The sequence below is a fragment of the Strigops habroptila genome, chromosome Z (assembly GCF_004027225.2).
Source record: "Strigops habroptila isolate Jane chromosome Z, bStrHab1.2.pri, whole genome shotgun sequence".
NCBI classification, from domain to species: domain Eukaryota; kingdom Metazoa; phylum Chordata; class Aves; order Psittaciformes; family Psittacidae; genus Strigops; species Strigops habroptila.
Window position 1 is genome coordinate 38130983 of NC_044302.2, and position 72089 is coordinate 38203071.

General features: G+C 39.5%; 1 long non-coding RNA gene across 1 annotated transcript; it reads left to right on the forward strand.

The window, feature by feature from the left end:
• The first annotated feature begins 30245 nt into the window (after nt 1-30245).
• Nucleotides 30246-47960, forward strand: LOC115600931. Its single transcript, XR_003989196.1, has 3 exons — nt 30246-30256; nt 37148-37152; nt 47875-47960. It is a non-coding gene; the product is annotated as an uncharacterized LOC115600931 (long non-coding RNA).
• Nucleotides 47961-72089: the final 24129 nt, after the last annotated feature.

A 72089-nucleotide genomic window follows, 5' to 3' on the forward strand; every position in this document is an offset into this window, starting at 1 on the left:
AAAGGATATAGATGGGCTTTTGGTATCGCTGCCTTGGAGACAGAGGAAATTAAGCAGCTGTCCACCTTACCCGGTCTCTCAGAGGATCCTTCGGTTGTGGGGTTGCTGAAGGTCAAAAAACAACAAGCACCAATTGCGACCACAACAGTGCACCGGCGGCAATATCGCACCAACCGAGACTCCTTGATTCCCATCCATAAGCTGATCCGTAGACTGGAGAGCCAAGGAGTGATCAGCAGGACCTCCTCACCCTTTAATAGCCCCATATGGCCAGTGCAAAAGTCTAATGGAGAGTGGAGACTAACAGTAGACTATCGTGGCCTGAACGAAGTCACACCACCATTGAGCGCTGCCGTACCGGACATGCTAGAACTTCTATATGAACTGGAGTCAAAGGCAGCCAAGTGGTATTCCACAATTAATATTGCCAATGCATTTTTCTCAATCCCTTTGGCAGCAGAATGCAGGCCACTGTTTGCTTTCACTTGGAGGGGCGTCCAGTACACTTGGAACCGACTGCCCCAGGGGTGGAAACACAGCCCTACCATCTGCCATGGATTGATCCAGACTGCACTGGAACAGGGGCAAGCTCCAGAACACCTGCAATACATTGAGGACATCATCGTGTGGGGTGATATAGCAGAAGAAGTTTTTGAGAAAGGGAGGAAGATAATCCAAATCCTGCTGAAGGCCGGTTTTGCCATAAAACAGAATAAGGTCAAGGGACCTGCACAGGAGATTCAATTTTTGGGAATAAAATGGCAAGATGGACGTCGCCAGATCCCCACAGACATGATCAACAAGATAACAGCAATGTCTCCACCAACTAACAAGAAAGAAACACAAGCTTTCTTAGGTGTTGTGGGGTTCTGGAGAATGCACATCCCAAATTACAGTCTGATTGTAAGCCCTCTCTACCACGTGACCTGGAAGAAGAATGATTTTTAATGGGGCCCTGAGCAACAACAAGCCTTTGAACAAATTAAACGAGAAATAGTTCATGCAGTAGCCCTTGGACCAGTCCGGGCCGGGCCAGATGTGAAAAATGTGCTATATACCGCAGCCGGGGAGAATGGTCCTACCTGGAGCCTCTGGCAGAAAGCTCCGGGGGAGACTCGAGGTCGACCCCTTGGCTTTTGGAGTCGGGGATATAAAGGATCCGAGGCCAGCTATACTCCCACTGAAAAAGAGATACTGGCAGTCTATGAAGGGGTTCGAGCTGCCTCAGAAGTGATTGGAACTGAAGCACAGCTCCTCCTGGCACCCCGGTTGCCTGTGCTGGGCTGGATGTTGAAAGGTAGGGTCTCCTCTACACATCATGCAACTGATGCTACATGGAGTAAGTGGGCCGCACTAATTACACAACGAGCTCGAATAGGAAATCCCGGTCATCCAGGAATTCTAGAAGTCATCATGGACTGGCCAGAGGGCAAAGATTTTGGGATGTCACCAGAAGAGGAGGTGACGCGTGCTGAAGAGGCCCCACCATATAATGAACTGTCAGAGAGTGAAAAACAATATGCCTTGTTTACTGATGGGTCCTGCAGTATTGTGGGAAAGCATCGGAGATGGAAGGCAGCTGTGTGGAGTCCCCTGTGACAAGTTGCAGAAACTGCTGGAGGAGAGGGTGAATCGAGTCAGTTTGCAGAGGTGAAAGCCATCCAGCTGGCCTTGGACATTGCTGAACGAGAAAAATGGCCAGTACTTTATACTGACTCATGGATGGTGGCAAATGCCCTGTGGGGGTGGTTGCAGCAATGGCAGCAGAGCAACTGGCAACACAGAAGTAAACCCATCTGGGCTGCTGCATTGTGGCAAGATATCGCTGCTCGGGTGCAGAACTTGGTGGTGAAGGTACGCCACGTAGATGCTCATGTACCCAAGAGTCGGGCCACTGAGGAACACCAGAATAACCAGCAAGTGGATAAAGCTGCTAAGATTAAAGTGGCTCAGATGGACTTGGATTGGCAACATGAGGGTGAACTACTTTTAGCCCGGTGGGCCCATGACACCTCAGGCCATCAAGGCAGAGATGCAACATATAGATGGGCTCGTGATCAAGGGGTGGACTTGACGATGGACACTATTGCCCAGGTTATTCACGAATGTGAAACATGTGCTGCAATTAAGCAAGCCAAGCGGTTAAAGCCTCTCTGGTATGGAGGACGATGGCTGAAGTACAAGTATGGGGAGGCCTGGCAGATTGACTATATCACACTCCCACCAACCCGCCAAGGCAATTGCTATGTGCTTACCATGGTGGAAGCAACCACCGGATGGCTGGAAACATACGCTGTGTCCCACGCCACTGCCCGGAACGCTATCCTGGGCCTTGAGAAACAAGTCTTCTGGCGACACAGCACCCCAGAGAGAATTGAGTCAGACAATGGGACTCATTTCCGGAACAACCTCATAGACACTTGGGCCAAAGAGCATGGCATTGAGTGGGTATATCACATCCCCTACCATGCACCAGCCTCTGGGAAAATCGAATTGTACAATGGGCTGTTAAAAACTACACTGAGAGCAATGGGTGGTGGGACTTTCAAACACTGGGATACACATTTACCAAAAGCCACCTGCTTGGTCAACAGTAGGGGATCTGCCAACAGGGCTGGCCCAGCCCAATCAGAACTTTTACGTACTGTAGAGGGGATTAAAGTTCCTGTGGTGCACATAAAGAATTTGTTGGGGAAGACAGTCTGGGTTATTCCTGCTTCAGGCAAATGCAAACCCACTCGTGGGGTTGCTTTTGCTCAGGGACCTGGATATACTTGGTGGGTAATGCGGGAAGATGGGGAAGCCCGATGTGTACCTCAAGGGGATTTGATTTTGGGGGAAAACAGTCAATGAACTCAATTGTACGCTGTTGCCTGCTCTATAACACTTTTATAGCCCACCAGCTAGATATCTTCAGGTCACCAGCAATTGACCCTGACTTTCCTCCGATCATCACCTCAACAAAGAATGAATTTTGAGGAAACCAGATGAGCTCAGCAGTGACCAGACGAGTTTGGCGGTATCATCAGCAGGCAACAACCCAACACTACACACCGTCCCTCCTGCCCTGAAAGACTATTACAAGAGACGGAGCCTGACATCATGGACTGGATGAGTTCAGCAATTTTACAGGGATTGGTCCATGGACTAGGGAATGATATCTTTCTCTGTGTGTGGGTGTGGGTGTATATATATGTGTATATATGGGACAAGGATGATGGTGTGTTGAGAGATGTGGGATCTGAGCATGACGTGAGTGGTATGGAATAAGGGGTGGATACTGTCCTGGGTTCAGCTATAGCAGTCATTTTTCTCCTGCTTAGTAGCTGGTGCAGTGCTGTGTTTTTTCACTTTCAGCCTGGGAACAATGCTGATAACACTGATGTTTTTAGTTGTTGCTAAGTAATGTTTATTCCAACCAAGGACTTTCTCAGTCTCATGCTTTGGCAGGGAGGAGGGGAAGGCGGGAGGAAGCAGAGACAGGACACCTGACCCAAACTAGCCAAAGGGGTATTCCATACCACAGCACGTCATGCCCAGTATATAAACCGGGGGGAGTTACCCGGAAGGCCCAGATCACTGCTCGAGTCGGGCTCGGTATCGTTCGGCGGGTGGTGAGCAATTGTATCCTCTCCCCTTGTTATTTCACTAATCATTATTATCACTGGTGGTAGCAGTAGTGGTTTTGTATTATACCTTAGTTGCGGGACTGCTCTTATCTCAACCCGTGGGAGTTACATTCTTCCGATTCTCCTCCCCATCCCTCCGGGAGCAGGGGGAGGAAGGGGGGGAGTGAGCGAGCAGCTGTGTGGTTCTGAGTTACCAGCTCGGCTCAAACCATGACAATACCAAGTTCAGCTGTTCTTGCCTGCAAGTTGTTAGCCATAGGCCAGTCATCTAGTAAGTAATTGCATAATTTTGAGGAGGACAAATATGGGAGTTCCAAAATGGGTCGGGATAGGCCTGAGAGAACAGTTGTACATTATGGACAAGCACACCTGCTTGAAACAACCCTAGAAGATTACAGCTGTTTGCTACTCCTGCCAGAGTTGTCACCATCACAGTCATCACATGTGCACACCTCTCACCTTAAATGAAAAGTCAGGTGGCAAACTGCAAACATCCAGTGGCTATGAATTTAAACTAACACTGCAGAATGTACATGTACCTATTGAGGTGTTGCACATTTTCTGAACTTCCAGGTCTGCTGGAAGAGCAGTAGTGTGAAAAAGGAGAGTTGTAATATATCTTCATAGATAATGCCAGTAGATTCCTAAGATGCTTCATTTACATTGTCAGATACCGGATGTCAGATGTCAGATACAGATACAGGACAAAAACATAGATAAGAACAAATTTTTATTGAATGCGTTTCTTAAGGCGTAGAAGCACTTTATTGAGATGAAATTTTGTAAATATTATTTTAAGCAATAGTGGCAAATGGAAATGAGTTACTTTGCTGTCATTCTGTGAAAGACTGTGTTCCTGTGGCTGAATCACAAGTCTAGGTCTTATTGATATAACTGCTGCCATATATGGCTATAATTAATCATGCGTATGAAATTGGGGCTGGTTTTCAAATTCCAGCAGTTAATATTCCTGTCTTCATTATGCCAATTTGTCCTACCAAAGCAGTTAATACATCTCTGCAAATGGAGAAAAAAATCAAAAGAGAAGCAACTTTAGCCTACAAACTGACATCTGTCAAATGCAATTTCTAGTAATAAGGAAACTCATCCTTTGGGAATATTTTTAGTCATATTATTTTTAGGTCAGAACTTCTCAGCTCTTTTTCCTTCCTTCTTTAGCAGTTCACAGATGGCATTTTGTTAATATCGGTTTCATTTTGAAATATAACATTTATAACGCATCAGTGAAACAATGTGTTAAATGGATACTTTCTAAGATTAGACTTCTGTCTTGTTTTTCCCTTCAGTGACTTGCTAGTATTTTCTAGGCAAAAAGAGTTTCTTACATCTTTTCAAGACTTTTAGTAAACCCTCATCTCTGCTGGAATGGCCTGTTGCTATTTCAAGTGGAAACAAAACATACACAACTTCCTATGGGTTTACCTGTCATCATTATAACTAGACAGAGGCTTTGACAAAATATGTTAATATGGACACTTTCAGACTTTTAGTTTGAATCTCGATGTAAGTAAAAGTGACAGTCTTTAGGGCCGCATTACGTGCAGCTTGGTTATAGATCAGACGTTTTACCACTAGGTTTATTCACCTAAAGGGAAAAAGAACATTTTACATTTATTTTATTTTAAATTTTCATGCTCAGTTTTGCAGTCACAGTGGTGTGCTATGAAACATTGTGACAGATGGATGGATCTCATGGAATAATCTTTGATCACTCTCTTTGTTCTTGCTGTACCTCTCAAAAGTAAATAATAGAAAGCCCTTCTCTGTCATGTTTCTTCTCAGTCTACAAAGATGGAAAGTTGAATAAGTGCAAAATATGAGTGTTCTGGAAGGCTTAAAATAACTTTTCATTGATGTTTGATTTTATTCAGTCTGTATTTTATTTGCTGAAGCATAAATATTACACTGAATTTAGCATTTAAATAAAGCTATATAAAAGGTGTCCAAAATATAGAGAAAATCATATACCTCAAGGTCGCCAAACCTCAAGTAAACTATCACAAGTTAGGACATTTTTCTGCGTGTATCACTGAATTCACCTAAACTTCTTGCATCTAAGTAAAGCTTAGCAATTAAAAATACACAGAATATTAATGTGGTGCGTAATGTTACTTAGGGTAAACCTCGGGAAATGAAAGAAAGGAACTACACAACATCCATCATCCATTTCTAACACATTTCAAGACATGGATATATTCCAAATTTTCTTCCTTTAGTCCATTTTTAATCTGCTAAGCAAGTAAAAACAAGTAACTTAATATTAAAGCTCTTTCATTTTAATAGGAATACATTTGATAGCTTTCAAAATTCACTTACAGGTTTTAAATTGTTTAAAAGTATTCCAACAGGATTAAGATAACAGTGAGGAAAAATGCAGGTCCTATATTCAGTCATGGTTAAGACCTCATATTTAACAAAACAGCCACTAGTGCAGTGGTGCAGACACTCAACTACTGGAACTGTGTCTGAAAACTATCATGCTCATATTTAATCACAGGCAGGCAGTTGAGTAGGAAGATTGGAGGCTGGGCTGAGAGTAGGAAAAAATAATTTCCGTTATGTTTAGCCATTTACTATAAGGGTGGAACAGGTTGCCCAAAGAAGTGGTAAATGCTCCATCCCTGCCAGTGTTCAAGGCCAGGTCGGACAGAGTCTTGGGTGACATGGTCTAGTGCCATCCCTACCCATGGCAGGAGGGTTGGAACTAGATGATCATAAGGTTCTTTCCAACCCTAACCATTCTGTGATTCTATGATTCTGTGAAACTATGTACTGTGTACTCAGATTCTATCTGGGTAAATTATCTTTCAAAGCTGAAACTTTTGGCTAAGTTCCCCTTATGCAGGAAAATCATAAGCTTTAATAGACAACACAGAGAGGTCAAGAGCCCTTAAAGCCCCATGGCCAAAGCCCTCTTGAATTACACAGAGGAAACAGTAACTTTCTTTGGATGCATGACGCGTGAGTGGAAGGACCGAATTTGCTTCTGTAACAGTTTGATTAAAAACAAGACAATGCAAAAGAAAATACTCACCTCCTGGGTTATTGGATACTCCTTTGATTTGCAATTTTGAGAAGTTGAATACATATCTTGGAATTCACTGCGGAGGATCAGGCTGTTGCTGTGCAAAGAACCCTCATAATAATTTAGCCGTGATGGTAGTAAGTCATATTGACAAATGCCATTTTTAAATTCTAAATTGCATCATTGAAATTGTGATAAAGAAATATTAGAACCAGGAGAAATCATTACTATGATGTAAAAAGTTCTTTGACTATTAATTCCTTTTTCTGGATAGCCAGCACTTGGGAGCCAATTCTTATTATCCTTTGTCACTGTGAGAGAAAAACAAGCTATCCTTACAGAGCTGTTTAAAGATTTAATAGAAAAGAAAAAAGTTGCCCTGCTGAGTTGCTTAATGATATTATAGGGTTGATTAAAAAAAAAAAAAAAAAAAAAGACAAAAAGTCTTTATATTTTTAGTATAAGAAACAAGAATTATTATTACTATGATCATTAGTAAAATCAATCACTTCTGGGTTGTTTAAAGAATCATTATAGAAAAGTAATAATTTTATCTTTCTTCCTCTTCCCTGCACCCCTTCTGATCATATTTAGTCCCTTTCATGTCTGAACAAGCAATACCCTCCCAAATTAATTTGATAAGTTGCCTTCTTTCACAAATGATTTTTAAAGGATTTGCAACATACATACTGTAGGAATGTACCCATGCTATTGGCTTTAAGCTTAGCAAGAATATGAAGTATCCAAATAAAGCGCACAGAAGACACACTCATGCTACTCTGCTCCTAGAGGAAATCTCTGAAGAGCACAGCAAGCCCATTGCAGACACTATATGGCACTTCACACCACCAGTCTTTTTCTCCCTGACAACACACTGTAATTAAAGGAAAGAGACATCAACATGAAATCAGACATGAGATGCTGTCCAGTTGAAAAGGTTACTGCAGCAAATGAGCAATTAGTGCACCCTGCTGCAACGACCGCTTCAGGTTCAGAAGGGACTCAGACAAAATACCATAGTTGAATAAACCAGCTTTGTAATCTGTTTATCATAAGTCCTGCAGTTAGTGCCATAAAGTGAATTGGCAGGGTATATGCTTCAAGGACAGTGTGAGGCCTATTCTACTCAAAGCTTATTCTATGTTTTTGCCTACAGTAGGCAAGAAGAGTGGTTTTGTCAACATATACCAAACCAAACTCTCAAACAAAATATGCTGGCAAAAGCATAATATGGTGGCAAAATTTTATGTACTACAAGTACTTTACAGAAATGTCGTAAAAATCAGTTCCCTAATATGCACTCTCCATCGAATTGGACTTCCAGTTTAATTTTAAACAAGCAAAAGCCACAAGTGCAAATGTCTTCATTGCAAAATGTGATTTATATCTCTTTTAGTAAAGCTAAATTCATGTTTGTTATCGGTTTTATAAATTAAAATAACTTTACTGATTCAGGCACAGCTATTCCTATTTAGTACCAACCAAGAACTTTTTTTTTTTTTTGACATTTTAAACTATAGACAGGTTCTAGCTATTCTAGAAGATGACATAGCAGAATATTTAGAATATTTTCACTATGAGGCACTGGCACAGGTTGCCCAGAGAAGTTGTGGCTGCCCAATCCCTAGCAGCGTTCAAGGTTGGACAGGGCTTTGAGCAACCTGGTCTAGTGGAAGATGCCCCTGCCCAGGGTAGGGGTGTTGGAATGAAATGGTCTTTCAGGTTCCTTTCAACCCAAACCATTCTATGATTCTATTTTAGTATAGAGCAAAGTATCCTGAACCTCCTGCGTACAAGCCAGCACAGCTGGCAATTCTTTCTTCTTGTTAGCTTGTTGAAAAAAAGATTGATAAAGGTATTAATGGAAGAGCTTTTGCTCAGTTTTAGTGCTTTCCAAAGACTTTTTTTAGAAACAAATGTATTGATATTTATTCATGTTAATTGAAGAGTTGTGAAGCTATTATTTAATGAGGAACGCTACTCTGCCTGCAGCAGAGCCTTCAGAGAACCATGAGCTCACATCTTCCCTGTGCTGTTCACCTTGATGGGGAGTTTAAACTTCTACGCATAGCTACAAATGTACAAGAAAGTGTAGCTGCAGAGGCTGACACCTGTATGAATCATGTCCCATTCTAAAACAGAAATACCTGTGTATACTGCAGAGGGAGGGATAGGAATCAGTATGAGTGACAGCTCCATCAAAGTAATACATTTATCAACTTAATCAGACACTTACTACCTGGTCTACCATTCATTTCAAGACAAGGTTGCTAGGAATTGTACCAAAGGTTGGTCTTGTTTTGTTTGAACATTTTGATTTTAAAGATCGGTTTGACAGCATTGTATCAGTAGCACTCTACCATCAGAAACTAAGTTTAAAAGCTCATAATTACTATTTAATGTTTAATATTTACATAGTGCTTTACAAATCTCAAAACATAAAGAAAATTACACAAAGCAATAATAGTCAAGAGGAGACAGAAAATAACTAACTCAATGGAAGAATGACAGAAAGTCAGAAGAAATGTAAAGAAAAAGATGGACCGACAACTTAGGTGATTGGAAATATGCATAGTGGAATTTGTAGTCATTTGTAGCAAGCCATTAATGTATAACGAATGCGTATTTTCCTCAGTGCAAAAGATGTTCTAAAACCCAAATATCTTTCCCTGTGATAATCAAAGACATTCGGATTTTGGAAAGCTAGCAGACAGAACCCCTCCTTCCACACACCCAGAGGGAGAGCTGGCAGTAAAACAGATTGCCACCTTCACAAACAAAAGACTTAATTGTTCAAATCCCAGAGCTAATTTTCTCCTTCTCCTTTTCCTCTTTTTTCTCCTTCTCTTTCTCCTTCTTCCTCCTTCTCCTCTTCCTCTTCTCCCACTCCCTCTTCCCCAAAGCCTTGGCAAACATTGAAGAATGGAAGGGAAAGTCTTTCAAGTAAGGAGAGGCAAGTGGTTTAAAGGAGCAAGGCAACATGACAGTTCTAAGTGTGTGTGTTCACAGATGGCTTAAGCAGGTCTAAGAGACAACTGCAGCCAAAACAAAAAACCCTGCCCTCCCATCTTCTCTCATCAGCCACTTGTTGCTATTTTCTTCTTGTCCAGCTCCTACAACATGTGGCTGCAAAGTGAGTCAGGTTAATTTACTAATGCAAAAGGAAAAAAAAATCTTTCAATCAAGACAGTAGACCAATGGGGACTGTGTGAAAAAAGGACAGCTAAAAGATTTGTGTTATAATCCAGTGTGAACACTCAGGAGACTGCAGAACAGCTCTAATTGGAAAGGCTTCTTTACGAGCATCGTACATACAGCATACACTGGTGACAATCTCATAAACAGAATTTACTGTGCTTTTAGAAAGTTTTTGGGTTTGTTTTTGTTCCCCAGGAAACAATAGGATGCAATCTTATTTATCAACATATTTATCAATGTAGTTATGCAAAGTTATGCTGAGGAAAACACCCAGGAGAATTTTTCTTAAAAAGAAAACGACTTGAATAAAAAATTAATTCTTGCTTGTAGCTTGTAATAAGCACAGTTTCCAGTAAAAGTGATAGAAGAGGCACAATTACAACACAGCTCAATTTCTCGCAAAACGCAAGTATTTATTATCTGCCTTTCATACCTTGAAAAGAGTCTTTGACAAAAATAGATTACATCTTTGCCCATCAGTTACTATTCCCCAATATTTGTGGTACTGCTCACATAGCTAGACAAGGTAACTCTGACAGAAGATGTAACTAAACTAATCTTCAGTGGTATTAGTGAAAGAAGGTGCTATCAGGCAATTCCCATACACGCTGTTAAAAGAAATTGAATCAAAGCAAATTCCTAAAGACCTGTTAGAAAAAGGTTTTGCATTTGTCTGTTGGTATCTCCAAGTACAAGACAAACGCAGCCCTGAGCTAACAAAGGACAAAAGATAGCATAGAAGTCATTCATTGAAAGGTTGTGGGTTAGTTTCGGTAAACTACTGTGTAACGTGGATTTCAGAGAATGGTGATTCTAATTTAGGAAAATTAGCAGAACAGCAGATACAAATATTATCCAGGGCTTGGAGATAATAATTAAGAACTTGGTTATTAAAGATATTTTAGATACAACTGCCTAACAAGAAATGGAGAAAACTCAAAAGCAATACAAACTAGAATAACATAACATAGCTAGAACAGAAGTCATTACAGTAACTGGCTGTAACCTAGATAGGAGATGTATATTTCAGATCGTTTTAATATGAATAATATTTTTCAGAGTGCAGAACAGTAAATAATACTTTCCAGAAGAAAGGCCTTGTAATTTTTAAATCTCTGTTTTGATTGTGTATCCACTAAGGGCATTTTAATTTTGTCTGACAGTGATACACCCTTCTTAACACAATGTACTACATAAATAGGATCATATTTTTAGTCATTATTTCATATTTGATATTACTGTCTTTCATTTATTCTATTTGCTGAACTAAGAAAGGTGAGAACAAGAGGCTTGAAGAATATAAATATTTTCACGTTTTTATCTCTAAATTATGCTAAGACATCTGTAATCCAATGTCCATTCTTCACATTACATGTGATCCAAATACCAAAGGAATCTGTGAACCTTCTTTTTTGTCCCAATAACTCAATTACTCTTTTTATAAGGACAAAACAAAAAAACCCTCAAAACAACACAAACCAAACCCAAAACCCAAAAGCCCTTGCACATTCTCTGGTACACACAAGGACTCTGAAATTCAAAGGATCAAAACCGAAAAAGCTACCATCAATTCACAGGAAAGCCAGAGAAGAAGTTGTTTGTGACAGATTCTGCAGGGTTTTTTTTTTTTTCAAAGAACAGCAGTCTGTAGTAAGATCAAGATTTTTCATGCTTCCTTGTTCTTTCTTCTCTTGTCCCTACATGCTTATTGTTATGGGCCTAAACTTGCTCTCTTTAAGATGTTATATCAAACATGCACATGGATTGTTAAATATGCATCATAGGGAGCTTTTATAACTTACAGAGTAATTATGAGGCTTCAACAATATCATACAGAAAGAAGAAAATTGAGAGGTTCACAGAAACTATCACATTGTGATATTTTAGGTGAGAAAAGTTTATTTCTATCCAGAATTCAGAGAACATTCAAATGAACATATTAAGCAACAGAAGAGATCAAATATAAGCAAGTGGAGCATGATACCCATCTACAAAGAAATTTAGAGTTCAGACTAAGTAACAAAGAAGGTACACCCTGAAGCACCTACTATCATCCAAGAGAACGCTCCCACTCAGTTCTCTTCTAACCTGAGGCCTCATACACATATTTTTGCACACAGAAGCAATTTGCATGACAGACGAAGTCTGAAATATAAGTATTCTAACGTATCCTAGAAACTTCCTCCCTTTTCGCTTACTTACTCTCACCAAGCCAGAAAATTATTTAAAGGCAGGGGACTAGACCCTGTACACTGTCTTTCAGAAGTTTTTATTTAGGGATGTGGGCACAAGTGACTTTAAGAACCTTTTTCCCTATCAAATCTCAAAATCAAATTTATATTTACAAAACATCCATTGTTCATAAAATGACAATGTTCATGTCTGGAAACTAAACTTGCATTGTGTTACACAAATCAAGGCTATTTATCTCATAATGTTGGCATAGAGCAAACGCTTTATTGGAAATGAGAGTGATTTCTAATTCTGTTTTGTCTGCATCAGCCTATCTCTCCTGCTCCTAGTTCTCTACTTGCCATGTCAACATTGTCTGTTCGAATGATGCCTCACCCTCAGCTCATCAATTCCTCTGCAGTTCCTTTTCTTCCTCTGTGGATTCTGTTTTCTCAAAATGTCTTTTATATTTCCAGTCTCTGGGTATCCACCCCCAACCTGGTCATCCCAGTGCCAGAAACCTTTTCATCACTGTCAAAAAGTGCTGGTGAACATAGGCAAAGAATCTTTTCAAATATTTGGGTTAATTAATAGAGAAATCTTACTGAAACAATTATTTTTATTGAAAATCCTGAGGAGCGAAAAATATAGCAATTATTTTCTGTTTGTTTGTTTTGCTTCCATAAAAGCTCTTGATACTGGAACTTTAAAAATAGTAGATTTCAGTCCTGGCTGCTGGTTGATCAGCAGCAGAGGCAGAGTACTGATGCAGATTCATCCTGGAGCGGCAATTCCAGCTGTTCTGCAGAGAAGACCATGCTTAGCGAATGTATATATCCACAGTAAAGTTACTGACTGTCAAGCTTACGGTGCTAGTGAAATTCCCAAAAGAGAGGCAAGGTCTTAACCAGCCATTCCAGCTGTGACCTGCATTCTGGCCTAAAACTCCTGCAAAATATAATCAGTTGCTATACATACTCTTTCCACCTAGGTTATCACATTGGAAACAGCCTTTTCCTTTGGCTTCAAATGAATATTTGCCCAGAAATTTACTAAATAAAGTATCCTCTGGCACTCCATGGAATCAAAAATTGGATCCTTCAGTGCCTGTGTGAACACTGAAAAACTCATCAAAAGCAATCAGAGTTAGGTTCAGATCATCTTCTCCTCCTCCTCCTCTCACTTTTTCTCACTTAAAAAAATAGTTTAAAATAGTGCTTTTTTAATTCCAGGGGCCTAATCCTTTCTCACATTAACTAGTTTCATGGTGGTGATCTTGCAGTGACTGCTTTCAGATCCTTATCAGTGTGAATGAACTCTGATTTCACTTTTCACCTTATCAATCCAGCCACAACATTCTTCTCTCATGCTGGACTTTCCACGGGGGAACATGCCATCCATACATTGGACAATGTGCAGTCTGCGAGGATTGGAATAGAGACAGGACTAGAATGGACCTGCAGGAATAGAACCAAGACAGAAGGGACAATGGAGCAGTTTCTATTAACGTGTTTTTCTTCCTAAAATTTCATCTTTACTCTTTGATAATGAAATGGCCTGGAAGGGCTTTTTAAATATAAGAAAAGGAGTCTTCATTAGAACACGCTTCGAAAAAAAAATCCATAAAAGAACATTAAAAAGAGCTTGTTAGCCATTACACACCCACCCAGCATAGAAGACATTCAATTGACTTCAATCAAGCCAATTTGCATACAGTGCACACAAAAAGGGCATGCAATTTGCACATTTTATTGTAAAGTAAAGCACTTCTCATGTCAGCATTCAAAGTCTTTAAAAGGAAAGTTCTGTATGCAGTGAGTATTTCACAGAGAAGACTGCAGGATAGATAGTATTCATAAAATACATTTTATCTAAATTGGTACTGTCTTTAGCAATAAAAATGTCTGGAATAGATGTTGACAAGTAGAAATTATATTAAAAACCCTGCATGGATTCAATATATTCATGGCCATGCTACTGTAATTTCAATATCCTATTATATTTTTTCCACCTAAATAAAGTATATTTGGCCCAAATTGTAATTTGAAATAGCAAGCTTTACCTTTTATTGCACCCCTTTTGACTTTAATGAAACTTAACTTTAGGAAAGACAGGAATCAATCTCTGTGTGTAGCTAAAGAGCCACCAAAGAGCAAAATTACCCAATACAGCTAGTGTTGAACATTTCCACCCCAAAAAAAGCAACTATGCATTTGTAGGGGTTTAGTAGAGACCTTAATTCTCAGATCCTCCCTTCTTTCTCCCCTGTGATATTTTACTTAGTTTCACTTCTTCCAAGTCCCATTTCAAACGTCCTGACATTATTGGTTCTTTTCTTACCAATCCCATGTTCCAGTCCTACTTTTTAATTTTTCCCTCTCTGTCTCTGTAACTTATTTGAAGCTAAAATAATTTGATTTCCACTCAGACTGTTTTCTCCTTTATATGGCCTGTGGTAAGCTTCTGTCAGCATAAAGAGGAGGGCCAATCAAGCAGTATGGAGAGCAACAGACGAAGGGACACACTGCTCAGCCTTGGGTACTAAAGCTTCATTTTTGCGGCTCAAGTCTAAAAATAGCCTAGATGGCTGAAACTCCAATTTTCCACAGCTTTGTAATTTGTGTAAATTTAGGAATATTCTTACAATGACAAGAGGCACACCTGTGAAGCAAGGACTGGTCCTCAGCCTTGTTACAACCTATTGCTCCAAATGACACCTTTCTAAAGAAAAATCCGTGAAGACAGGCTTAATGTCTCCCAAACTCCACTCCCAGAAATATAAGAACCATATGACTTCAAGAATTTGGAAAACTGAGCCTGAACAGAAAAAAGTTGGAAAGTTATAAAGAAATTGCAAGAAAGCTTTAGAGCAGAGTCACATTGCAATGCAGGACTACATGATCTCAGTATTAACATCCCCTCCTCCAAATGAAGCCCACACAGCTTAATAATGTTTACATATTTTCAGTACATACACAAACCAACTTCAGGTTAAGAAGGTCTCTTGAATCCAAGGAAAATCACAGAACAGAAGCAGAGGATAACTGTGGTGCAAAGGGAGCTCAGAAGGTGTCTGGTCTAACATGCTGCTCACAGCAGTGTCAGCTATGGGGTCAGTCAGTTGAGGCTCCTCAGGGAGGGAGGGAAGCAGCAAGCTTTTACCACTGCTTAGCTATCATTCTGGGGAAAGGTTTCCCTATGGCCAGACCCAGCCTCTTATGTCCATCACCCTCCAAATGTGCTCTGCTGAAAAGAGCCCAGCTCTAGCTCACCACCAGCTCCTCAAAGGCATTGGGGGCTGCTTTTAGGTGGCCTCAGCCTTGCCTCTCTCAAGGCTGAACTAGCTCTGGTCCTTCAGCCTCTCCTCACAGGGCAAGTGCTCTAGACACAACCACTTCACTGGCCCTCTGCTAAGTTCACTCTGATTTCACAGGATCATATAATAGAATGTTTGGGTTGGAAGGGACCTTAAACGTCATCTAGTTTCAACACACCTGCCATGGGCAGGGACACCTCTGAGTAGATCAGGTTGCGAAAAGGCCCATCCAACCTGGCCTTGGACACTGCCAGGGATGGGGCAGCCACAGCTTTTCTGGGCAACCTGTGCCAGTGCCTCACCACTGTCATAGTGAAGAATTCCTTCCTAATATCTAATATAAATCTCACCTCTGTCAGCTTAAAGCCATTCCCCCTTGTCCTATCACTACATGCCTTTGTAAAAAATCCTTCTCCAGCCCTTCTCTTAAGCCCCGTTTAGGCACTGGAAGGCTGTTATAAGGTGCCCCCAGAGCCTTCTCTTACCTAGGCTGAAGGCAGGTTTATTGATATCTGTCTTGTACTGGGTGGCTCAAAACCAAATGCAGTATATATATCTAGTCTAAAAAGTGCTGAGTGGAGGAGGAATGCCGTTCAGTGATTGACTGGCCATGCTCCTGTTTAAACAGTTCTGGGTGTGATTGACCTTCATAGCTGGTAGAACACACTGCTGGCTCATGCTCAGATTGCTGCTATTAGAACCCTCAGGATCTTTCCCTCAGAACTGCCCCCTGACCAGGCAGTTCCCTGCCTGTATCAAGCAAAGGATTATTCCTTCTCATGTCAGATATTCACATCTGTCCTTGTTCAATTTCATAAGGTTCCTGTTGTCCTATTCCTCCATCTTGTTTAGGTCTTTCTGAAAAATCTTCAGAAGCATTCTCAAAAGCTTAGCCCTATAACTATCACCAGTTTCAAAAAAGATCTTGTGCTTACACATCATCCTGAAAAGTCAGAGGCAAATCTCATTGGAAAGACAATTTTAAAAGGATAGTGCAAAGTACAGATGCATATGGTGACAGTGGATGCAATGATCAAAGTGGGAATAGGGGGCAACACGATGCATTGCCATTAGGATTGTTATCATTTCCATTATTATTACACACTGTTTTTCAGGTAAAATGTGTTCAGCAAATGGCTGCAATCTGAGTGCCTGAATAGGATGGGACCTCTTGCCTGGCAGACCAAAGAGGTTAGGGAGTAAGGAGACAGTATATCTTGCCCTCAGTGATTTATAATGGGATTGAGGTGAAAGGGCTCAGGTGTGATGATCAGCACTAATTGGATGCTGTGTGGGCCAGGCAGCTTCTCGTTGCTGCAGGGAGCTGAGACCTGCTCTTTTTTTACAAGTGACTTCTTGGAGGCAACACTTCATCCAGACTTCAGTTACATTTGGACAATACCACTACCCTGCTCCTTCCCCTGCTTTAAATGCTAGGCATGAAGTTGTTCACAGTGGTGTTAGCAGGCATTGTCACGAAAAATGAAGGTCCAGGAATTCTGACAACAACCCAGACCAAATGGTTTGCCTCAGGAATTGTGCAGCAGAGTGGATGAGAGTTGTTTTGAAAATTGGATAAGTGACAGTAATTAAGGCTGCTGACAGGATGCTGCTTAGGACTGTTTCCTTCCAAAACATTTCAAAATTTAGTCTAGGCTATGCCTCGAAACCCTAAATACTGCAGCATGTCAGCCTGTTTATAAACCTCCCCAGGCTATTTCCAACAGCTCATTCAGCTGTGCTGACCAATAAAAGCAATGAACAATTTTAAGATGTCTCAACTATTCGGCATGTTTTATAGAAAAGAACCATCAAGCTGAGCTTTTAGGAGCCAGCCAGCATTATTTATTTTGCAATGAATTGGATAATTAAAGAAAAGAAGCTTTGTGTGGTAGTGGAGCAGGTAAGTGAGAGGCCAGGAGCAATCATATGTATTTCTGATTCTGCCATTGCCTCTCTCTAGCATTACAAGCGCAGTGTTTAGCTACTCTCTGCCAGTTTCTGCACCCCAAAAAGGTATAACAGCATGTACTAGAGTAGTATTGAAAAATAAGACCCTGGTTGAGTTCCCAGTGTAGTTAACAGCCATGCTTTTGTTCATTTTTACTAGATAGAGCCAAGTTTTAAGACCTTGAACCTGACTGCGAACCATGCTGTGGCAGCGTAGTTATAGTGTCTCTTCAACCAGAAAGTGGGTAATTTTCTCTCCTGAGCGTGGCACCCTGTGGGACTGCAAAATAGGTTAGTACAAGTGTTTGTACATGATCTCTTTGTGTAGATACAGACATAAATATCACACAAAAAAGAGAGGATAATGAATCAGACACAGATGTCTTTCTGTCTGGTGGTCGACAGAAATCTCATCTGTGCCCATGCATAGTACTGAGAAGCCTCGGGATGCATTCCCAGAGCCAGAGAGTAGACAGAAGCTGCCACCATAGCCTTTAGAGTTGCCAAACATCAGTCTGATCCTAAAAAAAAAAAAATTCATCACCAGTATTTCATGTAATTTTTCTGAGAGGAAATAATTTCTCAGTAGAAATCCACAGTTAGTAGCACATCTACATAAGCCCAAGGGGCAAATAATCTACATTTCACAGAAGCACCTACATTTCACAGAAGCACCCCCTGCTTTAAAAATCAGTAACAGAAGGTAATTTTATTTAATAGAAGTTGTAGCTTGTACAGTGGTCTACGAACTGAAAACATCTGGGAAAAAAACTATATTTAACAGAAATTCATCAGTCTTCCTTGTACCAGCAGTTAAACAATATTTGATATCAGAGGAAAAAAACCCAACAGCCTAGAATCCTATTATTAGGGCCCAATTTTCCCTTTTTTCCCCTCTTACTGCCCAGTGGATTGGCATAACCACCTCCAAGAGTTCTGACAGTACTTACACTTCCCCACTTTGCTGCATGATGATCCTCAGCCAGGTTGTCAAACACAATTATTTCTCTGGGTAACAATGTGAAAGGCAGCTGCAGTGAGCCTGGAGGTCAGGCAAAGGGGGCTATGGATGCAAGAGCACCTGCCTTTTGCACGCAAAGATGGAGCAAATTACCGCATTTGTCGCCAAGGAACTAAGCAGCAGTACCCTGTGTAATGGCCTCACAAGCACCATTTTCATCATGTGTATGGGTATATCTTTTCAAATCTAAAGCAGGGAACAGATGTTTCATCAAAAGACACATTTAAAATAAAGATAATTATAAAGTAAGAAGCTTAATTACCTAGGATTATTCAGGTCCACTTAATTACTCAACAATCTGAGACCCTCCCACGTATTTGTCATAGAAGCACCCTTCTTTTACTGGGTTACTAAATTCTCTTGTGGCTTCAGGACAAATGTTGTTATTTTAGTAATTCAACTAATCTTAATTTCTGATTTTCAGTTACAAGGAGGAAATGTAATCAATCATTTCAAGCAATATATTGTTTTACTTCTATAGGTATTGTATTTTCTTCCATAAATTATTAATAGCCTGAACTACAAAAATGAAAGTAAAACTGAATGCTATTATCACAGCGTACTCAGTAGGACATCAACTGCACTTATACTTGGTTTAGATTAAAGGGCAGAATTTCTTTTGGTCTGGCTGCCCACAGATCTTTATGCATCTCCAGTTTTCAGAAGTTTGTTATGATCTTTTCATGTAGGTATATAAAAATAACCTTTTACCTCCCCTGCAATTGGTCACCTTCTTTCCCAAGAAGCAAAAATTCTAATACTCTAATAAAATAGATTTACTCTAGGAAAGTAGATTGTTTTCTTTGTCTTTGATTAAACAACATAGTATTCACTACATGGCTACGGCTCAGCTATTCTGAGAGACTGCATTCTCATGGGAGTTACTGATCATACTAATATATTTCACAGAAAAATAATTATTTCTGTGAGCTTCTGTTGGCAGACTTTCAGTGTGTGACTCTGTTGAGTTCTGGGAGCTTATCAGCTGCAGCGCTTGGACTCAGTACTGCTCCAAAATACAAAATTACGAAGGCAGCACTGCCATGTGAATCGCACTGAAGGGGGAATCCCTGCAATTACAGGGTCTCTATAATGCAGCTGGGCAGTTAAAGAATACCCAACATCAACCCAGGTGTTTTTTGCTCTCTACAGGTTCCAGGAAATTGTTCAAATGATTTTATGTAGAAAGCTTTCCAAGTAAATTGCATCCATACCTCCAGCCCTATATGTATTATTTTCCCATACTCAACATAGTTCTTGATCATGTACTGTAGGCTACCAACAAAGACAAGCACAAAATTTTTATTTAAAGGGTGTAAATGTGATATTGAAAGCCTGAGCAATAAAATGATCTCCTACTTTTCATCAAAAAGAGCATCACAATATTCGCATTTGTGAAGACATTGCAGACCTTTCTTACATAGAGAAACTAGGAATGGTTTAATTATGCATTATTGGAAAAAAATCTGCAGAATTAGCTTTAGAAGGAGTTAAAGCTTGTCATTTAGCAAAAAAAAATCCTTAGTTCAGTCTAAGCTGTTAAATGTAACTTAAAGCTTGGCAAAGACGATTACCCTATAATGGCTCCATTCACATTCACAAAGTTGAGGTCATTTTAAACTGCTGCTATGTTTTGGAAGGTTGCCCAGAGAACTTTGGTGTGAAAAATCTGCTGAATGCCTTTGCACTACGTTAGCTAACAGTATTTAAGGTCAGTAATGCAGGTGCGGGCTTTCTCAGATTCAAGTTGCATTTTAAAAACTTAAAATTCCTTGCAGTCTTCTTCCTAAAACTCTGTTAAAAAGTTCTTTTGCTCAAACCTTTAAAAAGAAGAAACAATGGGGGCAGAATGAGGAGAGGATAGAAGGATAGCATTTTTTTGCTATCAGAATGCGAGAGATGTGCTAATAAACAATAAACCAAGAATTTAGCTTTTGTGTTAGTTTCAGTGCAGCAACTTAACGTCTACAGACATCTACCAACACTAAGCATAACTTGCCAAGCAAATCATAGGAACTTACGCTACTTTCCACACTAATGGTGTCAAGGTGCACTGAATGTTTTCCCCTTGCTGCCTGAGAATGACATTAGAGGCCTTCAGGGAAGCATGTGCCCAATTTCCTAGCTCTGCAGCAGTTATCGTATGCTAGGCTGACACTATGACTGATCACACTCAGGCACTGCTTCTGTCGCTGTAAATGGGCTTTCAGTTATAATGGAAATGTTTAGTTCAAAGCAGCATATACATTACACATGTTATTAATGGCTGAAACAGATGCTTCCATCTACTGAAAGGGTTTGTTTTTATATAAAGCAAATCCTCCTGTAAATCTGGATCTTTTATTTGGTTGCATATCAGTTTGAAGGATAATAATATGAAAAGCCCTTTCTACCTTGCCTTATATTACAGAAGCATTTAAATTTTTAATCTGTTTCATATAAGCAAATTTATATACATCTACACACATTTTATTATCCATTTTGTATGGCTCCATTTGTTTCTGTTGTAAATTGCACAGTTTCTTAATCACTGCTAAGCATAAAATACCCCATCAGTAAATTATTCCTACAATAAAATACATGATATGGTTTACAAATGATGGTTATTAATTTCAGGACAGAATGTTGCATTTATATTGTGGTTTATGTTCAATTAACACATGGCTGCATTAATGCAAAGTGTCAGCATAGGATTGAACCAGAGACTAAATGAAGATGAAGTACCCTAAAAGGGAATTATTGCCTATGCTAAATAGAGTAAAAGCCAATTTATTTGTGATTTTGCTTGTACAGTACCACCTGAGATATTCATAAGCAATTCCAAAAGCATAGGTCATCTTTCCAAAAGGAAATTTCTACAAAAACCACGTACTTTTTTACGTGGTTTTTGTAGAAAGAATTGTGTCTCTATGCACGACAGATCAATGATTCTAAAGCTGGAGCAGCTACAGTTCATGAAAACCAGATTATTACCAAGGGGAAGACACCTTTAAGAATAAGTCACACATTTCTTTTGTTAATTATAAACAATCCTGTGTCTTAAGGCACAGGCGGCTCATAAGAGAAAAGAGTGGTCATGGTGGAAACAGAGATTGTGACCTTTTAGATGCAAAACATAACCATAGTTTTATTTCTCAGATACAATTTTGCTAGATTTGCAAAACTCTGTAAGTAATGAAAAGGAGCCAAAGATAATGGTTTGAAATTAAAATGCTGAATTAACATCTTTTGAGAAAAGCAAGACCTTGAAGAACAAAACTGTTTATATGTTTTGAATTTGATTGCTGTAGTGGTTAAAACTAGCCCCGACAGCAATGCAAATGGACTAAAATGATGTTCTTTGAACACATGGTGAGTCTCACATCTGATTTCTGCTCTCTTAACCTGTATGAATTGCAGTGCTTTTTTTGCCCTTTAATAAATATCCGACTGCTTGTAAAATATTTTCATCAGAAAGTAGGTTAACATCATTAAACAGATCCTGGATTGCAGCATTATTGAAATCTGTTTAATATAAGAGAATGCATTTTGAATTAAATGTTCCCTTTTGTGTAAGACATGGAGCTGCATAAGTTTAGGAATAACCCCATAGAGGTTGCTTGGCAAACCTCCCAAAATCCTTATGAGCCACTAAATATCATTGTGTAGATTTTACATTAGAACTTGTGTATTTGTAGAGGAACTCGAAGAGTCCAGGCATAAGATCACTTTGTAAAACTGGCATCGCAATCCTGAATAAACTGTGTAAACTCCCTTTGAGATTTAAATATCATTCACATGGATTACATCTGCTTAATCATATCACCCTAAAGCACTTGATCTCGCCTCATGTCAAGGGAGCTCTGGAGAAGAACATAGAATCATAGAATCATAGAATAGTAAGGATTGGAAAGGACCTTAAGATCATCTAGTTCCAACTCCCCTGCCATGGGCAGGGACACCTTGCACTAAACCACGTGGTCCAAGGCTCTGTCCAACCTGGCCTTGAACACCGCCAGGGATGGAGCATCCACAACCTCCCTGGGCAACCCATTCCAGTGCTTCACCACCTTCACTGTAAAGAACTTCTTCCTTATATCTAATCTAAACTTCCCCTGTTTAACTTTGAACCCATTCCCCCTTGTCCTACCACTACAGTCCCTAAGGAAGAGTCCCCAGCATCCTTATAGACCCCCTTCAGATATTGGAAGGCTGCTATGTGGTCTCCATGCAGCCTTTGCTTCTCCAGGCTGAACAGCCCCAAGTCTCTCATCTTAAGTCTTCCATTATGTAATTTCCCCTATTTTGCCCCATGCCAGCAGCAAGGTGGGAGGCAGGATTTTTTCCCTCACAAAATAGGTTTCAGGACATCATTCCATAGCTGTGTGGATCTTACAAACCTAGCACCACTGCTGGCCCATCTCTGGTTAACTTCTCTTAGCTGGGCTTTGCCACACGCTCTCCATTTCGGAACCTCAGTATGAAGAAAAGAGGGATAGAAATAAGAAAGAACACCCTGCTTCCTACAGAAACCAGGCAAACCTTCACCAACACACTGCCATAGACTATTAGCATGGGCTAGTCTGGGCTGTTAAATATTGTTTGCGTGCTTTGCCAGTAAAGTTTGAAAAGGAGTCCTAGAAATAGAAAAATTGCCCCATCCCTCAACTTTTTCTTTCTTTTGAGTTCTGTTAATGTCCATACTTGAATGAATGAACTTCATTTGTACACTTTGTTGTGTTGCTAATCCAAACATTTTACAAAAACCCAGCTTTGCAAGTTCACCTTATTGAAGAAGCCAAGCAGCATGCACTATTACACAGTTACAAACCACCAGGGAATATCTGCTGTTATTATATAGTCAGTGAAAAACATAGTTACTTTGGTTTCCTAACACTAAAAAGGTGTTTTCTGAGGTGTTGCACTTTCACCTGTAAAAGACAGTGGAGACCTGCACAACAGCTACAAACCGCAGTACAAGAGTCTGAGCAATTTTGCCATTTGGACTAAGATTTTCGTTAGCCTGTGCCTCTCTACTCAAGCCCTAGCTCCTAGGATATACTCTGCATCTGCAGACTGTCGTTCTTAAAAACAAATGTTCAGCCCTAGAATTCACTGATTTGTGACTATGTGGATCAGCTCGAGCAAAATTCTTCCAAGACATGTACCACAGTAAAAGAATTTAGAACTCTGTCCATTTTAAAAAATTTCTAGTTCTAAATTATTTTTCTTCTTATGTTCCTAAGTCTACCACATAAGAGATCAGCATTAAAAAAAAGGTTTATTTTAAGATAAGGTAAATAATTTAGACATACCTGCAAATAAAAAAATGGAGGTACAAGGGAAACTGCCACCAAGTTATTCATCCAGACCTGATATTCAACCTGTGGACAGCATCTACTGCAATGAATCTTTAGGTCTTGACTGGGGTCCAGAACTGATATTGCAATTCAGATAATAATTATGCATGCATAGTGATCTGAGAACATAAAATCTTGCTGGAAATTCAGAGTAATAAGGACCTATAGGTAAAGTATTGTGCTATTTTTTAGGAAAAATGCAACCAATAACGCTTATACCTACTATAACTGTACGAAGACAACTTCCTTTCCTCTGACTCCAAGGTCTTCACTGAATGATAAGAACTTTTGTTGAATTTTCTTGAATTTGTCATGCTTAGTTTGTTTCACACAGGCTCTTTCTGAGGTAACATTGATGCCTAAAGTACTTGTGTATTATGACCATAAGTAACTCACTGGTAACTCACTGGTGTAAAACTAGTGTGTATAACTGGTAAAAGTAGCTGCCTTGAAATGAGTTGAACATTCTTTTAAGGGGCAAAGATATTTTCTAACGTTAAAATTAACTTTTTCACATAAAAATAATGATGTTTAGTGACCCTGTAGTACATACTTTACTGCTAATTTCCTATATGATATACATTCATATGCTTGGACTATAAAAGCTGAAGTGACGTAGATCAGTTTCAGGCAATTTTGCTGTTGTTTAGAACTTATTCTGATCAGGATTTATTCTCCATTTTCTTCTAGTTGATAATGTAGCTCAAGGAAAATAGCTCACTTCATGGCTTACATTTGCCCTGAAGGACTTCAAGTGCCAGATGATAAAACTTACTTTGGCATAAAACTGGCCAGATGAGACAAGGAAAGATGAAGATGAGAGTGAGGGAAGATGGCTTTCAGAGAGAGACAAAGAAGAGCTCTTGTTTATGTATTCCACATGAGGACCAATTTTTTTTTTTCTTCTTCTTTTTTTTTTCTTTTCTAGATTACTTCATCATATGAAGAATGCTACAGTGCCAAGAATACGGCAGCCCTGGCAGCCAGGACGCAGAAAACAAACCCACTGAAGTATCCAATTTGTTTATAGATAGTCCTTGAGGAGTAGGCTGCAAAATAATTTTGTCTTCCAGAGACTGCTAACAGCTACCTGAGGGTGTTATACTTGAAAAATATAACTTCACATTTAGTACTTGAATATCATATTGTTAAGTATTCAGGATTAGCTCAAAAATCACTCAGCTGGCAGAAAAAGAAAGCCAAACAAAACACCTCAGACATGCATTTGATGCAGTGTGATTTAAGGAAAAGTGGGTTTCTTTTGTTACTGTTGCCTCCTACATGCAATACTTAATCTTATTTTTTAGATTTTTCTCTCTTCCACATAACCCTAGAGGCCTCACTCCCATGATGGTTGCTAGTTTTTTCCTCTCAGATAATACATGAATATAGATAATAGCCTTCCAGTGTCACAGATTCAGCACAATTTCATGCTTTATGTCAAGAAATGTTGCTTTCCTTCAGATATGTTTCTAGTTACAAATGCCTTGCACGTTTCAGTGGCTTTCTCATGCTGAGCACTTCATCCAGGATTGGATCTGATCCAGCTCTCACCATAGGCAGTAGCAAGAGCATTACTGGATTTGGTAGGGACTAAATGAAACTCTGTGGATTTTATCCTCATTTCTATTACTTCAGTCCTAAGAACAGCACTTAAACAGATGCTTAAATTTAAGTATGTGAGTAGTCCTATTCAAATCAATGGACTGCTTGCCTGTTTGGAATTAAGCACATGCAAAACTGGCTTTTCAGGTTGGGGGCATGTACACATATATGTGTATGAGTATATGTATACGTTGCTTAATTACCAAGAGCTACACAGTTTATGAAAGAATAGCGCTTATCACCTTAAGTGTTAGAATCATAGATTATCTCGAGATGGAAGGGACTCATAAGAATCATCGAGTCCAACTACCTGCTCCTTGCAGGACTGCCTAAAACTAGATAGTGTCATCCAGACATTCCTGGTCACTCTAATCACGCATCCAGACCACTCTGGCAGGCTTGGTGCCCTGGCCACTTCTCTGGGCAGTCTGTTCCAGTGACTGACCACACTCCCAGTGAAGAACCTTTACCAGTAGGAACTTCCCCTGATGCAGTTTCATTTCATTTCATTTCATTTCATTTCATTTCATGTCCTGTCGCTGGTCACCAGAGAGAGGAGGTCAGCACCTCCCCCTTGCTGCCCTCCGTGCGGAAGCTGTAGACTGCCATGAGGTCACCATCAGCCTTCTCTTCTCCAGGCTGAACAAACCAAGTGACCTCAGCCACTCGTCTAAGTCTTGACATCAAGACCTTTCACCACCTTGGTTGTCCTCCTCTGGATACATTTCAATAGTTTGATGTCCTTTTATTTAGGTGCTCCAAACTGCACACAGTAATTGAGGTGGGGCTGCACCAGTACAGTGCAGACTGTGACAGTCGCCTTGACCAGCGGCTATGCTGTGCTTGATGCACTCCAGGACGTGGTTGACCCTTTTGGCTGCCAGGGCACACTGTTGACATATTCAACTTGCCATCAACCCAAACCTGAATTCCCAGATCTCTTTCTACAGGCCTGTTCTCAAGAGAGTCTTTGTTTTATGTATTTTTCGGAAGTCAGAGAATTGAAGAAAATAATCCTTTTTGATGAGGTTTGCATTATATCTGAGTCATTCTTCAGAAATAAATTAGCTGAAAAATGTTGCCCTTTATCTTGCTCAAATTTGTTGTGACATGGGCCTGATTTTTATATTTGGCTTATTTATAAGGATCAGATGAATAGTCTGGATGGACTATTTTAAAGCAATGAATTATTTAGACACTGTTCGCTTTTCTTGCTGTTCATTATTTGTGATCTGTGATTAATTACCTGAGTGTTTAAGTCTTGTTTCTGTATTCTGATTGGATGCCTGAAACTTCTGAGAACACTAAAAGAATGAGTCAAAAACAGCAATTAGTACACAGTCAAAGTGAATGCACTTGTTAACACATGAATGATTTGGTATTAATATGAAAACAGATGCTTATATGAAAAAAATCTCTTTATAATTAGTGCAATTAAAAAACTGCTTGTGTAAAATCCTTAAACCAGTATTTTTGTCATATTCATCCTACTCTAATTAGTGCTACATATCAGTTCTCAAATTTCTGCAAAACAGTAGAAGTGCCACATTATGAAATCAGAAAACTCTAATCCTTCCAGTAAGACAAGTTATTGAGCATTTTATGGTGTAGGTATAACAAGTAAGCAAAGGCATAGGTGCTAAAGCTGCAGTTAGTTTTATTGACAGAGTATTTCACTGACCACTTTCAGAAGGTAGTATTATAGTTACAACTATATAGGTCATTAAGTAAAAAGTAGTCATAACGAGAATATTCTAGATGTACAGCGCTTTGTCTCATACCCAAGCATAAGTGTGCTAGGGCAGGTGAAAAGCAGTACAAAAAGGGAGGTGGAGCCACAAGAGACCAGCATGCACAGAGGCGCTCACGGGAACCGTTATGCACTTGATCCCAGCCTACAGAGCTGCCAGTTGCCCTGCTGGGGAAACTGGGATGGGAATGTGGGGAGGTGCTTGCCTTAACACTTTTCTTCCCCCTTTTCCAGAGTCCGCTTAGTTGCTGGTTTACTTGTTTAAATTTTTGTTTTGTCAATGTCCGAATCAGTATTAGAAATTAGTGGTAATAGGGCGTTAAATTAAACTAAGTAAAAGTTCTCCAAGCTGAGAATATTTTTGCCCACGACAGGAAGGAAAAGTACATAATGACAAAATCCTGAGGTCTGCTCTCTCACTGTCCACGCTGCAGTCCTCAGGCGCAGCAGAGAAGTGGAAGCACAGGCTCTTCAGTGAGCGCCTAGTGCCCGTTCAAGAGATTGAAAGCTGTATCTTCAATGGTGTAAACTGGAGCTCTGATTCTGCCAAACATGTTGTAACAGCCTCTTCTCCTAATAAAAAAGGAGGGGGCTGTAAGCAATAATCTGCTCAAGATTTCGGTTATGGTTATTAAATGTACGCATGGCTAGGTAGCAATGAGTATGGCAACAAAAGCATAGCATTTTTATATTATATTCACTATTTCCACAAAAATGAGTTGACTCCAGTATTTTTGTTGCATTACAGTGATGAGGCCCTCATGCTTACATGTGTGAAATCACATTATGTCACGACCCATAACGAAGTACATCTCCTGATTCAATGGGGAAGGCTCAGTCCTAATCTGCATGCCAGGCTAAAGTGAAAAAAGGGGTTTCTATGAGGTCTGAAACTGAAGTTTTAAAGTGAAATAAGACTCAAGCCTCTGAGTGAAAATATTCTAGGAGAAACACATTCTCCTTCCTCTGTCAGAATTCTAGGACACAGAGAAACATTATATAGTTATACAAAATCACAGTGTGCTCAAGCATGAGGAAGAAAACTGATGTTTAAGCCACAGATCAGTATAAATTCAGTAACAGCTCTCCTTCATTGTCAGACTTCCACTGAATAAATTGACGTGTACTTCTGCATAACCTCAAAATGTTGGATGGCTGGTAATACTAGGTTGTCTTAGGCACACAGAAATGATATCATGTAGTCCCCCTATCTCATCGTCTACATGTGCTGGGCTGTACCAGGCATTTCCTGAAGATTCAGGTGTTTGGGAAAGCTTGCATAAGACAGAGATAGGAAGACATGAAGTATTTTGTGTCTAAACAGTCACAGAGCTAATCTTTCACTCAAAAACAGAGCAGAGGGAAGTGGCAATCATGTTACTAAATTTTCTTTCTCTGTTCTGAAACTAACACAGTGAAAAATTATCCAGGTTTTGGCTGGTAAAACAATTATGCCAAGAAACACTAGCTCAATGAAGGAGAACTATAGAATCTTGCAGACTTAAGTCTTACGTGATTTTTTTGGTAATTATTAAATGTTTGATAAAATACACCATCTAACAGTTTTACATTGAAATGAGATGTCATGAAAAGACAATGCATTCAATGCAGATTCTTCTCATACTGATAAAAGCAAGAAGCAGCTGCTCTGTGAACTGAGTTACACTGTTGTGAAAACAGCTCATGGTAATAATGGTCAGAATCAGAACCATGTTCCCTGTCAAATGCACTGACACTGAGATTTACTCTGATCATAACAGAGAGCAGAATTTGAAATTGGCAATTTACTTCTGAAGTGCTGCCTCTTATTTAAAAGGACATTTGTTCTGTCTAAATGTAGCTTATGCAAATTTAAGAATGGAATCAGGGGTTCAGCATATGCAAATATTTCTTTAGCTGGTGGAAAAAAATGTAATATACTCAGAAGTGAACACCTAATGTATGTTGAATACTAATGACTGGCGAAGAAAAAAACCTGGTTCCTCTGTATCCCAATATTTAGCTTAAATAGTCTTAAAACCACAGCTTTTAACATGGCCTGACGTCGTTTTGAAGCCAGCTTGTCACTATGCTGCAGAAATTTTTTGTGCCTTAGTTAATTTACTGTTTTGGCATTTTAGTTTTTTAGAAGGCTTTGTGTAGGAATTTGAGGGAAGTATTCCACTGAAGTGCTCTGTATTTTAAATGAAAGCTTATTCAACTAATGAGCTTGATAAGAAGCTGCTTTCTGCCTTGAAAACAAAATAAAACATTATTTTGGAGTCATTGAAGCGGAAACCAAAATTTCGCTATTTAGGTTTTGGGTTTTTTTCTGGGTGACAAATTAAAATGCATTTTAATTCTTGGTGGCTTTTTAATAATTAATGTTTCCTGTGTTTTCCAGGACCATTATTTTCAGACTTCTAGTAGAGAAAACTAATTTCTTCATCTGAAAAGCTCACCCATATTTGGCTCATGAAAAATCAAGGTATTTGAAAGTGTCTTGGACTTTGTTTTGGAGCTCTGACATATCCTGAAAAGGTTCTGTCACGCATTACATAGCAGGATTTCAACTACAAGTGCATGGTAAACAATTAAGCTTCATTTACATTTTGTCATTAGTTTTCACTTACATTTTGCTGTGATTTTAACATGCATCAACTACTTCATTTTGCATCTTTACTAAATCCACAAACCACGAATTTAAGCATCCCACATTTTTGACATGTTATTCCACATGCTAAGTGTCAGTAGTTTATATCTAGTTGATCAAAACCTAGGAATTATAGAAAAGTGAGCTCAAATTGAAATGAAATTACTCTGAAATCTAAAATCTAAGCTAAATCATTTACAGCAGCTTCATAAAAGGCTGAGAGATGAAATGTAAATTCTCTCTGTGTTAAAATATGTTTAAACCATGTCACATATTATAAAGGTCTCTGTTGGTAGGTTTTTGAAAGACTGTGACTTTATTAGAGCATAGATGATATCTATCAATAGGAGATCAATATGTAGCATTACATTCTAATTTTAAATTGTTGGATAGTTGCAGATGGTAATTAAAAAGGGAATTTCATGATTATACCCTTTGTCAGAAACGGAGTAATTTTAACCATGCAGCATAAAGTAATATTTCTTAAAGTATATTCTAAGATTTTAATAGTTAGATGACAGACTATCTATGGAAGAATTACTGTCAGATGTTTTCCTTTTAAAGCCTGTAAAACAATGCTCTGTTGAATATACATCAAGTCTTTATTGCTTCCAAATAAGCTTTTCCCATGTTCAGCTTATTTTCTTTTTGTAGTCATCTTACAAAACAGCACTGCAACTGCTGCAGTGTTTTTATTGTTCATCTCTTCATATAATTTTTTTCACCTTCTCAGAGTATTTCTATTCTACCAAGTCTCTGACTATTTTTTTTTTTTCCTCAACATGGAAATAATGTTTGTCTGTAAATGGCACTTTTGATCAGCACAGTAATGTGAGAATTCATGTGGTGAAAATCACTTGTTAGGTACAGTGTCACATGCAGACTTGTGATGTTGTGACTAAGTCTTTGTTGACAATGCCAGTTTTGTGTCATGAGTTCCTATTGTAAATATTTTAATAGGACCTAATAGGAAGAACGGATAGCCCATTACATCCTATTCTAATCTGTGCCACCGTGAAATCTCAGGATAATCACTAAATTTTCTTCTAGTCTAGTCTGCTCTTCTTCAAACAGGGAATATATTCTTACCTCAGAAAGACTGTATTTCAGCTTCACCTCCAGCTTTCTTGGTGATCAGGAACTGTCGGTATCAAAGTGTCATCAGCATGGCGCTACACCTGAGCTAACAACCCATGCCAAGAGGCAAGACTTAGCATCAGACATGGTGCTGATGGTTATTGCACCCATGTCTGAGGTAAAATCTCTGCATAGGCTGCTTAGCCTCTCCTAGGTGTGTCTGCTCTTAGTGATATGAGCTTGGGCATTTTGAACCATATTCTGTTAAACGTTATCTATTGCACCTCTCATCCAGGTCTTCTAAGCTGAAGCTTTATGGCTGATAACTTAGTAGAGGCAGCAAACTACATTTGCAAAACTACTTTTGCAGTTCTACACCTGTGTTGTCTTAGGCACTACATTCGGAATATAATTATGAGCATTTGATTTGATGATTCCCAAACCAGTTATAGAAAGCGACTTCAGAAACCCGGCCTGCAAAACTTTGTAGTGTCTTCAAACCTATTACTGAGACAGATATTTTTGAAAGGATTTCTTATATAAATATCTTAGGACTGTAACTATTTCTCCAAGATCAGTTCTTTCATCATTAAGATAATTCTAATATATCCATCACAAAATGACTGGGTGGCCTTTTAGCATGCCTTTGCATGTGCCATTACAATGCTTACACCAAGTTCTACTTAAAGAGTTTATTGCAGCAGACAGATTTTTGTTGTCAAATAATCAAAATGCCCCATGAATTTTACTAAAAACACAGTTACTGTTTGAATCTTAACCCATTACTTCATTATTCTGTAATTTGAGTAAGACTGGTAGCCAGTTTTATTACTCCAGCACACTTCTATTCATTGAGTAACCTCTCTCTTGCTGCTTCTTAATTACCTCTAACTAGTGTAAAACTAAACCTTTGAAATTAGAAACAAAACCCAACCAATTAAAAAAGTTAATGGTAAAAGGAATTTTATCTTGCCAGTCATTTGACTGACTCAGGGACACCAGAAATGTCATCTGCTGGTTTCTAACAACATGTCACATCAGACAGAAATTTATTTGCTATTGGTGACAGGAAATAAGGATGGGTGTTGTGCATTCAGTGTTTCAGTTGCAAACAAATGAAACGTGTACAATATTCCCACAACACTCACGCTGGCTATTCCTGTGTAACACAGCTGTATCTTCAAGCCATGAACATATATATATTTACCTTTTTAATAAAATGGTTGACCCATAATATACCCCACAGCCAGACAGGCCTCTTCTTAGACATCTTCTACATTTTTCACTTGATCTGCTGTCTTGATTCTGACCTCACCTGTCAGTATAAACCAAGAATAATTTCACTGAAGTCAGTGGAGACACACCACTTTGGCAAGGTCAGAATTAGACCTTGCTTGGGAGTCATTCCAAGTCTAGTAACAAAAGCTAATAGGTATATCACATTCAGAACTTGGCACAGTGTTGTAAATACGGGTCGAAAGATAGATGTTTTATGTCATTATCAGACATGTACACTGCTCTTTCTAAAGGATAATGTTGATATAATTGACTTCAAAATACCTTTCAGCAACAGCTGCCAAGTTCCCTTTAATGAGAATGTGGAAGAATTTTATTTTCTGTCACTCTCTTAACAAAAGCAGATACAAGTTTGATCAGAGAAAGCATAACTAGCTTTTTAAATCTCTTTTTCTCCCATGCTAGTGCACCTGCTTTGACAGCTACAATACATCCGAAAATTAAGAAACATCTTAGTCCAAAGAAGTGATTAAGAAAACCCATGTTTAATATGTTAATTCATTATGCATTTTCCCACTTGCCCTGAAACTTTCTTAGATGTCTAATGCAAATAAATGACCACGTAGAAAAGTATCCCAATCTGCAAAAGTAAACTTTTGGCTCTGGCTATTTTATATCATGTTCTGGAAATGAAATGGAGAGATGCCTACCTCGGTTGGAAAAGCTGAGCATGCTCAGAGCCCCGATAGCACTCACTACAGCACAACAACTATATAGTAAAGGGGTGTCCAGTTTGTTAAAGGATCATTAAGGGATAAAGTGAATGCATGATCCCATTCTCTTTTCAGCAATTTCTTCTGCCCAGGAGACCGCTGTCCATGTAGGACAGACTAGCATGGCCAGAGGCACTCACTGCCCCTTTGGCAGATATTGGGCCAGTGACAGGCCAGAATCTCCAAAATCTGTGAAAGCAGGAAGAGAAACAAAAGGGCCTTTTCTAGCTAACTGGTGAAGACAGACTCTCATGTCACAGGAATTCTACCTCTACCACTGAGATGAAAAGCTATTGTAGCACTGGTCCAGGACTTGGGTTACCTGTGCAAAAATACCTGAACTGGAGCAGCTTTACCGGGTCACCTGAAGCAAGTTACTTATCTTTCTGATCAACAGCCCCCCAGGTGTACAATATGCAAAATGGCACTTCCATCTTGCCCATGGTAGTGATAATAATAAATATAACAGGGACCATGAAGCAGTGACATGCTTTGATAACAAAGGTAATAATATCATGGGAATACATCCTCACAATGTAAACAACATGCAAAGCAGGGAGAACCCTTCTTGCCTAGCTTCATCCACTGTTTTTAATTATACAAGAATGGATTCAATCCTTATTACAATGCTTTGGCTTACACATCTGCAAATATTGTCACAAATCTGGACTTCAAGTATTAAAACTGCACTAGCACTCCTGGTAATCAGGAACAAGGCAAATACAATTTGGATCTATGTACACAAATAAAAATCTGCAGACAAATTTGTATCGGCTTTTTATACATATGATCTGAGATCACTATATTGAGGCTATTGCCTTGTTAGTCTTGACAACATGCTGCTGAAGGAAACACAGCACCTGTAGGGAGGTTCATTCTTTTCCATCAAAAATGTGTACTCAATTAAATGGAACTGCTTGTGCTTTCATTTTACGTCAAGTCTCCATTTGGCAGGCAGGAACAAAAAAATGGGATCTTCTATGAGGAAAGTCCTTTGTGCAACAAGCTGAAAAAAAAAATAATGCAGCTCTCTATTTAGACCCAATCAACACTTCTGGCGTTCACAGGCACTATTCCTAAGGAAATATGATTGAAAATACATAGTTCTGGTTCATAAAATGAGAGAATTTAATATTAATTGTTGAAGATTTATCAGTCAACCTGACGTCCTATTCTAGAAGGGCTTCAAGGCAGTACAGCGTCTTTCAGTGCAAAATATGTTCTTTCATTCTGATGAGACCTCAAGCCCTTACATATGAAGTTTATTTCCTACCGTGGCTCCAATTTACTTTTTCCTAGAGTTAGAAAATTTCCAGCTGTGATTTTATATATCTGTTGCAAATGTTCAACAATTTACAGGAGAAATTTAAGGTCATGATTTTTTTTCAACTTTAAACATATAAAGATTAAAGAATGAACGTGAAATATAGAGAAACCACCTTCTGCAGGAATGAAAGAGATGGTTCAGCTTCTTAAGCCCCAGAGGAATTCACAACATCTACATTCAGTGCTACCTCTGTTTTGTGTGCTTCCTTCTACTAAATAGGTTCCCTAGAGAGATGGCTGAGTAAACTAGAAAGTACAGTGGTAAAACATTATTTTCCTTTCTGGCATGACATGGATAATATCCAAGCACTTGTTTCCAATAACAAATTTAACACTTTCTATAAAGGTTGAGTTTTTCTCCTTACGGTTCCTAAAGGCATAGACTCTTAACTTCTTTAGTTTAAAACAGTTGGTACATCTAACCTCTGCTACAGAGAATGGAGGCATTAGAAAGAAATCCCTTCTGGATGGTGTCTTCATGATGTGATGTGCACAGAGGCTGAGCTGGATTTGTGGGATCCTGACCCAGTGAATGGGTGTTCACAAGTTTCCAAACTCCTCTGCATTTACATCTAATTACACTGAAAAGCTCCCTTGGCCAAACTAGCCCCTACCTGACTGTGACTGAGAGAGGAATATGCACAGATGTGTAGACAGTAGTTCTTGGTCTGCTAAATTCTCTGAGCCTGTTAGGGATCTCCCCCAGGACAGATAAAAAAGGTTCATTTTGTGCTTTCACTTGCAGTTTGGAGAACTGTCCACAATTGTATTGTTATAGACTGTATTTGGCAATGGGGCAATTTTAAATCCTACTTCTCTGTAATCCTCTGGAAGATAAGCAGTATCTTCCAAAATCTGAAAGTTATTTGGCCATGACTTTGATTCTTATCACAGCACTTCCCACTAAATCAAATGGTTGCAACTTTACAAACCCACAACCTGCATTCCTCGCATCCCCGCATCCCCACATCCCCAGACATGCTGTAGCCATTGCCATTGAGTACACTTGCAGGCAAAGTGCTGAATAGTATCCAGTACATGTAGGTAGTAAAATAAAATAATATAAAAAAATAACTTGGGTTATCTTAGGTGCATAAAGACTTTTATGCATGTCCTGTAGTTACATGGCAGCATAGCTATTGTAGTCTATTTTAACTATGCATAAACATAAACCTCTGATTAGAACTATGGAAACAACCTGTGTGTAGGTTTTGATGCAAACAGACACTGAAGTATTATAATGTGGTGAAAGTGCTAAACATTTTTTTCCAAATCTTGAATTACAAAATATGTTGGAACAATTCAAATTCATGCATATGAATGACTGTGTGTAGCTTTCCTTATCAACCTCTTTCCTCTCATTTTTATACTTCTAAACCCGCATTTGTTACCTCTGCACTTTATGCATCTTACTTAAACTAACACACTCTCTGAAATAACTTTACAATACCAGAAGACCTGTAATGCTATTGTTGGGAAAAAAAAAAAATATCTTCTGTGGTATCAGATGTCACAAATCATTGATCCATTTAAAAGATGCCAACCTGATAGTTTATCTGAGATTTTAGTATCCATGTAGAAATAAAAAGAAATGAAGAATCAGTTTCTTCATAAGAATGCTAAAATGCATTTTATGCTAAAGACTTTAAAAAATAAACATATAGAAAAGAAACAAATACAGCTGGTTAACTTCTGTTGCTAATACAGATTTTGAAAGAAAGCAGCAGTTACAGCAGATGTAACCCACTGACTTACAACTATTGAAGACAAGACATTCTTGTAATAATTATTACTGTGTAATGCTGCATGACTGCAGAGACCATTTGATTCAAAAGGACAGGGAAGTAGTAGATAAATAAAAATAAGTTCAAAGTTGGTGACATTCTTTCTAATGAATGAACTGTCTGGACTTCCAATTAGTAAAAATAATTTTTTTCTGCTATGTGGCTAAAAAATTTGCAAGGCATATTCAAAACAAGAAGAAAGAATAAGGAGAGCAGGATCACCAAATAATTACACAGGCCCTCCTATCTAGGACGTGCACACACGCACTGCAATGCTATCTGTTCAGGGAACCAACTGCATCCATGAGCCTTTGGGAAGAAAGATGTAGTAACATGTTTGCTCGTATTTGAGGAACGATATGAGGAGTTATTTTTGAATGATTAATTAAAGAGAATCAATCTTCATTTCATTGCCACTGACATGAAAAGCATCATAGCTGTGCAATAATCGCAGGCAATTATTCATCTACCCCTTTGGCAAGGACAATGTAATTAGTCCTGGTAGTGTTGAGAGATTTTCTTTATACCCAACAAATTGGCAGTTTTAATCAAGTGTTGCTGAAAATTTATCATAACTCAGGGAAAACAATAGGTGAAGGTACAAGGCCCTAAGCTGTGTGACTCCTATCTACGACAGTACAAATTTACAATACTAACGACATGATGAATACTACCAATCCCTGAATAAGCTGATTATAATTGTGTATCAGCATCACGCACAATAGTGTTTGTTGGTTTAAAATTATGGACACAACCCTTTTCATGTCTTGTTCTTAAGGCTGCTTCAAGCCTTCATACCTGTTGTCATGGCCACCTGTTATCATAACTCTCCAGAACACATTTCTAACCAGAATACATCTCTCAGGGAGCTGCTGAGCTGTTAGGAAATGTCACATGGGTCCAAGCCTCAGGTCTGGTGAAAACAAATACAGCTAAAAGCAGGGTCACTAGGCTTTGTTCTGTGCCTGAGCTCTGAACTTCCACACATTGCAGGAGCCACACAGAAGCAACAGAGAGCTAGAAGCTCTTGGAGTGTGTGGCAAAATGCAATCAGTCTGTTACAAATGCAGTAAGCTGTTACTTATATTCAGTATCCAGACTTTTGGCAGACATTTAAAAGGGACTGATGTCTTAAGCACTCTTGAGCTTCTGTACTATGCCACATTTTGTCAGATTGGCTTGTTTCTGCTGTTTGCATACTTGTACACATATTCAACTACTAGGTCAGTCATGCTCCTGCTAGCTATAACAGACTTATGCCAGTATTGAATTTGGTAGCACCTCTTTCACTAGCGTAGGTGGAGGAAGCGCCTTTCAAATTGCCATTTTACATATGGTGGTTTCAATGTGTAGAGAGTGTCGACATGAGAGAAATCAGACTTACAGAGCTAGCCATTGGAAAAGACAACGCATACTAAAAATGATTGTACATCTGAAATAGCACCTGTTTCAAGTACACAGAGATTTATCTGTATCTCACATACTGTTGTATGCTGTAAATGTGCATGCTGGTTCCATTGTTAAATCTTCAGTTAGTTATCGTGTATTTATTTTTATATTACATTCAGCATAAATATTTCACTGGTAGGATTTAATATGCCAGTAAGACAGGCAATATGGGCAATCATCTCAGTAAATCTGTAGAATACAAGATTGTTTTTATTGTTAGCTATTACGCTTACAGTGGCTGTTTGAATACTAATTCCTTAACAGGACAAGCAAAGGAAAAATCATAGAATCATAGAATCACAGAAATATATTCCCTACAAACAGCTTGCAATCTAGAAAGACTGTCCTATTCAGCAAGCTAAAATCTAGACAGGTAATACTTAGCCAACAGTTTTCTGCCCATGTTGGAAGTTAACATTTTTTTTAGTCTGGAAAACTTAAGAAGGAGCTATGGTCCTTTCACCACAGAGCAGATTTGGAGAGCTGTTAGTTCAGGTTACATAAAATGCATATTATTCAGGCCTAGAATAAGGGGAGGAAAAACACACCTTTCCCCATATCCATGGTCTGTTTAGTCACTTCTTTGCGGACTAGAGAGGAGAAAAAAGGTCCTTTCAAACTTCTTTTTCCTTTTGCTTTTTTTAACAGCTCCAAACACAGCTATAATAAATGCTGCTGGCCTCTACTGTAACACAAAGAAAATAGTAAGATAATGGCAGCAACATTGCTCTTTCTGCCTTTGAGCACTATGTTCAGCTTTTTAACCTACATATTTCTGCTAGATAGGTTGCCCAGTGACTTCATGCCTTCTACTTTTGCTTGTCTTTTTCTAAAGGAAGGAGTAGTATGCTGTCTTTTTAATATCCCCTGTCTCTGAGATTACTTTTGAGCTTAGAATGCAAAACTTTTCCTTAGGCTACGTTTCCATTTTCAGTGTTTTATAAACCCATGAGTGGAACTGCACTGCATACTGTCACAGACATACATTACTTGTAGCAATGTGTTGGTTTGTTGCATTGCATTGCATTTAGTTGAAGGAACATCTCTGTTCACCCCTCCACGTGCAGGAGGGATGGAGGGGGGAGGGAGGGAGGGAGGGAAGATGGAAGGAAGGATGGAAGGAAGGCAGGAAGGAAGGCAGGAAGGAAGGCAGGAAGGAAGGAAGGAAGGAAGGAAGGAAGGAAGGAAGGCAGGAAGGCAGGGAAGGAGGGAGGGAGGGAGGGAGGGAGGGAGGGAGGGAGGGAGGGAGGAAGGAAGGAAGGAAGGGAGGAAGGGAGGAAGGAAGGCAGGAAGGCAGGGAAGGAGGGAGGGAGGGAGGGAGGGAGGGAGGGAGGAAGGAAGGAAGGGAGGAAGGGAGGAAGGAAGGCAGAAAGGCAGGGAAGGAGGGAGGGAGGGAGGGAGGGAGGGAGGGAGGGAGGGAGGAGGGAGGGAGGGAGGGAGGGAGGGAGGGAGGGAGGAGGAGGGAGGAAGGAGGAGGAAGGAAGGAAGGAAGGAAGGAAGGAAGGAAGGAAGGAAGGAAGGAAGGAAGGAAGGAAGGAAGGAAGGAAGGAAGGAAGGAAGGAAGGAAGAAGGAAGGAAGGAAGGAAGGAAGGAAGGAAGGAAGGAAGGAAGGAAGGAAGGAAGGAAGGAAGGAAGGAAGGAAGGAAGGAAGGAAGGAAGGAAGGAGGAAGGAAGGAAGGAAGGAAGGAAGGAAGGAAGGAAGGAAGGAAGGAAGGAAGGAAGGAAGGAAGGAAGGAAGGAAGGAAGGAAGGAAGGAAGGAAGGAAGGAAGGAAGGAAGGAAGGAAGGAAGGAAGGAAGGAAGGAAGGAAGGAAGGAAGGAAGGAAGGAAGGAAGGAAAGTGTCCTGGGTTCAGCTATAGCAGTCATTTTTCTCCTGCTTAGTAGCTGGTGCAGTGCTGTGTTTTTTCACTTTCAGCCTGGGAACAACGCTGATAACACCGATGTTTTTAGTTGTTGCTAAGTAATGTTTATTCCAACCAAGGACTTTCTCAGTCTCATGCTTTGCCAGGGAGGAGGGGAAGCCGGGAGGAAGCAGAGACAGGACACCTGACCCAAACTAGCCAAAGGGGTATTCCATACCACAGCACATCATGCCCAGTATATAAACCGGGGGGAGTTACCCGGAAGGCCCAGATCACTGCTCGGGTCGGGCTGGGTATTAGTCGGCGGGTGGTGAGCAATTGTATCCTCTCCCCTTGTTATTTCACTAATCATTATTATCACTGGTGGTAGCAGTAGTGGTTTTGTGTTATACCTTAGTTACTGGACTGCTCTTATCTCAACCCGTGGGAGTTACATTCTTCCCATTCTCCTCCCCATCCCTCCGGGAGCGGGGGGAGGAAGAAAGGGGGGGGGGGGAGTGAGCGAGCGGCTGTGTGGTTCTGAGTTACCGGCTGGGCTCAAACCACGACAGAAGGAAGGAAGGAAGGAAATTTGCAGCTGTATTCTGTCCTAGTGGGCTAATGGCATCAAATGAGTGCAGAATGAACTTGTGGAAAACTGAACTGAAAACAGTACCGGCAAAAAGGATGGGAAAAAACAATGCAAATGAGAAGTTATCATTGGAGAGGAAGAAAAGAAGGTTGAGAGGGGATCTCATTAATGCATACAAATATCTCAAAGGCAGGTGCCAGGAGGATGGTGCCAGACTCTTTTCAGTGGTGTCCAGTAACAGGATGAGGAGCAATGTCCATAAACTAAAACACAAGAAGTTTCACCTCACCGTGAGGAAGAACTTTTTTCCACTGAGGGTGGCAGAGCACTGGAACAGGCTACCTGAGAGGGCTGTGGAGTCTCCCTCTCTGGAGACATTCAAAACTCGCCTGGACACGTTCCTGTGTAATCTGCTCCAGATGGCCCCGTCTTGGCAGGGGGGCTGGGCTAGATGATCTCCAGAGGTCCCTTCCAACCCCTATGATTCTGTGATGCTGTAAATGGAAAAAGTGAATGGGAAAGCCAAAAGTAACTATATATACTATTTGCACTTGTTTGTGTGTTGGGTTTTTTTGAATACATGAGGTGAAGTTCTGTGAGGAAATTAAAAGTCTGGGGGTGTATAGAACTGCAAAGGATTTGGTTGGTTGAGTCACAAAAAGAAAGAGAGAAAAGTGCTTGGTCATTTATAGAAAGAGAAAAATGGGTAAAGCTCAAACTACACAAATGGTAGAACTGACATAACACAGAGAATTGTGAAATTAAACATGGATCTGGAATTTTCAGGTTATTTTTTAGTCATTTTTCTACCACATTTGTGTTTTAAAAGCTATAATAATAATAATTAATATATAAAATTATATTTAATATAATAATTATAATTTACTATATAAATATTTAATATTTAAATATAATAGTAATAATAATTATTATTACTATTATGCATGAGACCCTAGGTAGAAATTTTTGATTGAGTACATCTGATATAAGTGCACAAGGAAGAACATTTAGCCATGAACTTCGTATTTATCAGACAAGCAAGTACAGATGCTGAAAATGCCTGCTTGGCCATCCTATATTTAGGGTGGCCAATTACTCATTGGAAACGTGACAAGGGAAAATTGAAAGTAAAGTCTGCTAGACAGCCAATAAATCAGGCTTATATCTTCCTCTCTCCCTTGGCTTGTAAGGAGCCCAGGTATTTTAGAACTAGATTCCAGGAAACCAGCCAACAGGAAGACATGAAAAGAGTGCAGGAAAAGATTTTCTTACCATTTTTAAAAACTAGATTTTTTAAAGGTATCTCTTTTTCTGTCAACTGCTCCCAATCTTCTACCTGAGCAATACAAACACTAGTGATTTCTGCTGGAACTTGCTCGCATTTCAAAGGATTTTAAAAACCATATCACAGAAATTAGGTGATTAAACATAGATGTAGTAAGAGTAAGCAAGTAAGTAAGGCATAGCATACACAAACAGTTCATAACATCCACTCCAATTTTATGGATATTAAACCCAAGGATTCTCACTAAATTATGAAAAGTAGGCAAACTAATAAAGACTAAGTTTTTCACTCAAGTGCTACCATGAAGTGAGAAATAAGATGGCCTAAAAGTATAGGTCTTTTTTCTAAATGTGACATGAGCACTTAGAGACTAGAGTCATGAGGTCCTGAATTAGATTCGTAAATGTTTGGGTCACTTTCAGAAATTGCTCTCTGGCTTCCGAGTCACTGAATACTTCTAAAAAAAAATTCTCTCAGCAGATCTGATTAATTGCTTGTGATGAGTAGTTCAGTCAACTCCAGATATGACTGAAAGATCAGGTGCAACTAGAGAGATTAAAAAGCATGGGTGCATTTCTGAATTGAGGTCAGGAGAAACAGAGGATGTGATTGTATAGGAATGCAGCCTGGGATTACAACTGTTTATATGTTCTCTCTATCTCACCTTCCATATCAGTGTGCGGTTTGAAATTCTTGCTGTTAATATGGGGATTCTGCCATCAAAATGTTAAACTTCATGCCAATAAAAGCCCAGGGGGCTTTTCTAACATCCCACAAAGACCATTCTGCATCAAGTGAAAAGGTTCAATTAATCACAAATAAAGTTGTATTTTAGCAATGGTTATATCATAGAACTGGTTTTATTGATGGAATTCAACTTCACTGTATTGTGCTTTGTCCTATTCTGTTATTCTGGCATCACTCATTGGGCCCTAAGCATGCATTGTGAAGGGAAAAACACCAAAGCTTGATGCTGTGCAATTTAGCTAAGTGTGTACAGTAAAATCCACTAGGGTCCTCTGAAAATTTTGCAGTCAGTCTAGCATTAAAAGCAGAACACTAAAACACTGAGTTACAGCCCATTTCTTCTCACTTTCAAGGTAATCTAATGTTTTGCAATGGCATCAGCTGGAGCAGGTTTAGATCCTTTGAAAAGATAAATCCCAGATGTTTCATGGTGGGTGGTGTATCCACCATCTCAGCGCAAATTCTGTAATAAAAATATCAGAAAGTCAGAATTTGTAAATGTCATTTTATCATTCACTGTGGGGTTTATTATTATGTGTCAATGTTACAAACAAATGCCTCTAGGAAAAGTAAAATCTCATCTTCTCTCAGGATATTAACATTTACAAATATTTGCTTCAGTCCTTTAGAGATAATAATATTCTTCAGCTGTTATCTTTTGACAAGTTACAGATATGGGAAAAACATTCATGGCCTGATCTCTTCTCGCTTACATTGCTATGGATTAGGAGTAACTCCAAGAAGTCAAAGCATTTACATCAGAGTAAAACTGATTAAAAAGAGCAGAACTGATCCCAGAGTTATACTGCGAGACTCACACATAAGTGCAATTTGCAAATAAGAATAAATGTGTTTAATGCAACCTTCACAAGTCATCAGCACAGATTCCTTTCATTTTGTTCTCTGTTTATTTGTATTACAAGATGCCTTTGTTTAAATATTTCACTGGCCTAGTTTAACAAAAAAGCACATCAATAATGCAAACCCCAGCAAGTGAGCTGATACATTAGATTTGTAAATAGTGGAATGTTAAAATAAATTGCACTGGATGGATAAATTCAAGTGTTTTCTTTCTTTAGCAAGGAAAGTAAGCTCGTGTTATATATTTTTACTATTTATATTTATATTTATCTCTTTCAGCTTACCTCCATCTTTCTTCCTTCTTTTTCTTTTATGCAGCTCACAAAATAATGTTTTTGCTGTTTTTATTTTCCCATTGAGTTTAAGGTAAGTTGAGCTGGACAATGAAACAATAGTCTAGGAAGATAATTTTTGAATGATTTTAATTATTTTCATTAAAAAAAAAAAAAAAAGAATTGGGATTGAAGAAGAGTTGAAATGAAGGACATTTCATCATCTATTTTATTAACTATTTATTTGTACTAACACTAGGAAGCACCAACATCAACAGCTATGCATTACATTCATCATTATATAGGCCCAAAGTAAAGAACAGCATCTGACCAGAAAAGCTTCCCACCTAAACAGAGAAGACAGATGGAAGGTCTTAAAAGTAATAAATAGGCTTGTCTTCACAATTTCTTATTGGTCTTAGAAAGATATGGGGAGCAGTGCTTCAGAGATGAGATATTTTACTCAAGTTTATTCAGAAAGTGTGTGGCAGGAGCTGCAGTTGCATCCCAATCCATGAGCAATAAGCAAAGGACTAGCCAGAGCTGTATACATCCTTCCCAAGCCCTCATAACCATCTTGTAAACATGTGTCATGTTTTAAGCCCATCTGGTAACTCAGAACCATGCAGCTGCTTGCTCACTCCTGCTCTCTTCCCCCCCAGCTCCCGGGGAACAACATGGACCCCTCAAAATTTGCAGTAGGAAATAAAATCAAGACAGAGAATGAGTTAAAGAAACAGCATCTTGTTATCGTAATAACTTGCCTGGCTAGGCAATAGTTAATTCTAGAGAATAAATCAAGTTCTTACCAGAAATATGGGTCTCTGAGTTAGTAGATTCTTTTTGCTGACAATTAACAGGTAACCAATGTAACTAAATTCTTACCCTTTGTTATCAACTAATTTTTTTTTCTATTTAGATTTTAAACACTATCTTAAAACAACATGTATTCACAATATGAAAACTTCCAAATAATTTACTTTAGGCAAGTACATTTCTTTTTTTTTTTTTCTGTGAACTTGAAACAAACAAACAAAAATTATAATTTTTAACTTTTGCTAAAAGTGTATTTGGAAACATCTTCCTTTTCTTGGCATCCCAAGAATGCTGGTGTCCCAGCATTCACTTTGGTATTCGCTTCTATGGAAGGCAGTCATATTTGGGTTTCTCAGAGGATTATGTTATCTAAGTTTCTATTTGATTTAAACAAAAAACCCCATAATCAGAGAACAGTATCTCTGTACCGGCATTTCATTTAATAAACACAGATTATTTAAAAAACCCTTAACCAGTGTCCTCTAAAGTGATCAGCACTGACTTTTGGCAGTGTTTTCCCCCCACTTCCCAGTTTGAAGACATTACATAGGGCCAAGAATTAGTTTTTTCATACCCTTTATCACAGCTAGTTGTAGATTCAAGGTCTGGACTGATATTTAGTCTGCAGTTATTATATTATGCATCATTACTCATCAACTAAAATTAATAGAGCCATTTGCTTTAATATGCTGCAAATCAGCTTTAGAAATGGGATTATGTTAGGGAGGTAGCTTCCCACTCTATTTCAAGCTTACTTTCTGAAGAAGGCAAGGAATTTTCAGAGTATATATCATTAGCTTAAATCAATGTGGAATAAGAATAGAGAAATGTGCTTGCTATCTATAACCTAGGAAACCACCACTGGCAGTTATTGTGAACTTTTCCCACATTTGAACTTCATGAAAACAGTATCATTTTTCTATTGAGAAAAAGGAAAGTCCTTCCCCAAGTTCATATTGCAGGTCACTAGTGAAGTCAAATAAAGGACCTGGGATCATAGCAAGCCACCTACGACCTTCATCTCCTTCTAGCATCTAGGCTTATTAAAAAAGCACCAGCCATATATCACTGCAAATTTATGAAATTACATTTTTAGGGCTATTTCTGTATGGATTTCTATTTAAAGCCAAGTTTAGAGTCAGTTTTCTTTCACCAACACAACAAAATATTTTCTAGGGGGTGCATATAGATGGAAAATATTCCACGTATTCTAAAAATGAATCTCTCTTAATGAAAGTCAGCTGGCTGCTATGGTCTTATACTGGAAGAAGACTTGGTCTTTTTCTTCCATTCCCTCAAAATGCAAGGAATCAAGACTTGATTGTCCAGGAAAATCGAATATAAATGATGACATAAGCAATCTCCTCAAGTTCCACTTTTTCTTTATTCCTATGAAATACTAAAAATTAAAACTTGAGTGCTGAGAAAGGGTCCCTATACTAAAAGCAAACTCACTGGTTTAATAAATAAAGGCATAAGCACAAGCAGTAGGAAGCTAGCTCCAAAGCCTGTATATTTTTACAACATTGTCTGCTAAATGCATTGGAAAAGCAAGCCTATTCTGTCTGGTCTTTGCATGGACCTCTGGCTGGAAACTATCATTGTTATTGAAGAGTACCAACTGGTTTCTCATAGGCGCTGGATTCCCAAATCCAGAACAGGTGCAGTCACACCCTCTCTACAAACAAAGATAGTTTGTTTGAATAAGCACAGTGGAGAAGAATGGGATGTATTAATAGCTAAGTAGTGTCTTTATTAACAGTGGAACAGCTGGCAGTTGTGTATGACAGCACTCATTCCAATGTATTTTATCCAATTGCAAAACTATAAGCACTCCACATCAGGGAACCAAGGGACCACACACAAGCAATCAGCCATTCAACAGCACTATAATTGCTTCACAGTTGGAAGTTTGCTCTGCTCAGCCACTGTTATTCTTTTAGTTTGAGTTGTCAGTGCACTGCAACTATCTAGAATCAAGTGTTCTTAATGCAGATAAGCTTGCTCAGAGGAATTCCTTTTGTTTTACAAGCTGTGAGAGCTAGCCTGCTGCAGGAACTGCTTGCTGCTGGGCCAGGGCTGAGCCAGAGGCAGACAGTCTCAAGATCCTGGCTAAATCAATCACAAAATGGTTAGTCTGACATGGGAAAAAATAAATCCCCAATAAACTCTTCAGATGCTGCTAGACCCTGCTTGCAAACCTTTCTTTAAGACTTCCTACTGAGCAAAAGAATGGGCTCTTTAAGTACATCTGAGATGTATGAATGGCTGGAACGGTACTAGTAGCCTCCACACAGCAGGGAAGCTGTTCTAGAAGGAATTGGTTTCAAGTACAACCAGGTTACACAGATAGGTATAAGTGTGTGTATGCACATGTCTTAGTGTGGGTGTAGACAATACACAGCAAGCGATAGGGTATTAGGCAGATTTATCAGGACATAAAGAAAATTATCATTCAACTTTATACATTTATACTCCCAAAAACCTAAGAGCTAGTAGGAGCCTAGGCTGAGGTTTCCAGTATTACTGGTGATTACTGTCTGATCTTCTACTTGTTTGCAATATGCACGTGTGCTAACACTGTTTGTTGTAGCTCGATTCTGCAATTTCTTTTTTCCACCTGCCTGCCCCCCAGCACCCCCATACATGAACATTTTTATATTCCACCTACCACAGCATAATGCTTATATGGTAAGTTTCAAAGTGTCCTTCAGGAAGAAGATTAAAAAGCTCTTGGCAGTAGCTAGCCTAGCAGAATACATACAGATGGGAAATTACAACATCTTTCTAATTTGCAGGGTTTTTTGCTTTCTGTTTTGAATCATCTTTTGGGATTAGATACCTTGAATAATAAGAATTCAAGGTTTGCTATTCAGTAGACCTCTCTCAGACTATATACACAACAGCACTTCAGTGTATCGTCGTGATTTCTTTGTTCCTCCTTGACATATGGCTCTAGGTAATAAAATAATGGGCTGTCCCAACTTGTTATCTGTTGCTGCTGTTTCAGGATGACTTCAGGTTGTCCGTTTTTGCTCCATCTCTACTGATGGTACCTTACAAATAAATGAACAATTCTCATAGGCAAGACAATAGATTTGTATGAACTGAAGACTGCTGTTGAAACTAAAGGTAGACTCAGGCTAGCTTGGGAAATTCTGAGTAGTGAAGAAAACAGCATTTAAAGAAGTCACCAACCTCACAAGAGGAAAGAATTTTTAATTAAAATTGAGTTGTGAATAGGATGTGCATGTGAATGGTCAATAAATGTAAACAAAACCTCACCACAAACCACAGAAGGAGAATAAGTAGAAAATCATCTACAGTCATCTTTAAAAATAAAATATTGCCAAATCTAGGCATGACACCAAGGTACATGCTATAACTGTGCATGCAAAATTGACTGGAAACAAAATCATTAATAACCACCACCATTTTATTTGCTATTGTCAGAATTATTACTTCAATAACCAAGAATGCTCATTTTGCCTGTGTCACTAGAGTTTTTGCCACGTGTTCCAGAAGAGTCAGGTTTGCACTATCTTCTAGCTCACAGTGCTTCAGGCAATGTCTGCTTTGGCAAGGGGTGAAGCACCTTAGAAGCAGATCCATAGAAATACTGGTGGTTCTGAGAAGGCAAAGAGCACTTCACACCCACTTCAAGAGGACTGGGTCCAGTAGGGTCCTGTGTATTTAATGTCCATTAACAATGGGAGCAGGTTAGACACGTATGCTGTAATCCAATTCATGCAGTACAACACTGCTTTGCCATGTGAGCCATTGCCTCATAACCACCACCAATCAGAAAATGTGCTTTAAAAGAGTGATTCTGAAATGAAATAAAATGGTTGTACAAATGATTTGGACCAAGAATAAGGGAAATATCCTCTGCAAAGCACGTGGATTATTTATTTAGGAGTATTTAATCTTAGATGATACAGAAACAAAATTGTCCCATTGTCCTCAACAGATATTTTGAAGATACTTATCATTTAAATCTGGACTGCCCCTAGTAATTTTGGCTCAGTATTCCATTTCCTTCTACTCTTTCCAAATGAGCCATTGTTCCAGGGAATCGAAGATTCCGGTGACGAAATAATGGAACCAACAAGAATGGGTCTCTCCCTTACTTTATTACAATGGTTAAAGTAGGAAAGGAAAAAAAATGGTTAAAGGGTGTTCAGGTTACTTATTAGGTTATATGCTTACCGACCCCGTTAAGGACTCGATGATCTAGAGACCAGCTCCAAGATACATCGTAGCAGGAGAGGTGGCAGGTACTATCTTGGCGGGCGTCCCCGCGGAGGCAACGTGGACCTCAGTGATAATGAGATCTGCCTCTCCTCCTTCACGAGTCCTGGGCTTTTATTAGTTAAAAGGTGCTGACTCGTCTTGGCGCAGGGGGCCAGCTTGTGCCAAGAGGAGTGGCCTAGTGACCTCTTTGGCACTAGTCTGAGTTTGCGTTCTAACGCACAGAGGGTCTTTTAGGGGTCGGCAACTTCCGGTTACTTCCTCCCCTTCCCTCCTCTTCATCGCTATCTCCATCCCAGTCTTCATCCCCATCCAACGTCTTCATCACCTCTAAGTGTCCTTGGCTGCCTTTTATGGGCAACAGTTAGCTATGGTAGCTGGTTACAATATCCCCTTCTGATGAAAATGATGAATTCAGCACAGCTCTCTGCTGCTTCTTCATTACAAAGTTACAGTTACAAGGTAGAAAGGCTGGGGATGTACACTTACAAGGCAAGAAAGACTCGGGATGGGCCATCACGGACCATTAACTATTGTGTCTCTGGACACAGCCATTAAGGAAATTACTATTTGGTTCAGAATGCTTTACAGGTAATGCTGCAAGTGTAAAATAATGAAGATAAACATGTAATTTGAAAGGCAGAGTTGCAGAGGATTTGGGGTATTTGGTCCTTTTACGTATCTGCTTCTAACACTAAGATTTTAAAAGGTAATTCAAATCACCTAATTCATACCATAAGATAGGTAATATCTCTGCAATTTTAAGTCTTACATACATGATACATGAAAATTTACTTTTAGGAACTGTATTGCACTGAGGTTTCTCTCTCCTGAACTTTTCACCACTACCGTACCACAAAGGCAGGTAAACCCCTAGAGTGATCACAAGATACAAATTAAACAATATGAGGAAGAAAAGGACTCATGTTCCTTAACTGATCTTGGAAAGAAAAAAAAAAAAAAAGGACAGTCTTGAAGATTATAAGATCAAGAATATCCCTTTAGCAATCTGTATAGTTAGAATACTGAAGCAGTATCTCCACAGCACTCTGAGCGTTATGACACACAAATGCTGTGTATTTGTGTGTCTGTTTAAGGAACATATAAAGTGTGCACAGAGCCACTATCTTCATGTGCATGTTCAGGCAAAATTGTTTGATAAAATATTTCAAAATCATGCTGGGCACTCGCTCTTTTTATTTTTCATTCTTATCTCTGCTCTTGGTTTTCTGCAAGTTCACTGAGTAAAAGAAAAGTGCAGGGAGTTCATGCCTATTGAGAAAGAATCACTGCTGTTGGCAGACAGCAGCATATTGATGTGGATGCACTCTTTCTGGAGGGTGCCTGGTATAAATGTATGCTTGTGAGCGATAGACTTCTTACCACTTCTATTTAGGTAGCAAGGTGGATAAAAGATACAGTGACTTCTCATAAGAGATAAAAAAACCCAAAGAAAACAACCTCTTTTCCCATTTTCTGACTGTGCTGAGAAAATTCGCTTCTGTTTCAAGGCCAGGAATAGGTTTAATGACATGAGTTCAATATTGTCTGCTAAATAATTAATTTACATAAAATCTAGGCTTAGAAGAGGTGTGTGGAGTCTAAACTGTCAGAATATATTCAATAGTGAAGCACAGTCTGCAATATCTCTGCTTTTGAAGAGAGAGTGATTCAGCCACCTGGACATATTTTGTGGGTTCCTGAATTCTCCCCTTTTCTCAGATTTGATTGAAAATGGTTTACCAGCTGCTTTAACCACCTCCAGCTTTCTAAAACCTCTAGCAAACTGTTTTTTCCCTTTTCCTTGGATTGTTCAGGATAAAATTTGAAGCAGCTTGAAGGTGTACACATGGGATTTAGGCAACACAACTGAATTATCAGTGTCCACTAGAGCTCCTCATGCTGCTGTCACTATCAGTATTCTATCTGGCATTATATGAAAACATCTTGGGCTGTTTGCAACCATAACTTATGATCTCCTATGTAACGTTTCACTACAGAAGACTAATAAAAAATTCTTATATGATTGCTAAATCAGAGGAATAGGTACTGTTAGTAACACCCTCCTATGACTATGTCCAGCATATTTTTCCAGTTTTCCTTTTTTTTTTTTTTTGTTTTTTTCCTGTTTGCTTTACCTCAGATGGTTTTTAGAGATAACTTTTAGCAACTAGCAGTGCCTGACAGCAAGCAAATGGGCTGGAAACTGTTGGGAACAGGGTGTATGCTACCCATGCTGCAAGTAAATAGGTAAGAAATTGAAAAAACTAGTGGCTTGTGCGTTGTACATTTTCTTCATGCAGTTATGCTGCATCTTTTGCAGTCTTCACATCACCCCATTTCATGGAGGGGACTGAATTCAGAGACCCATATTCTGACCTCAGCTATGTAAAAAAAGCACTGCAGAAACCAAACGAGATTCTATTCCTGTCTACATGGAAGCAACCCCGTTATAACTCTTGGTTAGTGCATGGTATGAAAGCTATTTCTGGTGGAACTGTTCTCTTTTTTTTTTTTCTTTTTTCTTTTTTTTTCTCTGAACTTGTATCAGCAGACTGTGTGATCTCTCTCTTATCAGCAAGACAAAATGAACTTGCTCGGGAATGCAATTGCACAGCCACTCGTTTGCTGCTGCTACTAGAAAAGGGAAGAATTATTTTGACTTCAAGGTTTCATGTATGTTATATTCAAGTGAAACCCCCCCCCCCAAGTTCTTCATGAACTTTAAGGAACGCAGGCAGGCACTCTATGTGACTATTAGACAGCATGGCATGTTGAGGAGATTGAAGAGAAGCCCAGGTCTGAACAGGACCCATGTCCATCCTGAAGAGGAAAGGCCAAATAGCAAGCTCCAAGCCTGTGCTTCTTCAGCAATTCGATACATGGGCTGATTTTTTTGAGCTTTCTGACACCTACTTATCTACCTTTTTCAAACCATCTTCTCCTGGACATAGTGTGAAAAATTTCTCCTGAAATATCTGCAGTTCTTTCTTTACCCTAGGTAGTCTGCCTTCAAGTCTGTTACAGTACAGCAGCAGGACTATGCTGGTCAATATTGTGTTGGCCTGACAGAAGATCAAATATCCACTGTTATTTTTTTTAGATTTATCAGCTGCTTTCAGTACTGTTAATGATGTGATATTAAATCAGTGGCATTAGACCAAGATGAACTTGGCCCACTTCCCTAAGCATAATAACATCCAGACTCAGCTTCACTTCTGGAGCTGTTACATGGCTTGAAATTTGTCAACTTCTCCCAACAGTGATCTGAATTGTGTTAAATTGGTTTCCTCCTCTTTGAGTTAGAGGCTTTGCTGTGCTGTAGACTCATTCTCTGGAGCACTGCAAGAAAGTTTCAGGAATCTTTGTGGAGACCCATAACTCTGAGAGAGGAACCTCTGTGGCACTAATTGAAAAGTTCATTTATTGCATTTGAGCCTGGCTTTCGGTGACGGATGCTGTGTGTAATGTTGTGTGTAACATCTCTCCCTGAACTCAGAATGTATTCATGCAAAGATAAAGCCAAATCCATATTACAAAAATGTTACAGTTTAGGAAGAAACAAACTAAAACATATTGCTCAAAACCTGGTTTGCACAGCAGAGGACTGGTGAAGCAGAAATGTAGAAGCTATGTTGCAGCTACTTTGTAAGCTGAGAAAAACTATCCCCTTTAGGATCTTTGGGCTTGATTTTATAAAAAAAATAAGAATACATATAGGCAAATAATAATGATAAAAAATCTATAGCTGCCCTAAACAACAGCAGCTGAAAAAGGATTTAGGTTCGATGTGAATTTTAATACGTTGTCTACATATTGCCCAGATGTATGTATATAATATTAGAATTGCACTTAGTTTAATACTGCATTTGACATCCAAATACAGAAGACAAGGACTCTTTTAAGCTGCATATAGACCACATGTGCTGGAGAAACAACTATGAAAAAAAGGCATAATCTTTCCAAACAAGACCAGAAATTGTGAACTAACCGTGTGGTTTTAGGCATATGACCTTTGTCTCATTAGGTGTACCTTTAACTGTGATAAACATCCATTAAATGAATATCATTTCCTTACAATTACAGAAGGGTCATACATAATACACTAAGTTCCCCTTGCAGCATATGTGTTAGTCATGGATATTTCATGAGCAGTTTTATTCCCTCAGTCAACTTCAAGTGATGCTCAAGCTCCTGGCTTTGGTGTGTAGGAAATGAAGGTCTGGCCCATAAAAAGATTCCAAGGCAATGATTGTAACTCTGCACTTTATCAAGAAGAGCAACAGAATGACCTCCTTGTAACATCTGATGGGTACTGGTACCAATTTTCTTTGTAATACACATTAATTTCCCTTATTTGTTGGTTGCTATGGAAAACGCATAATTTCCACACGTGCTTGAACATAAAAATTGGAAGTGATACTCAGCACTGAAGGGCAGTTAGGAATGTTGTAGTTTCTTAAGAAACTGTGGAAGAAAAGAAAAAAAAAGGGGTGGGGAAGACTTAAAAAAATCAGTCAAATATGTTACATGCTAAACTTTTATAGATCAAGCCGCCAAAAAAAATATTACGATCCGCATGATCTAGGTAGGTAAAGCAACATCTGTTTGTACATTATGATGGCTTTTCCTGATGCAAAAGGGGAAGGATATAAAGAGCTGGAGAGGTAATAAGAATAAAAAAAGACTTCAGAAACGACACATAAAACTCTTTAGGAATTCTCAGTGCCACCAGCAACAATTTCCCACTTTTTTCTTCCCAGGAAAATCAATTTTATCAAAGCAGCTATATCTAGTTGATATTTTTCACCATGGTAAAGACAGTTTGGAGCCACATAAGTCACAGATGTCAGCTCAGACACTGAGCACATTCTGCTTTTGTAACAGGACGGTTTCATCTCAAGTCAAAAGGAAAGGTTATTCTCTGGTAATCTTTAAAACAGTGCAGGGCCGTGAAAAATCAAATCCAGCAGAAGCCCCCCTTCGAAGTGTGGCTAATGCCCAGAGATTGTAATGCCATGTTTGTTGCCCTGTCTTTTCAGGAGATTTTTTCTTTGAGCAAAATGCAGTGAAGAAACCTTGTTCTCCTTGATGTGCTAAATTAATATTTATGTTGTTAAAATATCAGAGACGCCAGAGAAAAATATTAATATAAAAAGGTTATAATTATCTTTAAAAATGTGGCAGCAATTGAAATGTAAATCCTAGTGATCTGGGAGAGAGACTTGTTTGCATTGTGCCTGGGGCACCCTGCCTGTCTGCCGCAGCTGCCATTGATCATTTCAAATCAAAGGAAGCTGGAGATGTCCCTGGTGGCTCGACTGGGAAAAAAGCAAGCAGAGAAAGATGCTCTGTTCTGCAGGACTGTTATCAAAAAATAAGCTAGAATATGTTTCAAATCTTGCTTCAGTTGAATATGGAGCCCTTCAAAGCTTTGCCACAATAAATAAAGATTAAAAAACACATAGAATCTAAAAGATAAGTTTAAAGTCCCTCTGAACTAAGCATTTCCTCCTTTCTTGTCTTTATTAGAAAACAAGAGTATTAAACTAATGTGCGTGTGGTGGTTAAATCAGAAGACTTTGTCAACAATCAGAAACCACCATTTTAGAATGAAGTTTCCTGTTTTAAATTCCAGTAGGTAAAGTTATTTTCAGAGGAAAGGGCACACAACACAGGACAGGAGAAATGCAAATTTATGTAACTGTTGTTTCCAACTGTAATGTCTCTATACTATACTGGGCAAAGACAAACTATGCCTTCAGCTGTCTACACTTCAATAATAGGAGATAAAACGCATCTTCAGTAAACCCTGAATATTACTATGTAGACATTTCTTGAGGTCCATTAAATTCTATTTGACATACATTAAAAAGATTTAATCACAGATGCCAGTCAGCTAACCAACCCATTAATCTAGCTGTTTTTCCTATGAAAATTGTATTTAAAAAGGTCTTTTTTCCCCCTCAATTTAATTTAGTCATCCATTTAAATTTCATGTATTTATCATGTAAATGTGCCTTATTTGCAAAAGAAAAGCTCAAGACTCAGTGAAATAAATAGTTATTTCATTAAAATGGATACAAAAAACCCTGTGATTAGGGTAATTAATTTGCACACTAAAAGCTCTCTTCCTAGTTCAGATCATTAATATTGATGGTGTTCGATTTTGTTCTCAGTAATGTTCCTTGAAATGCACTCAGAACTGGCAAGCAAGGATGAAGAAGCAGCCGCTTAAACTAGAAATGAGGATTCAGTAAGCACTTGGCTACTTTCCCTCTTCCACCATTCAGAATTAATAACATACAATCATGATGCCTGTGTCCCAAAGTGAACTGCATTACTTGGATTACATGGAATTACGTGACTTGTCACAAGTGAATTTTATTTACATATGCAGTTCTCACTGCATTTCTGTGATTTTATTTTTTCTTATTGCGAAATAACATTGGAAAAGATTATGTCAAGGTACTCCGTGCTGCTATACACATCACTGCCAGGTAACAAGGCAGAGTTTGCCAATACACTCTTTTGTCATCAGGTTTTCATCTGCATAATATGCAAATTGTGCTGAACAGTTTCCCAGTTTGAGTCCTTTCTACCACCAGATTCAGTCAAGACTCATATTTGTTTTCCCACTGTACAGCAGATGTCCACAAAAGACCTTGCAGGAAAGGTGTCACATCATTACTGTGGTGCACTATCAATTACAGCTGTAGGCGAAGTGTTGTAAGAAGCAAGTTCTGGAAGAATTTCAGACACATTATGCTGTCTGTGTCCATACACTCAGATGTAGATGTACTTTGTGGTGGAGAAGCCAGACTTCAGTATAGGTGCTGCATGTTTTAGTTGTACAGACAAATTATACGGATACATGACATATGGCAAGGAAATATCTATGTGAAATATTTACTTACCTTTCAGCTTGACTGCGCAGTCTGGTCTCCTCATTATCCTTCTCTGACATCTATTTGAAACCTCCAAGAAGTATCAGAAAGTTTCCATTTTTTTTGAAAACCAACTAGCAAAGCCAATTTTTCCTCTATTTTCCCAAATGTGGAACTTTTTTGTAGCCTCTTACCCACCTTCAAGATGACCTTTGGATAACTTTTGTCTGAGGTCAAAGGCAGTATCATGTAATGGCAACTTAAATATCAACACTTTTCAGTCATGAAGGATTAGAAACATGCATGTTATCTTATTAGAGACAGTATTTAATTCACATCTGGTAACCTTAGATAATAGAAAACAGACATTTATTTTACATACATTCTATATAAATATGTGCATCTATATAGTTTTTACAGAAAAGGTCACACAGGTTTTAAAATTATTTCAAATTTATTTTAAAGTTGTTAATTCATAATATAATTGCATAATTCAATATTTTCCTCTTTCACTGTCCTTTCTTAGGCATCATATTTGAATTCTTGATTTTCCATGTAATCAGGTACAAAATTCCATGAAATGGTTTTAATGCCATAAGATGGGTAATTTTTCTGCAACATACATGCCATATATAAATAATATACTAGAATATGAAAGGATTTAGAACCATTTCATTCCTCACAGTCTGTAAATTCATCAGGATTTCATTACCAATGAGCAGGAATTAGTTCTTAGCTAATACAAAACCATCTTTTGTTTCCTTCTATATGTTTGAACAAGGTATCCAAAAACAATGTGGGATTTGGCAACCTGAATGTTGTAATGCAAATGACAAGAATGGTACTATCTGGAAAGCAAGACCCTTCAGAAAAAAGCATGCTGAATTACTAGCTACTTTTGAAAGACATTCATATGACTGCATATACATACACGTATGTGTAAATATAATGTATATTTATATATATATAAAAATAGGCATCGTATTTTTTCATACACTCTCATACACTGCATAGAACTGAAAATATATGTACACACTTCATTTCTACACTCTCAATGATTGCATACATATATGTCTCATGAAAACACTATGGCCTTTTGGGCTCCATATAATTTTGGAAAAATTCTTATTCATTATTAGAAATTTGGTATCTGCTTATCCTACACATCTGACACTTCTTAAAGCTGATTTCCTAATGTGTTTCATTTAAAGAAAAAAAAACCCAAAAAAAACCTTACCTTAAATAATATGACAAAAACTTCATGATTCTTCCACTGTGGAACTTGTTGAAGACCAATAAGTCACTTTAAAAAATGGGAATTGCTGAGGAAAGTACTGTAAATTTCTCTAGTATCTTTCTGTATTATTTATTGAAAAAGTATTTGCATTAACATTTAACCATGATTTAGAGAGTGCAGGTCATAAGACAGCCTCATTTCTGTTCACTCCAGACAGTTTCCAGCACACTGTAGGTATTTGAACAATACCGATACTTTCACGGGAATTTCTTTTAAAAGCCTGCTTTGTCTCTTAAGATACTTTAATGTCAATTGTAACTCAGGAGGTCACATTAATTGTGCAGTAGTGGAGATGGTTTGTGCACCTTTCTAGTGAGGATTCACTACCAACTTTGCAAAAATGCAAAAGCAGCAGCAGCCATCTGCACGTCCCTTTTCCTGGTGTCACTGAACCCTTATATTGGCACACATGTACACTTACCTTCCACAGGACATGGTAGAAGGGATTCCTGAGGCAAAAAAACCCTTGAAGGCGACAGATGTCTTCTAGGTCTATGTGAGAAAACACTAGGAGAAAATCTTTAATATCCCCTGAGTGAGATGACTTCATGAATAAATTTGCTTAAAAGTCTCCAAACAGAATATTTCTGAAACCTGCAGCAACAGGATAAATTTAAAATTGATTTAGCCATTCCCATTTATTCTTTGATATCTTCTTATGGTTTTTTAATTTAATAAATATGGTATGTATTATCTTGGAGAGGATATTTTCATGAATTGCCAGAAGTCTCCATTAAAAAGTGCAGCTGTGACCATGAAATGCAGGTTCTTTTTGCCAGCCCTTTCTTTTTTTCATTCTTTCATTGCCTGAAACTTCTGATAAGATTTCTGGTAAGTCTTTATCCTCCTTTTCCTTCAACCATAGCCATAATGTTTTCTTATTTCAGTGTTGCTACTTCAAAAATCTGCTCTTCCTGGAATAGCTGTGAGAATTTTGAAAAGCATTTAAAATAGTATATCAGATAAATTTATAAAAAATGTGATAAAAAAAATTATCTATCTTTTCCAATTATATTTAAGGCGTACAGAAATGGTTTGTAACAAGAGAAATCACTAACAATGCTTGTGGCTTTAAAATAGCATATACACATTCCAGCTCTGGAAAGTAACCCTTTCCCTACTATGTTTACAAAACCCTTTTTTAAAATTATTCTAATACAACACAGTATCTATAATTGGATTTACGCAGAGCTTTAACAGCCAATTCTTTCCATAAAAAAATGAGTAAAACATTGAAGTATTTTAAACCAATCCCAGGAATACTCTATTGTATTTTCTTTCTAACTTGTTTCATGAATTTTTTCAAGTACTATCTTCTCGATGCATTGTAATAAGACAGTACTCATTCATACAGAGACAACAGCAGTCAGGTTATAGCAATGTGCTAATTAAAAAGAGGAACACACTACAAATCTACTCGTTACTATTCATGGCAAGAGTACGGCAAATCACTTAGCTGTTCGCTTTTAAAATAAAAGCTTTTGTCTGTCTTGTTTAGAAAAACATGTGTGGGCTAAAAAGACTTTTTCTAAACCATGACATTGAAAAGATATTGCCCTAAGGTTTGACAGAGTAAAAAGCTGAAACATTTATAGTTCAATGTTAGACCTTATTTTTTCCTTTTTCCCTAGCTATTCACCTATCACAATACGTTTCCTTTAATTCACTCCAAATCAACAGCTAGGGGAGCAATGTAAGGAATCTTCCAGGATATATTCTGTTCCAAAGAAAATGATACAAAAAGCACCCTTGCTAATTGAAATAAAGAGATCTCTGATGCCCAGCACTTAAATATTGCTCATCTTTATTAAGGCACTAGGAGAACAGCATTGCAAATAGTCAAGAAAACCATTACTCTCTTGGATTGCACTGTAAATTACTAATTCACTGAAAACAATACAGTGTGAAGAATGGATGAGCTTTGTTCCTGGAAATGCACAACACAGAGTGTTTATATTATTTAAAAAACAAAAAGAGAGAAGGCTCAGTAGTGACAAACTATTTCATAAGGTTAATTACCTAAACTAAGGGAATATTACAAAAAAGCATGTCAAATCAAAATGCTCCAGTAATCAAGATTTAATAGTAAAACTTATCAGAAGAAAGGTTGGAAAGAATACTATTTCTCTTAGAATTATTTTTCAGCAGAACAACAACCAGATTTTATTATTCTCCTAGGACATGAACAAACCCAAACACCTAAGTAGGCCAAAGATAAGATTGCCGCTGTTCTCAGAACTGGTTTAAATTCTTGGCACTGTCAGAAGTAGAAGTTTTACTGCTGCCTTTGATGGGAGAAGATTTAGGATAATCCTTACCATGTCTGAAAAATCCCATTCCAGCTGTACACACTCTGTGGAAAACATGGTGTTCCCCCGCAAATAGTAAGAGAGGGGAAAGACCCCTGTCTTATGACAGTCCTGTGGGTTATGTATCTTTTTCTTCAATAGAAGTTACAGCTTTTTCTGTTCTCTGTGTGTAGTCTGGCACAGATTTATAGGAAAGGATGGAACTAAAAAAGCTTTGGCCTCTACATTCGTTCTTCATTCTCATCCCCAGAAAGGCACTAGCTGGTATCATTTACATTTCGCTGGGACCCCAATCATGCCAGTACTGTGGTAAGAGAGTCTTAAACAAAGGCTATTGTCCTCCTTCATAAGCATGGCAAGATTCAGGGGGCCACAGAGCCAGTCCTGCCATTGCCCCCCCCAGGGTGTTCAAGGGGATGGCTGGTGCTGGTAAGCTGAACAAGGGGTCACATTCCCATTGTATGTCCAATAATGGGTGGGCTTGGCACTATGATTTCTTTTTAAGGTTGCACCTGCTCATGCATGTTCCCCAGCAGAACAGCTATTTCAGCTTTTAAATCTGTATTTCTGCTACCATGCAAGATGTAAATACTGTCCTTTACTTAAGGACACATTGATTAAAAGCCATGAGAAAAACAGAACAGCACAGATAAGATGCAGAAATAGCTGAGCGATGGACAAGCTATGGGAAATGCTCTTAGTGAATAAGTCACACTTAAAAGAATTGGATGGACTACTCTGCAGTGATTAAGAGGAATGCAAGAGCAAAGCATTCAAAAATAGCCATCAGCATTGATATGAATCATTTAAAAATAGGTAGAAAAATTCACTTAAATATTAATTAAATTCTGCTATTTTTGTTCTCTCCTTGCTTTATGAGGAGAAAGTGTTTAACTGGTGGAAGCAGAAAGCATGGAGAGCAAGAAATATTATTCATTCTGTAGGCTGGCAGGTTGACAGCACTTAGCACGGTAGGGGAAAGGGTTGTGATTGTATCATCAACAACACAGGACAATGAGCTGTGGCACCAATGGCCATATATTACTGTGCATGTCTTCTTTTTGTTTTAACGTCATCACAAGGGATGAATAAAAAGTCTTTAAACAGAGGACAAATTGCAAATTGCAGTGGAAAAAAAAAGCAAAGACAAGGCAGTGCCTTATGCAACTTACTGCAACATTTTTGCTAGAAGAGGTTTGGATACAGGCAGGATGAAAGGACAGGAGACAGGGAACTCTATCATCTTAACATTTAGTGCTTTCCACAGAACCTTTAAATAATAAAAGTCATCAAAGAAATGTCTTCTTATAATATTAATGACTCACTTGCTGTATCCAGAACCTGTGTTACACAAAATGCAGGGAGGTTTGGAAATCAGCTGCAGCGCTATGGTATGCAGTAATAAATATGAACAGAAATAAACAAGTCAGCTGGCTGCCTGCTCTCTACTTGTTGCTGTAAATAAAACAAGATACCTCTCACTCACATTTCCAGCCGTGTCTCTGAACCTACATAAAGGTTTTGCTATTCACAACAATGAATAGATGTATTATTGTAGCTATCTCACCTCGCAAAACACACCTTTCTGTTGTGACAGGAAAGAAGAAATATCACGCCTATTTGAAGCAGAAAGGAAACATAGAACAGGCAGAATTTGTTGAGGACACCAATGTTATCACAGCATTTGAGAAAAGTTTCAAAAACTTCTAACAGAACCAGACTGGTTTAACTTAATTTTAAGAAATGCTACCAGCTATTATTTGTTTCACATAATGATTAATAGGAAGAGAAGTGAAGGTACCCTCGTAGTGCCCTGTCCCTTGGATAACTGAATAGCAATACATGAACAGCCACAAAGCAAGCTAGTAAATTGTGCATCACACTGAAAGCCACTAATGACGAGTGAAGAAAAAAATATATTTGTTCAATTCTCCACAAAAAGAAAGACAGAAAAGTGGCTTTTAGATCACAGTGAATGACAAATAAAAAATTAAAGCAAAACTGGCAGTACATACGTGATCAACACTTCGATAGTGTTACAGACAGAAGGAACATGTGCTAATAAACCAGCGTTTTCCAGTGAATACAAGCTGTGAAATGATGCTGGCAGAAACACATTTTACTATTGTCCTTTAACAGAACTAACAGAAAGACACGATGCTAATTTTCCTTTACATGCAAAATCTTTGCCATAAATTATGTATGGAATGATGTCTACTAGTAATATATTACCTTTTTTCTTGCTTTATTTTATACTGGTCACAGCCAGTGCACACTCAACAGAAGGGTGCACGAGATGTATCTGTATATGAAGAGGTGTAAGAGCAGAAAACCTCAAAGAGCTGTGATGGAAATTTTTCAATGAAGTTAAATCCCTGTATCTGTACAAGAGTTATCTATGTAACTATATCTCTGTAGTTATCTATGTGAGACATAATTTTTGAAAATGTGTGTTTTCAGTAATGTATGAATGATTAGAAACTGTTGCAAGGTAGCAATTGTGGAAAACTGCCTAACTAGAATGGCAAAATATGCAGAAATAATTTTAAATCAAAGCACTTATTTGAAAGCTGAAGCTAGTTTTTGCTAGTTGTGAAAAAATTGAGGCCATACAACATCAAACGTTCCTTTCTTTAAATTTTTACTTCTGTAATTATTTTATACTCTTATTCTGTTCCAAGTTAATCTACTAGTTTAATAAGGATCATTGACTGCAACATTCACACAGCCTCTCTAAATTCCACATTAAAAAGCATTATACTTACTGCATGGCAAAACCACAACTCTAAGTTAAGAAACAGATGATGTGAAGGCTACAAGTCTTATCACTCCCAACAGGACATTTTGCACCAGCATTTTGCTTAAAGAGAGCCCATGTTCCAGATGACAGTACATCTGTCATTTTAGAATATTAAATTGTAAAAACTGAGTAAAGCTATAGAAATGGGATGAATTTTGTGTTGTCATGCTTATTCAGAACGCATGGTCCCTTGGCACACACGGGAGTAGAAGAGTTAATCTGGAGTGCAATAAGACAGACATTGCATTATTGTAAAGACACCTCCCAAATTGCATTTAAGACTCACTTCCAGGAAAGGGATAGGCTAGGTTGCAATGTCTTATCTGACAGTAAGAAAACCAGGAGAAAAGGTACAACGAGAGGAAATGCAAAAATCTCTTCTTTTGTTTTTTATCCTTTGACAGACCCTCTGGTTGTGATGAGAAAACACATACGTTTTGGATTCCCTGGATTTCCAACACACATCCATGAGCAATGCTCAACCTCTTTTCAGTAATAATATTCTGTTTAAAAAAATTCATAACTGCACAGAAATATTGTGACATAATATTGTGACAAAAACCTATCTAATTTCAAAGCAACTGGGCATAAGCATATCCTGCATTTCAGTCTATATATGTATATAAATGGAGATAATATATTTGAGGTGAAAAAAGAGCAGACATAATTGCCTGCAGGTAACAGATGGCAGCATTCCAGATTCTCAATGTGAAAGAAAATCCATACTTCAGAAATTGTCACCCACATGTTAAGAGGAAGTAAACATAGCTTTAAAGCCACTTTTGAACTCTCCCAGACCTTTGCTACTGTGGGTAAGGGGAAAAAATCCCTTACATTAGTTAGACAGGTCCTATAGATTTACAAAGGACAAGAGTGTGAGAAGATATTTATTTAGCTTAAGAAGAAAAAGATAAAGAGGATAGCATCTGCTGACTGAACAACAAAACAACACAGAGTCGTGGTCAACAGCTCAATGTCTAAGGGCAGACCAGTGGTTGGTGCTGAGACTGGTGCTGTTCAATGTCTTTGTCAGTGACATGGAAAGTGGAATTGGTTCACCTCAGCAAGTTTGCTAAAGATACCAAGCTGTGTGGTGCAGTCGACATGCTGGAGGGAAGGGATGGGATCCAGAGGGACCTGACACACTTGAGAGGTGGGCCAATGCCAACCTCATGAAGTTCAACCAAGCCAAGTGCAAGGTCCTACACCTTGGTCAGGGCAAGCCCAGGCACAACTACAGGCTGGGCGGAGAAGAGATTCAGAGCAGTCATGCGGAAAAGGACTTGGGGGTGTTGGTTGACAAGAAGCTCAACATGAGCTGACAGTGTGCACTCACAGTCCAGAAACCAACCGTGTGCTGGGCTGCATCAAAAGGAGTGTGACAAGCAGGTCAAGGCAGGGGATCCTGCCCCTCTTTTCCACTCTCAGGAGACACCTGCAGTCTTACATTCATCTCTGGGGCTCCCAACGTCAGAGGGAGTCCAGAGGAGGGTGACAAAGATGATCAGAGAGCTGAAGCATCTCTGGTAGGGAGACAGACTGAGAGAGTTGGGCTTGTTCACTGTGGAGAAGAGAAGGCTCCAGGGAGACTTTATAACAGTCTTACAATACCTGAAGGGGACCTACAAGAAATCTGGAGAAGGACTGTTTACAAGAATATGTAGTGACAGAACATTGTGCAATTCAGGTATACATCTCCTTTGGCCACATACAGTTCACAAAACCACTAGACTCACTTTGGAAATGTTTTTCAGGTGTTAGTCACCTTTAAGGAATACTTTCAGTAAGATCAATATGCCCACAGTGAGCCTTCTGGTGTGCAGATGCGTTGGTAGTTGAGCTTTTACAGCTCTGTGACATTTTGTGTACAATGGCAACTCGAAGTAAAACACAGGCACAGTCACACTTAAACAGGTACTGTTTCATGACCTAAGTACATCCTTCTGTTCTGTGTTTTCCCTCTCTTTTCCTGCACGACCATGTCTGGCTGTCTCTACTGACTTGTGTTATCCAAAGTGAGTGGAAGATAGCAGGGTTCACCCTAATCTATGGGTATATGGTATAAATTCCTGTTGTAAGAAAAAGAGAACTAAGTTCAAGAAACTGTATGTGCTGAGCGTGCTGGCATAAAAGTCTAGATGGACTGGGATTTCTGAAACTGCATGTGATAGATTTCTGAAACATCAGGTGAAATCACAAATTTTGATGGCGACATGTGTAAATAGTCTTGAAATAACATGCAATGTTACACAAGTGGACATGCAATGAGGGTAAGTTATTTGTTTCAATTAAATAAGTCCCAAAAGGCAAGAAAGTATCTGTCCTTTTTAGAGAATTGACAGCTTGCTTATGAATGGCAAAAAATGGTTTCTAAAATATTCAGATTATCTAAAATCATGTGGTTAGATAAACACAAGAAGAAAATGTACAACCTTACAACCAAATATGCTGTACCATGGACTTGGACTAATATGCAAAGTCTGTAAGCAACTACCTAAAATTAAACTTTTATAAATGGGAAATGAAATTATTACATCACTAAACTTCAGTGCTGGCTGCCTACTCTTTCTTTGAGAAGCTGTTATATCACTCACTTCTTTTGCCGAGGTATCTCCAGAGAGGACGCCTTCAACACCGGAGCGGGGGGAAGCACAGCGTCCCGGAGCCTCAGTTCTGAGCGGCAACGGCCACCGAGGGAGCCTCAAGTCCTCGACAGGACTTGCCCAGGAGCCGGCAGCTCAGTTCACGCGAGCAGCTGACTCACAGGGGGCGGCGCCAGGAGTGACGGCACCAGCCCTCAGTGGGGAAAAACCCGCCCCACGGAGCGCGAGCGACCAGGGCGTGGCGCGGCAGTTCCAGCGGGATGGCGAGCGCTCGCCACGGGAGCAGGGCCCGCTCCGGGAGCTCTGCTCTGACTGCCCTGGCGGTGGCAGCGGCGGCACCAGACAGAGCCGATGGGAGGGGAGGTCTGCGGCGCAGACCGCGGAGTGTAGAAAGTGCCTCGACTGGTCTCTTGAGGCGAGGGTGCGCAACGGACAGGGCTGTGCTCCATGCGCCCTGGTGGAGGTCCTCCTGCAGCAGGTGGCTGAGCTGCGGGAGGCTGTTGCAGAGCTAAAAGATGCCAGGGAAGCTGAGAGGAAGCTGGACTGCTTACCCCAGGCCCAAACTGTGCAGGGGCCGCAAGCGTCCATCGTTGCTCATATAGGAAAGAAGGAGGGCATTAACCCGGGAAGCTGGGAGCTAGTAACAAAAGAAACCAACACAAAAAGGCGGAAGAGGACAATTAACAGCCAGGGGCTTCCTCCTAAAACGTCCCCACCCAGAACCACTTCGCAGCTTTGCAGGGGGCTGATGAGAAAACACACACCGCACCTAATGAACAAACAGCTGATGCACCAGTAAAGAGGATCACTACTGGTGCCTCCAGAAAAAAGCAGCGGGTCACAGTAGTAGGGGACTCTACTTTGAAGGGCACAGAGGCACCTATCTGCCGGCCTGGTCCAGCCTCGAGGGAGGTGTGTTGCCTGCTAGGGGCTCAGGTCAGGGATGTTGCACAGAGGCTGCCTGGTCTGGTAAGTCCTGCCAACTATTACCCCCTTCTGGTGGTCCATGTGGGTGCTAGAGATATAGATAGCAGTAGCCTGGAGAACAATAAGAAGGACTACAGAGCCCTGGGAGAGGTGGTTAGGGGCTCTGGAGCTCAGATAGTTTTTTCCATCGATTCTCCAGGACAAAGGGGAGGACCTTAAAAAGGCTAGGCAGATTTGGCAGGTTAATAAATGGTGATACCATAGTCAGGGGTTTGACTATTTAGAACATGGGACTCGGTTTGGGAGGCCAGGTCTACTGGAGGCTCGTGGAGCTGGTCTGACCAAGAAGGGGAAGAGTTATTTTGGTAGGAGGCTTGCCAGGCTGGTCAGGAAAGCTTTAAACTAGATGTGTTGGAGGAGGGAGACATCTATCCATCCCAACATTCCTGGTCAGTTGCCAGCACCTGTAATAAATGCTTGGAGCAATGCAAATATATTTTAGCTGTTCCAGCCAACGAGTCGGCTTCATTTGGAGCTCGGCTCAGATGCCTCTATACAAATGCCCATAGTATGGGAAACAAACAAGAGGAATTAGAGATGTGTGCAAGGCTACGGGAATATGATGTCATTGATATCACAGAAACATGGTGGGATGGCTCCTATGACTGGAGTGTCGGAATGGAAGGTTACAGGCTGTTTAGAAAAGACAGGCCTGGCAGACGGGGAGGGGGAGTTGCTATTTATGTCAGTGATAGGCTGGGGAGCATGGAACTCTGTCTAGGGATGGGTGATGAGTCAACAGCGTATTTGTGGGTCAGGGTCAAAGGGAGAACAGCAATGGGGGACATTACGGTGGGGATCTGTTACAGGCTGCCTGATCAAGAGGACTCTGTGGATGAAGCGCTCTACAGGCAGATAGGAGAAGCCTCACACTCGCAGGCCCTTGTCCTCATGGGGGACTTCAACCACCAAGATATTCGAGGGGCGGTACAGCCCGACACAAGCAATCCAGGAGGTTCCTCGATTGTGTGGAAGACAACTTCCTCTTGCAAGTAATAGAGGAGCCAACAGAAGAGGTGCCATGCTTGACCTCGTGCTCACCAACGGGGAGGGACTGGCTGGGAATGTGACGCTCCAGGGCAGCCTTGGCTCTAGCAATCACGAGATGGTTGAGTTTGAGATCCTCAGGGCGGTGAGAAGAGCATGCAGCAAGCTCACTGCCCTGGACTTCAAGAGAGCAGACTTTGGCCTCTTCAGGAACCTGCTTAGTAAGGTTCCATGGGATAAAGCCCTGGAGGGCAGGAGGGCCCAAGACTGGTGGGTGATATTCAAGGATCACCTGCTATGTGCTCAGGAGTGTTGTGTCCCGACTAGAAGGAAGTGCGGCAGGAGGGCCAGGAGACCTCCATGGATGGATAAGGAGCTGCTGAGGAAACTTAGAGGGAAAAAAGAAGCTTATAGAAGGTGGAAGCGAGGACAGGTGGCCTGGGAAGAATATAGGAACATTGTCGAGGAAGCTAGGGACCAGATTTGGAAAGCTAAGGCCCACTTAGAATTAAATCTGGCTAGGGATGTGAAAGAGAACAGGAAAGGATTCTATAGGTACGTAGCAAATAAAAGACAGACCAGGGACAACGTGGGCCCTCTCTGGAAGCTATCGGGAGAACTGGCTACCATGGTTTTGGAAAAGGCTGAGGTTCTTAATGCCTTCTTTGCCTCAGTCTTCACTAGCAAATGCTCTGACCACACCACCCAAGTCTTGGAAAGCAGATGCAGGGACTATCAGAATGAAGGCCTTAGGCCCACTGTAGGAGAAGATCAGGTTCGAGACCATCTTAAGAACCTGAACGTGCACAAGTCCATGGGACCTGATGAAATCCATCCACGGGTCCTGAAGGAGCTGGTGAATGAAGTCGCTAAGCCACTGTCCGTCATATTTGAAAAACCATGGCAGTCAGGTGAAGTTCCCAATGACTGGAAGAAGGGTAATATAACCCCCATTTTCAAGAAGGGGAAGGTGGAAGACCCGGGGAACCACAGACCAGTCAGCCTCACCTCTGTGCCTGGCAAAATCTTTTAGCAGATTCTCCTGGAAAGCATGCTAAGGCACATGAAAAACAACGAGGTGGTTGGTGACAGCCAAGATGGTTTCACTAAGGGGAAATCCTGCCTGACCAGTTTAGTGGCCTTCTATGATGGGGCCACGGAACTGATGGACAGGGGCAGAGCAGTTGGCGTCATCTACCTGGACTTGTGCAAAGCATTCAGCACTGTCCTGCATGACATCCTTGTCTCTAAATTGGAGAGACATCAATTTGTTAGATGGACCACTCAGTGGATAAAGAACTGGCTCGATGGCCGCATGTAAGGAATTGTCGTAAATGGCTCAATGTCCAGTTGGAAAACAGTAATGAGTGGCGTCCCTCAGGGATCAGTGTTGGGACCGGTCCTGTTCAACATCTTTGTCGACGACATGGACAGTGGGATTGAGTGCGCCCTCAGCAAGTTTGTTGACGACACCAAGCTGTGTGGCTCAGTTGAACCACCAAGCTGGAGGGAAGGCATGTCGTCCAGAGGGACCTTGACGCGCTTGTGAGGTGGGCTGATGCCAATCTTATGAAGTTTAACCAAGCCAAGTGTAAGGTCCTACAACTGGGTCGGTGCAATCACGGGCACTGCTACAGGTTGGGCGGAGAAGAGATTCAGAGCAGCCCTGCAGAGAAGGACTTGGGAGTGTTGGTTGATGAGAAGCTTAACATGAGCCAGCAGTGTGCGCTTGCAGCCCAGAAAGCCAACCGTATCCTGGGCTGCATCAAAAGAAGCATGACCAGCAGGTCAAAGGAGGTCATCCTGCCCCTCTACTCTGCTTTCGTGAGACCTCACTTAGAGTATTGTGTACAGTTCTGGTGTCCTCAACATAAAAAGGACATGGAGCTGTTGGAGCAAGTCCAGAGGAGGGCCACGAGGATGATAAGAGGGCTGGAGCACCTCTCCTATGAAGACAGGCTGAGAGAGTTGGGGCTGTTCAGCCTGAAGAAGCAAAGGCTGCATGGAGACCTCATAGCAGCCTTCCAGTATCTGAAAGGGGCCTATAAGGATGCTGGAGAGGGACTCTGGAGGGGGACTGTAGCTGTAGGACAAGGGGGAATGGGTTTAAACTTCAACAGGGGAAGTTTAGATTAGAAATAAGGAAGAAGTTCTTTGCTGTGAGGGTGGTGAGGCACTGGAATAGGTTGCTCAAAGAAGTGATAAATGCTCCACCCCTGGCAGTGTTCAAGGCCAGGTTGGACAGAGCCTTGGGCGACATGGTTTAGTGCAAGGTGTCCCTGCCCATGGCAGGGGGGTTGAAACTAGATGATCTTAAGGTCCTTTCCAACCCTAACTATTCTATGATTCTATGATTCTTACAAGTTCTTTAACTTGCTATTTTGTGAGCTGTTTTGTAGTCAGAACAATGTCTATACATTGTATGAATTTTGATACAGTTACTGTATTCGGAGATGCATTTTAATGTTCTTAATTTCCTCAAGTGCACTCTTGCTTAGTGGTTAGCCTGTAGTCCAAGATAATATCTATAAGACAAGGGAGAACAAATACTAAGATTGCTTACTTAGGTCAGTTTTTTTCATATTTTTACAAACCACAGAAATCCCCAAACCACAATTCTGGAAAACACGTCATGGAAAAGAATTTAGGAACACAGGAAAATCATGTATTGTGTCTTGCCCAGCAAATCCTATAGGGTGTATATGGGGAGGAGGAGTGTTAGATAACTGGCCTAATACCAATAAATCAGTCAAAACTTTTTTTATTCAAAATTTGTCTGCGATTTTGCTTGACTTTCTTCATTTATATCTCTATAGATATCATAGATAAATCTGTATTTATAAGTTGATTTGGTAATATTACTCTCATTTTATGAGAGCTCTTTTAGAGCTTTATTTTCACAGGAAACTGATAATAAGGTTGTATACAAAGAGTGTACTGGTAGCATTCACTTCTGCAGCTATGTGGTCTCTTTGTTTATATCTCTCACTATATTCCTCGTTATTCTTCCTAATTAATTACTTAAAGGTGTTATTTTTAGGGAGAGAGAAACTCTGGTAAATATATGGAGAGCTTTGTTTAACTGCATGAGAACCCAAAAGGATCTTCTTGCATTTGACCTTCATAATACAACTAAATTAAAATAGCTAAGATTAATGAGCCAATTATTTTTCACAAGATAGCAAGCACATAATACTGTTTGCCTCAAGTTTCTTTTTCATATGACTAACAAATGACTAACATTTCCACCACAGATTGGTGTTTACATCCATAATCTGTTCCCAAGGAATTAGTATCTTGAGATTTTTGTTTAAATCCTGGGGTCAGAAGATATGCTGTAAAACTCACCCTAATGGGAAGGGCCCAATGTGCACCTTTTCATAGAAATGCCTCTAGGAATATGATTTTAAAGTAAAAACCAGGCCTCTGGGAAGTCCTGAAGGATGAGATAAAACTGCAGGAAGTGGTCCTGGGCATGAGGCATCGCAGACAGAGTTGGAATGTGCACAGCTCTTCTTCAGTTTGCACACGGTGCTAGGGCTAGTGTGCTTGGAGTGCTTCACCCACTGCATGCCAGTCCTTTGAGTCACATCTCCTGTGAGAGGGCAGTGGAGGAGGCAGCAGATCATCCCACAGGTTTTGTCTGCATTGCATGTTCACTATGCAGTTCTGTTTCTGCCTCTCCCTTGCTAAGGTGACCTTAACCCCAGACACTCCACTGCTTAACGCTGCTGTAAAAATCTACTGGTTGTGGCTTTCTGCAAGGGGATGTGAACTTCAGAGAACTGTAACACTGTAGCTGAATAACAGAAAAGATCCTGCAGGGAGGTAAAAATGAATGTGGTGTCAGGCTAAGGCACTACTTGATCCTCTGTTGCAAATTTGCATTCACTGGAGGCTGCAGACTGGAGGACAAAGACAAGAAATCTACGTAGCAAAAGGCAAGATGTTTGGGGGGGTTTGAAACTAGACTGCTAGGCTGAAGTAATGCTGACTCCGTCCAACATCATTAACACCATTCAAAATCAGTTTCAACTGGGTAGGATGCCCGGAGTCCTGCTGTTAAAAACTGTGTCTCAGGCTAAGTTCGGGAAAGGTAAGAGACCCATCAGGATGGGTTTAAAGCTTTAGTCATTAGAGTTTATTAACCATGTTGAAATTCCTGCATGGAAAACACTATGAAATCATTTAATAGGCGAAAACAACAGTTTACGAAAATACTATTAGGCTGGGCATGGTCTCATGAAATGCCAGACAGTTTAATAAAAGAAAAACAAATGTCACAAAGTGATGATGAATGAATGCCATTTTCTTAGACTAATGGCATTTTCTTAGACTAGAATTGTTTGTGTTTCTTGCCCTCCCTCCCCAAATTTGCATAACACAGCAGGTATTTAATGAATGATTGGAAGAGAGAAAAAGAAAAGGGAAAAATCTGTCCAGACCTACAAGTAACACCTTACATTTGATATGCTCCTTGAACACAAAAATGAAAGTCACATAGTGTACTGCATAAGAAGTTCATAAATTATTAACCAGCAGTCTCTAAATATCTAACTAGCAGTAGCTTGTCAGCTGTGGACAATTCCAGTCCATTTTTGTACAGCTTGCATTATTATTATTATTTATTTTTTGGCTCAAGTAAGAGTATAAGTATCCAAGCAAACCTACCAGCAAATTTTCTCAGCAGCTAAACAACTGCAGGCAAAACTTCTTATCCTTGAATTGTGCCCAATTTTCTGCCCCTTGCAGTTAGAGAGACAAAGATGTTCAATTACTCCATACAAAACCTACCTGGAGATTCTATCATTTTGAGATATGATAAAGCAAGCTAAAGAATAATGAAATACAGTAGATTTATCAAGAATTGCGATAGAATCAAATCTCTGGGAAAAAAAACCCAAATGCAAGGCAGAGGAAAAATATCATTTTATTAGATCCTTTTTAAGACATTCAAAAGTGTGTAGCTGACAGCTCTTTGTCTTTACAAAGACACAGCTTTCAAACATCTTATCAGGCGAGGCTAAGAATATATAATTCCAAATAAAAGCTTTTTAGTACCCTGAAATCCTGAAAAATCCTTTTTGCTCATAAGTAAATTTTTTTTTTTTTTTTTTTTACTTTGTGCACAGAAGTAAAATAGTTTGTCTGTGCAGAAATCCTTTTAGCTATCTCAAAAAGTGTATTTGATGCAGACCTACTTAATTTCAAAAATTTACCTTGTCAAATTTTATTCTTCAAAGAGGTCTTTTGGCTAAGTTAAATATCCATTTTGTGCAAAACAATGACTATGCATCAGCTTGGAGTGATTGCACAGTAGTTACTTAGCCTGGCAAATGGCAGTAAAATGTCAGCTGAAATGAAAGACACACAGCTCTGGGCTTATCACAGAAAGTGCAGATGATTCATGTAACATCGTAAATAAATAACACAGACTTTGTGTTAAGGTAGGCTTAACAGTGGAGGTTCTCTTTTCACCACCAGCTCATTTCAAAGCACCCATAATAGAAGCTTTATTTGGTGACAGTGACATGCAGCAAGATAAGGTATCCTGTCTTTAATGCTCATATTTCAAGGTCACAAAGTGTTACATACCAAGTGAACAAGCAGAAAACTCAATCAGATAGGACCTGCATTAATGGATAGCCAAAATATTGATGGTACATTCTTTTCCTGCCTCCAGGAAATGTTTAGCCTGGTTGGTAATTATGCAAGCAGGAGAGAGAGAGAGAGAGGTACGGAAAAATGCGTCAATCATTATTTGTCTACTTTTGTCACAAAAATTATGAGCAATTATTTGGCAATGGGGTTTGGACCCAGGATTTGTAGATAAGTGGAAGCTTTTAATGACTGATCTCAGAGATCAAGTCTATCAGTTTACAGTGTACAGGCAACAAATAAACCGTTTTCTGTTCCTACAAGGGATGTGAGAGAGACATCCACTTCTGTTGCTAACAGTCCCTGCATTTCTTGCCTAACAGATACAAACTTCAGATCCACTCATTCTCTTTCTTCTAAATTTGGTACTAAGCCTCAGGTTCTAATCCTAAGCATACGTTGGTTGCTCAGAATGGTAGATTGGTCAAAAGAGAAAGCAGTGATTAAATACTGAGAGGAAAAAAGCATATCTTGATGAAAACAGTATGAGAAATGCTAGAAGAGGCAAATTCTCTTGCCAGCTTATGGATACTCATATTTACCAAGCTCAACATTATTCTAAAAGCAGGTTAAGCAATGAACTTTCTGTGAGT